Below are 70,512 nucleotides of genomic sequence, written 5' to 3' on the forward strand. Positions count from 1 at the left end.
CAATCCTTTGACGTAGATTAACTTGCTATTTTCACAAGCAGGCAAATAAAACTGGGCTTTGGTGGTACTTCTGCACGGGTTACTACTGCCAGAGAGTACCTAGGAATGGCTCAAATGAAAGTTCAAATGAAAGGACATGTTGAGTGGGCATCCAAGAGGTTTGTGCTTTTTGTGATGTCTGAAGGCAGCAAACGTTAATTCCATAGGGCAGGGAATGTGAGTGGCATTGTCTAAAGTAGCAAGACAATTTCAAGGCTGATCGCAAACCAGCTGAAGCCAATGGAAATACTTTCACTGATTTCAGTGCACATTGGGTCAAGCCCTTGGCTTGAAAAAATGTGATCACATTTCAGAAAGATTAGCAATACATAATGATCATATCATATTAACTAAGGGCACTGGAATCATTCCCTTTAGCTGGGTTAATCTCCGCTTAACCCTCTGGAACGGCATTCCAGAGGTTTGTACAAACCATACGCAAAACAAGCCCTTCAGAAGCAGACCCACTTTATTAATGTTTTTGACCACATCTCTATAGCACTAAGCCTTTGTGGTTCAATAGAGCCTGGTGCACTCAGAGGTTTAAGAACGCATTTTGCAGGGAAATAGTCTAATCACGTTAATTGATGGTGCAGTCGAATTCAGCTTTGAATAAACAGAATTTGACTGAATGAATCTAAAGCTCAGACAAGACAGTCATTTTTATCGTAAATTAGTTTATTGCCAATAAACAGTTTGCTGACTAATGCCATGGAAGAAATGCTTTAAAGAGTAGTAACAGAAAAGTGGGCTAGAATACAGGCCAAACTAAGGGGCATTCAGCACAGAAAAATTGGAGAGGACAGGTCTGGAGGGAAAAGATAATGTGAAACAGATACTCATATTAGAGGGACACTGAGAAAGATGGCAAGAGGAGAAGGGCAGCAGGCTAAGCGCATACATGCAATGATTTACAAAATGGAGGCCAACACTGCAATCCTCCTTTCCCCTGGCCTAGCCCTTAGCCCACAGGCTGCAAAGCCTTGATATTAACCTGACCTTCCACGTCTCTTCCCTGCTCTTGGCACGGTGATGCCCTCAGTTAACACTTGTGCTCTGACTGCATGATATTGCCACTTCTCCTCACTGCAGCATCAGTCCTCTCTCGGTTATCCCCAGGGCCACAGAAAGCACTGAGACCCTGGCACAGATGCTTGCCCTGCTAGCTTCCACGCTCACCATGGTACCAATGCTACAGGATCAATAAACGGCATTCCACAGCACCAAGAACTCCCAAAACCTTGTGCCATTAATGTTTCTGGGTCTCCCCAACATCAGCACCTCTGTGCAGCCGGCACGGCCTTAGACTAACACCCTTACCCCTGCCACAGCACGCTAGACATATCAAGAACCCAAGGTTCGAGTAACCCTACGATCCCCCTTACCACAGAAAGTGAGTAGCTAACTTCTCATTTCTCCGTGGTCCTTGATGCCCACTGAGGAATCAGTACCTCCATATCCCACCCCAGAAACATCTCCACTGGCCCAACGACCCCAAATCCCTTGTGCTCTTCCATGCCACTGCCCCCTAACCCCTTGTTGTGGTGCTTTCATTTCCAACCCCCCTTCCTTTTCCCCACTCAGCTCCAAAAGGACCTTCTCTGGTCTCCAGAGCATCAGTAAACCCAGCGATCTCCCCTCCGATACCTGCCTGCTCTCCTCTGTGTCCACGTTACGGATGTCCTCCGGGATCTGCTCCAAGCCCCGAGGCACCGACGCACAATCCGGTTCCACAGCAGCCTCCTCGTGTCCTGCAGGGCCGACGTCCTCCCCGGGGCTGTCACGGCACCGCACGGTCCCTAGGACGTTATACCCAGGGAACTGATGGGTATTGATTCCCAATACCTTTTCGCCCCTAAATCACACAACAGCAGGTCCCTTTTCGCAGAATCAGCCTGGTTGGGGTTGGCAGGGAGCTCTGGATATCACCGGGTCACCCCGAGCACATCACTCAGGATGGCATCCCGGCGGGTTTTGGGTTTCTCCAGAGATGGAGACTCAAGAAAATGAAGCGTTTCCCTTTCTACCCTCGATCTCAACCATTTTTTATTGTTATTTTTGGACGATCCACGATGCTCTCACCTCGGAGCCCCCCAGAACCCCCCAATCCTGCAGCATCCCCATACCCTGACGGCTCCCCCCACCCTTTTACAGGCCAGCAGCGCACCCCAGCCGCCCACCAGTACAAACCAGTGCTGCTGCCCCCCCTTACTGGGCTCCTACAGCACCTTAACGCCCCCTCCCTTGGGACACTAAGCGCCCCCCCCAACAAGCCCCAGGACCCCATCCCAAACCTGATGCCCCCTCCCCAGCCCTGGCAGTGCCCAGCCCCTCATGGCCCCCAGCCCTCCGTGCCCTGCAGCCCCCCAGCCCCTCACGCCCCCCACCCCACGGGGCTGCCATCTTCTCCCCCCCCCGCTCCTTGTAGGGCGCCCCCTCCCCTCAATTCTCGTCCCCCCCCCAGCTTTCCAACGTCCCTCAGTGTCCCCTCGGTGTCCACCTGGGCCTGTGATCCCCTCACTCGCCCCCCCCAGCGCCACGCTGCCCCCGGACCCCCCCCCGGTTTCCCCACGGACCCCCCCCCCCCCAAGGCCGGGCCGCGCCGCCCCTCACCTGCCCCCCCCCCCCCCCGCCACGGCCGCATCCCGTCGCCACGGCAACCGCTCCCCTCCAATCACGAGCGGAGGAGGGGAGGCAGAGCGCTCGGCGTTCCTCTACCTAGCAACCCAGCCCAGCGCTCTCTGATTGGCTCCCTCGCCTCGGCGGGGAGAGGGGAGGCGGGGCGGGGCGCGGCGGGGCGTGACACCGCCCGGGGGGGGCGGGGCCGGCGCTGCGGCGGGGGCGGGGGGAGGGGGCGCGGCCGGTGCCTCGCGCCGCCACCTGAGGGGGGAAGGAGCGGGGCGGCGGCGGCGGCGGCGGCGGGAGCCGCGCTGAGGTAACGGCGGCACCGGGGGCACGGAGGGGGGACAACACGGGTCGGGTCCCCTCAGGGGTGCCCCTTCTGCCCCTTTGCGGCTCAGACGGGGGCAGGGACACTGGCTCCTGGAGACGGCGTTGGAGGGGGGGGCGTCCTGTAAGGGGGGGGTCCCTCATGTCCCCTATGTCCCCTCAAATCCCTTCATGTCCCCTCGGATCCCCTTAGTGCTTAGTGTTCTCTCATACTCCCTCAATTTCTCCGCATATCCCCTCATATCCCCTCCTTTCCCCTCATAAACGTCCCCTCCTGCCGCCGCGGTGCCCGCTGCCCCCTCCCCGTTTTCCCCCTGCTGAGGGGGGTTCGGGGGGGGCGATGCCTGGCAGCGCCCTGAGGAGGAGGATGAAGGAAGGGGGGGGGGGGGAATGCTGGTCGTGCCCCCTTCCCTCCCCTCTCCCCCTTTCTTCTTCTCGCGGCTGGCTCCCCCCTGCTCCCGTCATGGAGAGGGTCTGGGGGGGGGGGCCTGAGGGGGGTCCTGAGGAGTCTGGGGAGGGGCCTGGGGGGGATTCTGGGGGATCTGGAGGGGTCCTGAGGGGCCTGGGGGGGTCTTGAGTGGTCCTGTGGGGATTCTGGGGGATGCCAGCCCTGTCCCTTTGCTGTATGGTGAAGCTGGGAGGCCAGGAGCTGTGTGCGCCCTTCCCTTCCCTTCCCTTCCCTTCCCTTCCCTTCCCTTCCCTTCCCTTCCCTTCCCTTCCCTTCCCTTCCCTTCCCTTCCCTTCCCTTCCCTTCCCTTCCCTTCCCCATGCAGCAGGACCCCTGGAGGATGCTGAGCCCTGTGTGAGCACATTGAGGGTCCAGGGGCAAATTGGGGGGGGGGGGGGCTCAGGCATCCCTTGCCCGTGGCAAGGGGGGATCCGCTCCCGCTCCCTGAGCTCACCACGGGCTCAGATGGAGAGAGATGCTAGAGCTGTCCCTCCAGACACACGGACTCTCCAACAGGGTCCCTCAGAATGGCTGAGGTTGGAAGGGAGCTCTGGAGATCGTCTGGTCCAAAGCCCTGCCAGCAGGGTCACCCCGAGCGTGTTACACAGGATGGCACCAGGAAGGCTTCGGGTATCTCCGAAGGAGACTCCACAGCCTGAAGGAGGGCGAGTGGAGGAGCTGCTGTCCATTTTTTCCCCCTCTGCCCTTGCAGCACAGCGGGGAGCAGTGTGAGCGTTGCAGGGCCGCTGCCGTGTGCCCTCCTTTCTCCCCGGAGCAGAGGACGTGGGGGTTACGCTGGGGTTCTCCCTTACCCCGTAGCACAAGGGGAGTCCAGCGCTGGAGTTTCTTTCCCACTGACTAATTAAAATGGAGCGAGGAGAATAATGTATTCTCCTTTTGTGCCTTGCTGTGGGTGGGAAGGGGTTGGGGAAGCACTGCCGGCGCTTGTGTGCGATGCGCGAGTTCCTTTTCTTTCTCCCTGCTCGGAGCTGGGTGGGGAACGACGAAGGTGACATTCTCCCCTCGTCCTCCCACTCGGACGGGGGGAGTCTGGTTTGTTGTATTGCCTCCGGGAGAGGTAACCCTGAATACATTCAGCCACAGCCTCCTGCTAACAAATGTGTTTTTTTTTTTTTTCTTCTCCTCATTGCTCCCTTCCTACTGTAGTAGTAACTTAGAAATGTCTTTAAAAATGAAAAAAATACTCCTGGGGTTCAACCTTTTCCTTTCATGATTTTCCATTCTTTATAATAATCTTCTCTGCATGTCTTAATTTACCCTTTGCAGCAGGCATTGGATGGGCCTGTCTGATTATAAATAATGTATAAATGCATAACCACACTAACAAACTAGTTGCTTCCTACCCCTTTTGCCCGCAGTTTTTTTGCGGTGCCTTGGGGTAGATGGGGAGGCATCCCCTCCTCCTCTTTTATCCCCAGTGTCACCAAAAGTGTTGGGTTTTGTTTTTATGTACATATAAAAATAACCACAAAATTTCATATGTAGAGGCTTAACGAAGAGTACACAGAACTGGATCTGTGGTAAGAAGCTATCTTGACGCTGAAGGTTGCTTATTACAGCATTCGTCTGTCTACACCGATTAATAGGTCATCTATATGCTGGTTTGCGAAACTGCCGTCTCCTTTCGCAATGGTACGGTCGTTTTTTTTCTGAATTTCACCTAGATTTGTTTCTTTTTTCCCATGAAAAGGCACTGGATGACTGGGCTGCATAATTTGACGTTCTTTGTAGCTCCACTAAACTTTCTCTTCATTTTCTTTATGGTGCTATATGGTAATAGGATCCCAAGCATAAAATGCAAAAATCCTGAATGGATGTGATGAATTTTTTTTTAATTTTTCATGCAGTTAAAACTTTTCATGTCTTATTAAGTCTGAATGTATGCATGCTTTTTTTTGTTTTGGTTTGTTTTTTTTTCAGTTTGAGGTTATGGGGATGGAAAAGGATGGGTGGATTTGTTTGGAGTCGGAATGTCATTAATCCGATGATTTGTGTGTTCTTGGAGTTTTTCCCAAGGCTCTAGATCCTGACCCGGATTTGCCCAGTGTCTGTGCTTCACACTTGAGCACGAGACCTGGTTGGAGTTCATTTTAGGTTGCTTCTGGACCTCTCTTAGGAAGCGTTAGCTAGTGGTTGCTGCTGGAACAGCTTCTGAATTATAGGAACAGCACTAAAAAGGCGATTGCTAATCCATGCTGCAAGCTCGCTTCTCTGAAGTAGTTTAATGGAGTCTTCCTGAGTTGGTGGCTGATGTCTTTTAAAAAAAAAAAAAAAAAAGAAAGAAATTAGAAGCAGGGCTTTGGAGATGAGAACAAACTGTAAAGGTTTCTTTTCCCAACTCGGGGAACCGCTGTTAAAACCAAAGGGCTAGATTCGCGGGGGGTTAGGCAGCTTTTACAAAACGAGGTGGGATTTGGGTTTGTCTGACTGTAATTTGTAATTTTCTCATCAGGTGAGAATATGCAGAAACCTTCAGGATTAGGTAATGCTGCCTGGAAGGTGGAGCAGCTCATGCGGGTTTTGTTGCTTTTTTAGCTCTTTCTCTGAAAGAGGTACCAGGTTCTTGAAAAATAAGCCTGAGAAATTGCTTCCTTAGGCCAGAAGGACATAGTTTTTCAAGGCCATGTGACTTTGAAATTGGGTGAGAATGAGGTGCAGTTAGATGTAGCACATCTTGACTATTTTGGCTGAGTTTGGTCTTTTAAATTCAGCGCGTTGACTGCTCTTCACAGCCATGCTTGCTTGCTGCAGTATATGAGCAAGAGGCTTTGATTTGGTCTCTGTTGGCTGGTTCCACCTGAAGTTTAGACAGTTCCCTTTTCTGCCTTTTTTTTCTTTTTGTCACTTTAGATGTCCTAGGTTTGGAACAACTTTACTCTTTGTGTTCTTTATGTACTTCAGTGCAGCTTCAGACATGGATTCCCCATCAGGAGCTATGAGAGAGGAGGCAGCCTGTGGAAGCAGGTTGTCAGAGATCCTAATTTCATGTGGTTGTGCTTAACATTTTGGTCTTTTTCCTGCTTGCCTGTTTGTTTTTACCAGCCTGTCTAGAGCAGCTACAGCCAAAACCATTGCTTCACATGATCTTAAAGAGAAGTGTGGAGTTGTTTAGGTTGGAAGGAACCTCTCAGGATTATCTCGTCCAACCCGCAAGGTGTATGAGGGTTTAGAGGTATACGGTGTTTAATTTTTCTGACCATAAGATGGGCCTGTGTACACAAAAATATGCCTATAAAACTGTTGTGGTCAGCTGATAGCAGCAGAAGACTTCCAGTTAATTCAAACTTAGTGATAGATGTGAAGTAGTTAAGGAGAAAGGGGAAAACTTTTTCCCTCTCTGACTCGTAGAATTCAGTTCCCTTCCTGCATGTCGAAGAAAACCCATTAATCTCTCAAGGTTAATGGAAGTCTGTTCAAATTTGTGATCGCCTCCTCTGGGGAATACTGATGGAGTACTTGGGGTTGTCTGGTTCAAGCAGTATTTCTCATTTTCTGTTACCTTTCATTGCAAGCCATAATTGTTTTTAAAAGCACTTGGCCAGAGACCGAAACGTGCAAACTCACTGCTGTAAAGCAAAATTGCCATAACAAAAGGGCTTCCTTGTGGTCTTAAGGCTCTGTCAGCTTTTTCTACGCTTTAGCATCCAAGTTGCAGAGTCTCTGTTCCGCAGCTGGGTGCAGTGTGCTGAGGTCCTGTTCTTCTCCAGCACCTTAGCACCAAGAAAACGCGGAGCCAGGCTGGGCAACGAGCGCTGTTTAGATCCTCTCTGTAGGCAAAATGGAATGGAAAAGGGAAGGAGCCAGCAGGACCACGAGAGGTAGCACCCGTGTATTTTCCATCTTTTGGTGTGTGTAGAAAGCCCAGAGCAGGCTGTCCCCTGGCTTATCCGGAGCTGCTGGGATGGTTTCAGGAGTGCAAGGTGTGAAGTGAAAGGTGCAAGTGAAACGGGTGAGAGACGACCCAACGAGTTGCTTCCGTACGGACTAAAACTGCGTATTTGGCCACAGCTAGCCGAACCACGAGCGCAGCTGGTCGGGCAGAGCAGCTCCCTGGAGTCCTGCAAGCTGGGACTTGCGGGTTGGTGGTGGCGACTGTTTTGTTTTTGTTTGGTAATTATTCAGCAGAAGTTCTGTGGCCGTGCACCGAAAGATGCTATCGCTGGGAATGCACCGGCGGAGGGGCTGAGTCATAAACAGCTTGGTTTCAGCGTGGCCAACGACTTGCACTGCTCACACGGTGCAATGTAAAGCGTGGGGTTTTCCTAAAAAATATTTTCCTCGTTGTAAACACGTTTTTTTCCCCCCTTTTCAGGTAGAGTTTTACAGCACGCTGCTTTTTTTTTCCCACCAGAAAAACTCTAAAACCGGGATTAAAAATTGCCAAGGGACCTTCTAGTCTTCTGTGTGAGAATTTGAAGCGATTTGCCTGACAGGCTGTTTACAGCTGAAATATTTTAATCAATGACAGGACTTCTAACGTGTGCTGTTTGTTGTGTTTTCTTTTTGTCTTAGGGGACCTGACGAAAGAAGAATGTAACCTGGCTGCTGTTCTGTCAGGATGGGGTCAATCGTGTGGGAATGTGGTTAAACGTCTTAATTCCTTGACGTAATACGTGGTGTATAAGGCTGTGAAAAGGAAAGGCAAGATGCCTCACTCAGTTGCACCGTCTTTGGGACCGAGCTAACAATGTTGTGCACAAAGAGAGTTACGGTTTTGAAGAGCCTTAAACAAGGACTGCAAACGCTGCCGTTGGAGTGAAATCGGAAGGCACAAGAAGAGTCGAAAAAGCTTTCTGACTGGGCTCAGTAACTGGCCCCATCCGCAGCGTGGAAGGATGGCTGGTAGCTGGATGCTCTGTTACCTTTGGCTTTTGGATGTCTTGGTGGGGCGCTCGAGAGGGCACAGTTTGTTTTCCTGCGAGCCCATCATCCTGCGGATGTGCCAGGATCTGCCTTACAACACCACCTTTATGCCTAATCTCCTGAATCATTATGACCAGCAAACAGCGGCGTTGGCGATGGAGGTAGGGCTGCGGTTTTTCATCACTTTATATGGTTTGGGCCTTGAATCGCCAAATAGTTTTTAACAGAAGATAATAAGTTATCTATATTAGAAATAAAAATGAAAAAATCAGTATATTTAAGTATATAAAAAAAAACAACAAACACCACTTGGAAAAGATGTATTGTAATACATACGAAAATATTCTATGACTACAAAATGAGCCTTTTTGGGTATAACTGAATGAAACGCTCTGGATGTGTTTGTGTGTTCGTCTGTTACTTGAAATATTTAGACAGATCGAGAATGTATATTTGGAATGGTCTGGCACTGAACTGAATGCCAGGAAAAGCATACTGAACAATGAAGAGAAGGCTTCCAGTTCTGAAGGCTGTGTTCTTTGGTGGTTTTGTAGCGTTTGGCTTTTTCGTACTCCTTTAAAATTTGGTGCGGAGAAAATGAGAATAGGAGATACCACAAAAATAATAGGAATTGCTAATCTAAAAATCATTTCTGCTGGTGCTTGTCTAACCTTTCTGTGGAGAACTCTCCTGATGGGGCTTCAGCCACATACTTGGTCTTTTCCTCTACAGTCTGGTTTATAGAAGACCTATGTTCACTGCAGTCCGTTCTCTGTCCTGTTGCGTGCCCTGCCAAAGGGGTTTCCTTGCTGGGTGTTCTGTGGTATGCCTAAAACTGGGGGAGAAATACAGAATATTGGGCGCGTCTCACTTCCAGCCTGTTCCAATATTTCCATGAGAGATCTGTGCAAAACAAGCTTGTTTGTATTTTTGAAGTGCTGAGGAGTCCTTGCCGCTAGATACGCTGTGCTGAACAGAGAGAAGAAAGAGTAGTCGTGTTTTCATCTTTGAATGCTTTTCCTGACAATACCGAAACTTAATTTAATTGCTGCTGTTAAATAACGTAAAGCCTTGGCTTTATATAATCTTTCCATGGAAGGATTGTGAACCAGACTTAACAAGCTTTTTACTGCAAGAAGAAAATAGAGAATCTTCCATATGCTTTGTTTGAAAGAACTATGGACTTGCATTTCAGCTATTCATTCGGATGTGGCCAGGGATTCCAGTTGTACCAGATACGTAGCAACAGGAGCAAAGATGATTTTTAGAAACGATGCTGGTAAATTCTGAGCGAGGACCTCTGAAAATCCTACCTGTGAGGAGGAAAATGGAGCCGAAGCAAGCTTAATATGATAAAAATGTGAACAACAAATTGTGCGATGAAGTATTTATTGCTTCCTTTAGAAGTGGAACTTAGGATATTGAAGGAATCGGTGGAAACCCAGTGGGTTGAAGAGGTCTGGGATTTGCTCGCAGAGGTGCAGTGATGGTGAGTTTCTGTTGGTGAGGGTGGTAGGAGCAGGTGCTTAGCAGTGTGATGAGAACCTCTTGATACTGTTGTGAATAACTTAAAGCTAAAGCCAAACCAGAGCGAAGTATTATAGAGATCTTGGTTATATTTATGAGCTGCACTAAGCCATAAAATTGTGGAGGACAGTCTAGATAATAAATATTTTATGTGTTGGGGGGAATAATGCTCATCACATCAGTGGTGGTTAGCTTATTTTCTTGGACTTGTGATGGTTTGTTCTGTTAAAATCTCACCTGGAAGCTTGACAAAGCAGTACGAAAGCAAAGAGGCAAATCAGACACTGGGAATAATTAAGGGAAAGAATAAAGGCCGGCTGTAGTTGTGGAGTTCTGCAGTCCCATGGTTCCCAAGTAGCTGGAGCGCTGGAAGTTCTGGGCTATCTCAACGACGGCGTTTGGACTGAAAGAGGTCCAGAGAAGAGGAGAATGGTGACTTAGGGAACGTGTCCCCTATGAGCAATGTTGGACTGTGGTGAGATGCTTTAGCCTGATTTTAAAGCGGAAGAAAACAGCTGCCACCACCGTTAGTGGCACGCAGAGCTTTGTGGGGGTTTACAGAGCTCTGTCTCCTCCAGCGCGGGAGCCAGGCTCCATCAGACGAAGCTGCTGGAAGCTAAGTCAAACCAAAGGTCCTTCAGGTGGTTGCAGAAGAGCTGTGAAACTCTTGAAGAATATTGTGGATGTAAAAGGTTGTGGGGACTGGACCAGAATATGGCAGGGAATGCCAATGGTGGTGGCTAGGTAGAAAACCACGTGTAATACTGACTTTCCCTTTAGTGGAAACCAAGAAGTGGTTATTCTCTAACTTGTTGTAAACCAGTTTCCTGCTCGTTTCATTCAGTACCCTCTTGTTCCAGTATTCTGCAGTTAACCCCCCTGCTGCACGTGTGATTTTTGGAAACCTCAGTTTTACCCCCGGGGCGCTTTTCCTCTCCAACTTGAAGTCTTCCAGCTGTTTGGGCGTTCTTCTTGCAGCTCAGCTGCTTCGTTCCAGGCTCACTTTAGTTGCCCTTTTCCAGCTCGGTCCTTGCTGAGGCACAGGGATGGGAGTGGCACACTGCTCCACATGTGGGCACGCGAGGGATTTCCCCAGGAATAATGTCATGCTCATTGCTGCAAATAACTTGCTGGTGATGGCCAACATTGTGTTGCCTTTTTTTCTGGCGTTTGTTGCACGTTAAACGACTGATTTCAGAGAACTGTCAAAATATCCCGTTCACTTTCCCTAATAGCCTCTTTATGGCCGTTGTTGGAAGCGGAGCAGCAGGCTGTACAGACCCGCAGGCCGAGCAAGAAGAACTGCTGCAATTGTTCTTATCTTCATAAAATAGCTTTCTGTAGGGCGAGGGAATTAGTGGAGACGCAAATGTTACTGCTCTGCTCGTCTTCACAGGGTGAATGAGCTGCGTGAAACGCCGTGGCTGCAGCTGGGGCAGCAGCTCAGTGCCAAAGCCACGCTTAAACTTGGCGTGAGTGCGTTGGGGATGTGTATAGCTCTCCCTTTGCCCATATGATTCGCGTGTGGGTTGTCTTTTTGTGCCTGGGGTGGGCTAGGGCTACGTCTGAATGCCCCATAGGAAACAGGAGGGCTGGGCGAGGAAGCACGGCTGTCCTCGGGTGGCAGACACACAGACGCCCACACCGCCACTGGGCGATTTGCAGGGCGTGCTCAGGAAGAAGGATGGAAAGCTCCGGCTTTGCGTAAGTACGCTTTGACTTCTGTTAGCCTAGGCTGCCCCTTAAGTCTGTATTTAGCAGGAAGGAAGCTGATTTTTAGTTTTTGGCTTCTTAGATGTTACTTAATGTTCCAGTCATATGGTCGGAGCACTCGGAGCTGAACCGAGTCTATTCGAGCTGGCGTTGTGATGCTGGCTGGCAAACAGCTCTCACTTCCGAGCCTCCTCTAACTGCTGGGAGCATAAAAGAACAAGGCAGCAGGACCCGTGTGATTCATCTTGTGTATTTATGAGGGGAGTTGCGCTTCTCGGCTTTTCAGGAGCACTTTTCCACAGCAATTTCCAATAAAAACCGTCAGAGGAGTTCAACTCATACTCTGGATTTCTTTCTTCTGGCTGTGAGAGTACCCTGTGATGCCATTCTTGCTGTTTTGGTGACTACCAAATCAGCAGATAAATTAGAAGAAAATAGTCTAATTTTAGCTTTCAGTGCTAATGGGTGCTTTAAAATAATTCTCTTAAATTTTGTTTTAGTATTTAGGGTGTTAGTTTCTAGTGTTCCGTCAGTTGCTTTTTATCAGCTGAATTTGTAAGGGCTTCCACTACAAGAAAGAGTGAATGTGAAGTAGAAAAGAGAATTCCTACGGCCGCTGTCTTGCCATTGGTACATTCATTGTACTTTTCTTCCCCTGCCATTGACTGCCTCATTGGAGGAACTGTTGAAACCTTACTTAGAATCATAGAATATAGAATAGAATCATAGAATCACGGAACCATTAAGGTTGGAAAAGGCTTCCAGGATCATCTGGTCCAACCATCCCCCTACCACCAATGTTACCCACTAAACCACGTCCCCAGGCACCACGTCCAACCTCTCCTTAAACATCCCCAGGGACGGTGACGCCACCACCTCCCTGGGCAACCCGTCCCAGTGCCTGACTGCTCTTTCTGAGCAGAAATGTCTCCTCGTTTCCAACCTAAACTTACCAATACTTCTCAAAAACTCCCCAAATCAGCAAGTTGCCTTTTGAAGTTTTTATGCTAATCCAATTCCTCAATAATTACAAGAAAATTGAGTCATGCCATCGGTGTTTTGTTGCGTTCCAGCAATATTGGTACAAGATATCCCGATTAATCCCAGGAAAACAGTGCGTTACCCGTTACTCCCTCTTACTACGTGCTGGTTCATACCACGACCAGCTGCTGTGCCTTCCCTTACTCCTCAGAAAGTCCGTGCCTTAACCTTGCTGCTGTGCTACACCCCCAAAGCCCGGCGAGCCTGGAGCGAGGGCTTTCTGCGCCCAGAGGCCCGCAGCACCCCGCTGTCTCAGAAGGGGACCAGCCGCCCTCCATCCTCCGATAACATTTGCTGGCCTCCGCTCCAGGCCAGATGGGAGCTGCTCCACGCCCGCTCCTTGTTTCTAAAGGAGCTGCTGGATGAGGCAGACCAGCGCCCCGGTCGCTACAGGGGCCAGGGCCGTGAGATGGTGCTCGCAGAGGCTTCACAGCGCTGGGAGCTGTCCTGCCCTGCAGTTCTGCACAGCTTGGCTGCTGCGGGGTTCCCCGTGCTTCACGCTGCCTCAGGGCGTTCTCCAAATGATCCGTGATCTGTAAGGGGGTGGTTTTCTTATGGGGACCATCTAACGGGGTCTGTCTGCTGTGCTGTGGGACTTCAGGTTCAGGGCGACGGTCTGATCTTAGAGTTCAGTACTAGTCGGTAATTTAAAACAAAATTCATGACAATTAATTTAGTATTTAGGGTGCTGGTCTTTACTGTTTTACTTCTGGTGCTCATTTTTTATTGTTTTGTCAGCTGCTTCCGTTGTGTTACGCAGATCGCGTGCTGGACAAGGCCGTGGCAGCAGGGAAGTTCAATTAGCCCCGTTCCCCTCAGGAATCCCATCTTGCTTACTCACCCTTTGGATTATTATTGCTGTAACATGGAGAACTCTCTTCCCTCCCTTTTCCACGTAACGTTCATTTGGCCTTGAGGGATTTGCAGTGATTTTGGCTTCTGTAAGACAAGTTTTGTAATCAAACATATATATATTTTTTTATCAGAGAGCATGTAAGTGTTGGTAGCTTGGAGATTGAGAGCATGTTATCAAAGCATTTGTTCCTGATGAAGAAAAGTGGTTTAACGTGATGATTGCCAGCCTCTTTGCAGTTCAGTACACCACCAGCACTTCCTTCTCCCCACCATGACATTTGTGGGACCTCATAAATAAGACGAGGGATCAGAGGACAGGAAGCAGACAGAGATGAGGCCTGAATGGGTCCCTCTGGGTGCATGCAGAAGCTTTCCCTTTGGGATCAAACCGGAGGTGAAACGCTCCAGAAAAGCGACGATACATTCACCATGTGGACAGAGGAGATAACGTGCTGCTGCTTGCTGCTGGCTCAACTTCCATTCCCCTTTTGCATATCAAAGCGGAGCAGCAGTGGGATAACTTTGGGGTGCGCCGTTTTAGGGTTGGCTGGTGCGCAGGTGGGAGATGCAAGGGGGGGATGGCAAAGTAACGTTACCCACACCTGGTTTTTCTGCGGTGTGAGGGGGGCGGTCAGAAAGGCAGAGCAGTAACATTGATCCGCTCCTTCTCTATCACTGCAGCAGGGTTCAGCAGAGTGGTTGTTGAGCTTTGAATATTTAGAAGCAAAGTCAGTGAATAGTTGATGGGTTTATCACGGAACGTACGACTACAGAAGTGAAGACACCTCATTGTTCATCCCCTTTTCCAGGCGCAGTGGTTTCTTGCTGTACGAATTCTTGCAGGTGATGTTCTTGACCTGCTGCAGAACAGAGTACCTGCTACAACATTTGCATGCCCTTGCTGGCTGCATTTCTGATTTATTTTTTATGTGATGTGTGTGCATATATATCATAAACATTTTTATGATATATATATCATTTTAAAAGATATTTTTCTGATATATATATATATATATATATATATATATAAAACACAGTTTTTTGTGGCAGTATATTTTCTTCTTCTTCTCTCTGTGGTGATCTTTGGAGTCTTAAAACTAGTTTATTTTTTTCCCTTCGAAGTGAAAAAGCATACCCAGACACGGCATCGACAGAAGACGTGGCTATCTTTGTTCTCACCCCGCTACCCTGCTCTTAGCACCTGGGGTAGGTGCTTTTGCTGGTATGTCAAGTTTCAAGTGGCTTCTGGCAGTGTTTCTCAAATAGCTTTTCCATCAGGAATATTACTACAGAGTTTAGATACCAGGGTTTGGACTCACAGAAGCACAGAGTTGTAGGGGTTGGAAGGGGCCTCCAGAGACCATCGGGTCCAACCCCCCTGCCAAAGCAGTTCCCTAGAGCAGGCTGCCCAGGCAGGCGTCCAGACGGGCCTTGAATGTCTCCAGAGAAGGAGACCCCACAACCTCCCTGGGCAGCCTGTCCCAGTGCTCCGTCACCCTCACCGGGAAGAAGTTCTTTCGCATGGTGGTGCGGAACTGCCTGGGCTCCATTTTGTGGCCGTTGCCCCTTGTCCTGTCCCCACAGACCACTGAAAAGAGCTTGGCCAAATCCCCCTGTCTCCCACACCTCAGGTATTTATAGACATTACTGAGATCCCCTCTCAGTCTTCTCTTCTCCAGGCTGAACAGCCCGAGGTCTCTCAGCCTTTCCTCGCAGGGGAGCTGCTCCAGGCCCCGTATCGTCTTTGTGGCCCTCCGCTGGACTCTTCCCAGGAGACCCCTGTCTTTTTTGTACCGGGGAGCCCAGAACTGGACACAGTACCCCAGGTGAGGCCTGAGCAGGGCGGAGTAGAGGGGGAGGATCACCTCCCTTGACCTGCTGGCCGCGCTCCTTTTAATGCACGCCAGGATCCCGTTGGCCCTCCTGGCCACGAGGGCACACTGCTGGCTCATGGCAAACCTGTCGTCCACCAGGACCCCCAGGTCCTTCTCCTCAGAGCTCCTCTCCAGCAGGTCGTCCCCCAGCCTGTACTGATACGTGCGGTTGTTCCTTCCCAGGTGGACTCGGAGCAGACTACTCTCTCAGTCCTTGTTTTTTATAAGGACCAGGGAGAATGGTGCCGAATTCACTGATGTCGGCTCACGTGGTGAGGTTCCCACCTGCCCTGCGGTTAGTGCTGCCCCACTTCTATTTCAGAGTGATTTCTTTTGAGACGTGGGAATTGACACTATTTCCTGCTGAGCAGCAAGGATGGGGAGAGTGTCGGGCGGTAAATCCTTAACTTCTTCCCCCCTAAATTCCATCTTTGTCCCTCATTTTCTTTTGCCTTGCCCATGCTCTCTCCCCTTCTAAATCTCAGCAGTTATCCTGGGCTCTTCGTATTCCTCGGTCCTGCATCCAAAACTTGTAGAAGTGTAAGAACGTAAAGCTGATGGAAAAGTAGGTTTTAATTAGTCGGTGTTGTGTAAGCACCCTAATCTTAGACTTTAATTTGCAGCGAGGATTAATCTTCTCTTCAGTGTGTAAGATTATGATGCCGCAGAACAATGGAGCTGTACGTGATCATAAGAAAGCAAGCTGTGCACCAGCTGATTAAAGCCTGCTCCTTCCTTTACTCTAGGCTTTCCTATCCCTACTCCAGATTTTTATCTTCGAAATAGCCATGTAAGTGTTTTAAATTATTTTATTGTTAAACCCAAATGTTGGTCTCAAAGCTGGAACTGCAAAGGTGACTGCAGAGCGCAGGCAGAGCTAACGTGTTGCTGATAAAGTAGTGCTTAGAAGTTCTTGCTTTAGGAAATCTGAGGTTTATCTGTTTGAAACCCATCCGTTTATGGCTTCGGTTTTGACCCGTAAAGGGCATGAGCGTTGTGTGAAGGTGGTAGAAATCCCCAGTGGGCGAGACCAAGTTGGGAAGAACTAGAGCTGTTATGTTCCCAAGATGATCTGCACAAAAATTAGTACGCTCTGGCAGTTTGGCTCACAAAAGGAGGCTTCTGAGGAAGGCGGCTTTCACTTGAGGACCGTCAGTCCTTTTCTTCTCACACTAAGCTCCGGTGAACTTCCAGATAATCTGAATGAAGTGTTCAGTGAAGACAGAAGTGTTCAGTATCTTCAGACAGCAAGAGGAGCCACAAGCGAGAGAAGCTAAAGCACGGGCTTTGCCTATTTGCCTACTCGGAGGTTGCTAGAGGCTTAAATAAGGGAAAAAAAGGGCTAGAGGCTCGTCTTGGGCTAGAAACCTTTGGAAGTCTTAAAGCCAAGCCCAGTAGCACCGAGGAGGAGTTGCATGCTTTGTTTTTCGGTGAGAGATGGAGTTTTAGGTGGCTGCCGTGTGGTGTGTTTGGGAGCATGTTGCAGCTCTGACAGCTCCGAAATCCCAACTGAGGAAGGAGGGTGTTCGTGGATGCAGGGGTACCCAGATTGGGAACAGCAAACCGAAGGGGTCGGGGAGCTTTCAGGTCCCCCAGCAGACCTAGAGCTTACTCAAGCATGCGGTCTGTCCTCGGACAACAACCAAAGGGGCTATAAACCACAACGTGCGTTTGAACACGAGCAGTCCCAGCGAGGAACCCCTGATCTTTTCCCTCCAGGGGCCATATCCTTGCACCAGATAAAGGAATTTTAGTGTGGAGCAGCAGGAAAGACCAAAGTACCGAAGAGCACTTCCTTTAACCTAAGAGTTAAAACTTCTTTGTGTAGCTCATCAGTCCTCAAAGAGCAGAGCTGGACTGCAGGTGTTAGCAACCTGGTTGCTCTTCCCTTTGCCTGGCTACAGGCTTTCTCCAGAGAATAACTTCAGCAATAGTGTTCCCTCGTCTTTTATGAGCGCTAATGAGGACACGATGCCCCACGAATAGTTTCAAAATGCAGGCTAATAGTGAGAAAATGAAGAGTAGGTTTTTTTTTTGTTAAACCGCCGAACTCCTGCTTGCGCGTTGAAGATGATCTCTGTCACCATGTCCCTGTTTTCTTAAAGGAAAGAGGAATTGTGAAGGATGGTTGGACTGGAGCTATGGAAATGAAGTTTAGCCTTAATAGTTCAGTGCGAGGGTTTTGAGTTTAAAGTGAATGATCTACATCTTAATCAACATTATTCACAGCGGGCTTGTTTTCAGGGTCATGCAGGCAGATGGCTCTGCGTTGGGGCTAATTCTGTAGCAGCTGGTGGAGGCTTAAAGGGGAGTTATTAGGAAAGGTGGGACACATTAATTTATTTTGCATAGTTGGATGACGATGTGCTTTGGTCAATTGTAGCTTTACACGTGCAAGTATAAACTCTGAGGCAAGAGAATGTGGTGCCAGAGCATTGAGGGAATATCGATCTTAATATTTACCTCCTCCCACAAGAGTAGTCACTCATTCCCATCTTTTTTCTCTACCTTAATTAAAATCATCTGGTTCCATTGGGCAGCTGCTGTGGGACGAGAGCCACCTTTGTGTGCTGTGGGTAGGGTTTGGAGCATCCCCCAGCAGGGCATCACCGCTTCCTCATAGCCCACCTCCCTACCGAGACCTTTCTCTCCCCCCATTACGTTCTCCCGAGGTTATTCAGGCGTTTCAAGCCCAACTTGTTCGCTGACGTACCAGCCTGAAAGCTCTTTAGTTTTCTGTCCTTTTGACTTAGCGTTCTTCCCGAGCGTGTTTCTCCCTGCGAGAAGTTGGCAGTGATGTAAATGACTGCGGACTTGTTTAAAGCCATGTGGCTTGGCTAGCGTGGACTTCTCATTTTGCTGGCCACTTGGAAGTGGTGTTTCTTTCCTTGTTTTCTCTAGTGTGCGGTGATGCTTCCAATTACAGGATGGCTGGGTTCAAAAACAAAGCCACAGCAGGCCGACAGGACGAGACTAAGTATAAAATAACTTAAACACCAAGGAGAAGTTGCCATAAATTTTACAGTTTGTCTTGCTGCTGTGGCTGCATTTTCCTCATTTGTTTTGGGAGAGATTTGTAGTGAGTTTTAGAGAAAGTTAGGGCGCCTTCCCTGGATTTGAGGCATTTTTCTACCAGTGGGATGTTCCTGGGTGGCTGCAAAGCTGTTGTGTTCTGTGGCCTGAGAAGGATTTATCAAAGCAGGTTTTTAAAATTCAAAGGATAAATCTGCTTAAATTCACGAGTGTGCCAGCACCCGTGCGTCGTCCCATCCTGCAGATTTGTCGGTCGCCTTCCTCAACTTCTGTGGCCCTTAAATTTCTTCAGCAGTCAGTGGCAAAGGAGTTAGCGTGAGTTAAAGATGTTTCATCAGGAGCTGGCTGCTGCTGGGTTTTTCCTTTCAAACAGCCCACCCGCTGGTTTTGTGTCCTGCCTTTTTGTGCTGCAGATGCGGCGAGCAGGACCACGCTTTTCCTTTCAGTCTCACTTAGGGTTTTATAGACCGGCCTCGTCCCTCATCCTCCTGTTGTCTCTTTTAGGGGGCACAAGAACAAAAGTGTGCCAGCCCTGTATTTTTATGTAGTGTGTGAGCATCGCGCCATGTTACTTTGGGTAACCCCGCTCTTGCAGTAACCTCAAGGCCTGGACTCACTCGTCCGCATCTCACAAGCCTTGCTGAAGACTGGCTGCGCATCTGTGAAGCTCCTGATTGATACCCGTGAAGCCGTGCTGCTCCCAGGTGTCCGGGAGGCCTCCGAGGGTGCCATCAGAGCCCGCTGACGTCGCAGGGAGGATTCAGCATCTTTCCAGGAGAAGCACGAAACACTTGTGCTGCGTCTGAGAATCTGCTGATTTGAAGCAACTACGTCGGCTTAACATCCAAGCGGTAGTGGAATCGTTTTCATCCGTGAGGCTTCGTTTCCCTTGGCTCTGAAACGGTCGCATCTCGCCCCGGGTGGTCGTGGTGCCGTCGCCTCTGGTCCCCCCGGCCCCTCTCTGCGCGGGGCTCAGCAGCCAGGGGTTGCCCTGGTAACGGGGCAGGAAATTTGAAAAGAGACGAGCGGAGAGCAGCGGCACAAAGGCTTGGCTGCTTGGAATTTGAACGAGGAAGGAAGGCTCCTCGTAGCTCAGCTGCACGCTGGAAATCCAAAATGTAGCTCTTAGGAGCTGCTGTCAATTGTGGGCTTGTTTGCGTCCCTCGATTTAGGGAACAGAAGTTGTCGTGCTTGTGGCAGTGAGAAGCATCTTTAACTTGATGATCCCTGGGGGTCTCTCCCGACTCAGATGCTCTGTGATTCTGTGATTAAATCCAGCAAGATAATTCTGACCAACCATTCACCCAGCTGTTCTCCCCTCTCCTGGCCCAAATCCATCATTCATATTTGAATGTGTTTTCTGAAAATGTCTTTGAATATGCACTTGTTTGAATACGCAGTAAGTCGATCGTACTGTCCTTTATCTGATGCCTCTGAATCCTTTTTTTTGTGAAGGAGAGAACAAGCATGCGGCTCAGAATCCTTAGACCCCTTCGTGGAGTTCCCGCTGACGGGCATTCCTCGGGTCGCTCCTGGCACTGTTTCAGCACCGGTGTCTGACCCTGGCAGGTGCGGTGCGGAGACGTAACTGCAGGGCAGACTGAGACTGAAGCTTGGGCTTCCATTTCAGGCATGATGCTTGTTGTCAATAACAAAGAAGTGTCAAGAAAACAGTGTCACACAATAGTTAAGTGCCTTTGTGATGTTTTATCAGCATACGTAATTTATTATTGAACAAATCCATTTATACCAAACTTTATAATTAAAGAACAATGACGTTCCTTTGTCTTCAGGTTTTCCATGCTGGCTTTTCAAGTGACCAAGTCTGTGGTCCTTAGAGGGAAATATATTTCTTCTACAAGAGGTAAAAACTCGCTTAAATGACTGGATTTGAAAATTTGTCTTCCAACTGCGCTTCTACAAAATCTGGCAACTAAAGTGCTGAAAAATCTCGCTCGGAAGAGTATCACGGAATCACAGACATTTTCCTTATTCTTATTTGAAACCACAGGCAAATTATTCTTGTTACTCAGAATAACCTTAATTAAGCGGCATCACAAAAAGCCAACATAATGCTTCTCATCCATCAGTTACTTTTTTCCCCTGACACAACAGGAGGCAGTTGCTTTTGTCTGCAAGGAGTGAGCTTTCAGGCTGCTAAAGCTCGGGCTTCGTTGCCCCCCCGCTCAGGACTAGTTGCTGTTAGGAGCCAGGGTCGTGGAGGGGGCTCGAAAGGGGCGCTGAATTGCTGAATTGAAGCCAGGGCTGTAAAAGATCTGCAGCTCCTACAGGGACAGCGCGTTCCTCTGACATACCCTGTAGTGCCCACCAGAGAGGAGTCAGCGTGATGGATGTGAGGACACAATTCTGATCTGCGTCGTGTTGGTCCTCATCCGTGAGGCTGGAGGTAGCAGGAGGTAAGCGTGAGTGAAATCAGCAAAGGGCTGCTGAGCAGAACTCATCACGAAACACTAACAAACGCGTGCGTGCACTCCTGTCCCCTGTCCTGCTCCTTGTGAGGCTGAAGAGACGAAGGGATCTGGGATCCCGGCTGTGCTCTGCGAGCTTCCTGGGGTCCTGCAGAGCAGGAGCACACTCTGGCAGGTCTCAAGGCAGCAGCCAGGTGAGCAGCGCTCACACCATGGTCTGCCTGCTCAGAGCCGTGTGCCTCGTCTTCATGTGATGCAATTTTCCTTCCCTTTGAATACAGACGGTTATAAAAGGGATTTTGCAGTGTCAGGCAATTATTCAAACAGGCAATCAATGGGAAGACACGCTTACCCCCTCTTGTCTCTTGCATCAGCCTTGATTGCTTGCATCTCCCAGCAATTTAAAGCAGTCTTTCCCAGTTATCTGACCTTCTCTTTTATAGTTTGATCCCACTTACTCTGTTCTGCATATATTCCCTAGCTACAAACATCCCTGCAGTAGATTTTGTGCAGAACCTGACACGTTGAGTAAATTTACGGTGCTTGTGAGCATAGTTCTCTGTCTGAGATGCTTTTTGAAGATGTACTGCTGCACCAGTAGATACTTGCTGATATTTGCTCCTCTTTATTCTGTCTTTCACTGGGTAAGAATTCGGGTGTACTCCCCGTGTTGGGGGCTCACCAAGTAGCCAGGCAGTCCTTTTTTTTCTTCTTGTTCCCATCCAGCTGTGTCCCCTCTCTCCACCCACTGCCTTGTTAATCTTATTACTGTGTTATGTCTTGGCCTGCTTGGCCAGAGCGTTTCAAAGACACGCTGTGGGAGCAGTCCTTCCCAAAGCTGATGGTGGTACAGAGAACTAGGCACAACGGTATGGAGAAACTTCGGCACCTTTGAGGGCAAAATATTGCTTAATCTATTTTGAGAGAAGCAAGCGTGCTTTTAGGGTGCCGCAGAAACAAATAAGCAAAGGCACTGTGGGAATTCTGTCAAATATTTATCTTGTGAATTATTAACAGCGGAGAAGAAAAATCAACTTGGGGAGCCTGGTTTGGTTCTTAATTTAACAGTTTTGTCCGGGCTTTCCGAATTGGGCCCTCCGATGCCTGTGCAGCAGATAGCAGCTTGCTGGCCAGCCCAAGTTTGTACAACTGCAGGTTTTTCCAATTCCCTTTCCCTGTCCTCCCCTGTAGGGCTCATTTGTGACCTCGTTAACTTAGCGCTGAGTGGGAGGGGTAGAGTCCCCCGATGAATCTCAAATTTTAATTTGCAGCTGCTATGCTCTGACATGTTTTTAAAAAGCAGTTAATTATTAAAATTAAAGTCACCAACTAATTATCTTCAAGCTTCTATTTGGACCAGAAATCGATTTTCATTTAATACGTTGGAGTAAATTGAGGGTTTCTCAGGCTGTTTCTCTTCTTTATTACTGTCTGCTTAAGTAGAAGGCCCATTTAGTGCCCTCTTACTCCTCCGTAATTATGTGCAAGGTTGGGGTGGACAGTCTCTTTAAAAAGTTTAAAAATAATAATTAAAAAAATCCCAATAAATGGATTCAATGCTTGATCAGAACATACAGAGTCACAGGAGTGATAATTACAGACTTGCTGTAGGCTTGCTGTAGCCTCGCTCGGAACACACACGCTTGCTGCAGTGATGATAAGGAAAGAAAAATCTGTTTTCAGACACCAAGACCTTCCAGAAATGCCACCCAGTTTTCCCAGTGTTCGAGTCCCGTTGTACAGATAGCACACAAGAAGAATTTTGTGTGGAATACTAACGTGTAGAAAGCTGAGCCAGAAGTTCAGCTCGCTTGGTCACCTCCAGCTGTTGGCGTTGTACTCGTGGCCATGCAGCCAGCGGCGCAGGAGAGCTGCACGTGGAGCCCCTGGCAGGCACTGGGCAATGCACTGCTGTCACTGTTGGGGTTTTCTTTTTTTTTTTAATTAAGTATTCAGGTAAATGCATCAGATTTCCTAAATAAAATCTAGATTTTATCTAGATCATCATCCAATATCTCCCCAATTAATGCATGTGAAGACTACCACCTACTACAGCTTTACTTCTCTCCTGTTAAGAAACTGGCTGAAGTTATCACCAACACGGGTATGATCCCCGGAGAATCCTCCCAATCAAAGTACTGTGAACATGTAGTTGGGGCACGAGAGAGGGATGGATGATCATAAGATGAGGCAGAAGGAGCCGCTGAGCTGACGTGGAGGCAGCCCAGCTTGCTTTGGGCTGGATCCCGTTGTGATAAATGCAGGCAGGGCTGCGGAGCGTGACCCCGCCGCCGTGAGAACCGCCCTGCGCTGTTTGTGCGCGCGAAGCAGCCTGCTGAGCTTTAGAACTAACTGCAGGGCAGAGCAGCCCCTGCCCTACACCGATAGCCTGGCCTTTCTGCAAATGAAGTGTGAGGAGAAGAAAAGCATTGCCGAGCTAGCAAACAGTACATTTTAAATATTACTGTCTGAAATACCCTTAATTTTGAGGCCCAGAGATGTAAATCCCTGCTCTCCAACTGTTGATGTGTCTCCGTGCGCATGTATTTTTGCTGGTATGTAGATATAACAGATGGCTTGTAATGTTAGATTGAGACACAGCTGTTAAAATATTAGCATACATACAGATAGGTTTTGTTTGCTGTGCAGGATAGTCCTTACAGTATTAATCCAGCAGATTATGTTCTTATTTCGGTTTGCATCCCATTATTTATACATAGCTGGATTGGATTGGTGTCATGCTCTGTTTCTTTCCAAGTTATGTACCAAAAAAACCCTCACGTTTCCATTTTTAAAGAGGCTTTCTTGTATTACCTGAGTGTTTTTTGACTTTCAGTTTGGACAATAAATACTGGGCAGAGCCAAGAAGAGTTCCCATCGTGGGCAGCCAAATGCATATGGAAATAAATCCCTTTGGCATAGCTAGTTGTGATGGGAACGTGTCTGTTTGTTTTCCCGTACATTGCAAATCAGTGAATAGTCTTAGTGGATATTGCAAGGTATTGGAAGAAGTATTTAGGTTAGATGTATGGTGAACCTTTATAGGAGTAAAGTTTAGTCGTTTAACCTATGATGGGATGCCGATCCCATGTGGGCAGGCAAGGCGTGAGAGGTTTGGAATGGCAATTCCTGCTTTCGTGTCTGAAACCCCGGGTGTTTTGGCAGGTAGGGGAATTTTGTGGGAGGATGTTCACAGCAGCCTGGCGACCAGGGGAGTTAGCAGATAGCTTCCTGAATTCAGTTGGTGTGTTTTTCCCCGTAGCCTCCTGCCTGCAGAAGGCTGTGCTCCTGGGTTTTAACGGTGTCAGCACGCGCTCTCAGCCATAGCGAGAAGTCTTTGTCTTCTGTCTCGTGGAGCTAATGATCTAAAACTCGGGGGTTTGCCTTAAACGCATCCTTGTAATATCTTCTGTGTCCGGCTGGCTGCAGGGCACTTGAACGCTGTTACAGATGGCTACGAACACGCTGCGTGTCTTGAGCACCACAGCTCAGGGTGTGATGTTAACTGGCTGTAAGGTCGGCTTAGCTGTGCCCTGCTCTTCCTCCAGTAACATCTCCGTTTTGCACCTCCTGCATTGCTACTGGAGTTTCCCAAGCTCACTGTAAGGTTATTAAGGTGCTAAAGCAGCAAAAAACTACCCTTAGAAAGCATGAATTGATCAACCCGGAATATATTGTAAAAAGTCCTGAGACTAGGGGAAGAATATTTAGACGCCAACACTCACAGGTCTCCTCACTGAGGACCTTATCCCAACTTTTCACACTACTGCTGGTCCAAAGGCAGCACGCGGGCCTTTGAGGTGAGTTTCATGGCCAGTTCATACCAATCTTAAACCCGGGGCAGCGCGAAGGAGGCTGGTGGCAGGGGAAAGGGCAGGGGTCGATTAACTTGGGCTTGCTGTGTAGCTGCACCCTGAGGCGCCCGAGGTGACAACTCGAATTTGTCCTCGTTTCACAGCCATGTAGGAGAGCGATGATGGCAACTCCACAGTGCACGGTCACTTCTAGGGGAGTCAGCACGCCGTGGATTCCCCTCGTTAGTCTGTCAAGAAGCACTTTGGCCTGAGTGTCGGAATTAGGAAAACAGAAGTCTTCTCCCATTCTCATCCCAGTGGAGAACATGCTAAGCTTCCTGGGGTTTGCAGTGGCTTTAATGCTGAGTTCTGAGATGTTGTGTTAGCTGTGTAAGAAACCACGGCTAGCAGAATCACACACGAAGTAGTAAAAAACATCAAGCCTTTGAGAAAGAGAAGAACTTCTCTTGAATTGAAGGAGTATTCAGCGTTGGTTACGTTGTGTTTTAAAAGTCCAGCTTGCCTAATTTTATTCTGCAGGGTCTGTGGGGTTTGTCGTGTGGCAGACACTGTCGTTCTGGCAGTAAAAACAAAAAGGTGAAGCTACTCCGACTGGGTTTTTGAAGCTTGGCTATGCCTTTACTGTATCTCTTCTCATGTTCCCTATTTTTAGAAATTCCCTTTTTATAAGCTCTGAAGGACTTGATCTTGCTACCGAATCCATTGTGCGCTCTCGAGTTAGTGTCAAGTCTTCTAACAGATCTCGATACCAAATGCTTTTCCTCCTTCACTCAGCAAGATAAATTTTTGAGCGCCGTGCCAACAGTGCGTTTTTATCCTCTTCACTCCTGTTACTCTTCAAGGAGACAGACCTCCCTGGAGCTGGCAGGAGGAGTCGGTGAGTCCCTGACATGCAGATCAGTCTGCAGTGGCAGAGATGAGAGAGAGAGAGAGAAGGTTGTTATCGCTAACGCCCCACTTCTCCTAATGGATATCCTTCTCCTTCTCACAGCGACAACAGCACTCGGAGCGTTTTTCGGCAAGCATCAAAGCATCGATCGCGCTCAGCTTGTACTTCGAAGGTTGTCTTTGCAACCACAGGGTACAGAAATGTGTTATTTAAATTGAAATTATGGGTCTGTCAGGGCTTAGAGCTCCTGCCGAATAGTCTCTTGCTTGTCTAGGCAAGTGTGCTTAACAGTGTCTTGTCTTAATGGTGCCTAAAGCACTGGCCAAAGGGCTGTGTATTTATTTCTCTGTAATACTTTGGAATTCTCCCAAGCCCAGCACAGCAGGCATATGGAGAGGAAGGAGGAAGTCCGAGCAGTCTCAGCTGTCTTATAAAAACTAACACTTCTTGCAAATGGAAATTGTTTCCAGGACCACCCATCTGCATTCGTCAGCTCCTAAACAGAAAGATCACATTTAGGAAAAGTGCAGCTTGACAGATGGATGCCATCTTTCCAGTGTCTTCCAAAGGAACTTCAGAATTTAAAATGAAGCAGGAGACCTCTTTAAAGAACGAGAACAGATTGCCTTTTAGTCATGTAGACAGAGATTGATGTCATTTTTTGTCCTTTAACTACTTTCATCTATATCTTTTTTTTTTTTTTTTTTTTTTTTTTTTTTTGCTGTAGCTGAGAAACTAACCTCAGCTGTCTGTTTACAGACCAGGAAGCTTAGGGTGGTTTGCGTCATTGCTGCCCTCTCACAAGTAAGCCAGGTGAAATAATTGGACTTAGGTTTTAAAGTGAATAACGGGGTGATTGGTTCAGTCTATAACACGAGAAAAATATAATCTACAAGCATACTCGTTGCTTGGCATTTTTATTGTTGGAATGACTCGATAGCTTATTTAATACGGACATTTATTTTTAGTACTAAGTTAAAACCATCTTTTTTTTACTTCCCAGTAACTGAAGTAATACCAAGTCAGTGTAATCCTCATCGCAACCACAGTTTTTCCAGCTCACATCAAAGTACGTGAGGTGGGATATCAGGGGCTGTGGGTTAGGCGGTTCACGACGGTTCACACAGAAAATATGAGAATATCCTTTATCCGTGCTGAACAGTGGCCAGAATTGTGACCCCATTCTGCTTTTCATACCTGCATCGCTCTGTGAAGCTTAAAATAAAAAGTGCACTGAGTTTCTCCAGACAAGGAAGTTGGTGGTGAGGTAAGCTTTGAATGTACACGACGCTAAGTGTTCTACCCTAACTTTGTCTTGGCGCTGTGCGTTAAAAGCAGGCTTTGGCAAATAAATGAGCGTGCTGCCCTTTGAAAATATGATCTGTGGATTAAAGCTGCCCTTCCATAATTCCTTCAAGGTGAGCAGGCGTGGACTGTTTCTAAAAGAAATGAAGGGACTCTTACACACCTGGCTGCTCGTTTCAGGACCTTTCCGCATCCATTTCTCACGTGGCAGCATGGTGCACTCTAGCTCAAGGCTAACCTGAGTGACAGCAGCTTTGTCACATCCTGCTGCGGCTTTCTGAAGAAGTCAGTGCCCCGGCTCAGAGCTCTTTGCACCCCCTCATTTTTTAGGAAACACCACTTAGGTTAGGTCAGGACTCTGAAATCCAGCCTTGGCGGTGGTTGAAGTGCTCCAGCAGCTGCTCAGCCCCGGGCACTGACTTGGAACAAGTCACTGCTAGCATCCCTTCGGTGTGGGGACCTGTGGGGTACAGGCTCCAGGACATCTGGTGAGATTCAGAGGAGCAGGCAGAGGTCGGAGCCATCAGACAACAAACTGCCACTGCCCCAGGTAAACCAATTCTGCCTGAAACAGTCTCTGGGGAGCATTCACACGAGCTGCTCTGCTCTCAGAGCCCTTCAGTCAGATGAGAAGTGTGGATATCAAACGGGAGGCAGGACCACGTTTGGGCTAGCTGGCGGTTGTCCGAAGAGTTAAATCCAGCTGGGGAGGCAGCCTGGGAAGCACTGCTGCCCGTGCCCTTTGAGATGCAATTCCAAGTTTTGTTCCAATGAATAGCAAGCTAAATTCAAACACAGGGCGACGCAGACAGAAGGAGCGGGGTGGATCTGGACAGAAGGAGCGGAGCGGATCCTATCGGGTGGCTGGCCTGAGACGGGATTCGCCCTGAGGCAGTTGCTGCCACCAGAGAATTGCAACAGCAATTGATAGTCAGAGCATCGCTCTTTTCCGTGAGCCCGAGGGAAGGAAGCTTCCCTCCTTCCTTCTGTGAGGTTGTGAGGATGCTTCCTGGCTAGGTTTGTGTGAAGAGAAAGGAGTACATAACCGAACAGAGTCGAGAAGGATCGCCAAAATCTTGTTGTTTAAATTTTGCAGTCATGTCACTTCCCAAATAACAAGCCAGCTCAATGACTACTGCTGTACAAAATAAAGGGTAGAATGGTTTGTTATCTCGGTAATAACAGTTCCACACTGTCGTTATAGCTAGAGTTACTGTTCTTGCTTTGTAATTGGCAGTGAGAATTTGCTATATATACAAGAGGAAGAACCTGCACGGATCTCTGTGGCTTTCCTTTCTCCTTCATCCCCTCCAGAAAACCAAAAGAACAAAGGCAAGCAGGCAATTTCTGCTCGCTGGCAGAAGCCAGCCATTCAACCATTGCCCAGGCTTTGTCTTTTCAGCAGACAGGAACTGTAGGGACGGAAGGACCCGGGGCCACGCTGCTGGGGGTGGGGAGATTTCTGAAAGGACCTATGCAAATGAATAAGAAGATTCTGGGGAAAAGGGGAAGAAGAGACTGATAGGGTTGCATTGCAAGGTGGAGAGCTCAGAGAAAAGCAGCGATACGTTATCTGATACACAACACCTGCGTGGCAGAGCAGGGGAGGGATGCGAGGGAACTTATTCAGCCTGAAAGAAGTCAGGCTCGTAACGCAATTGCTGTCACTGGCCTCGAGGGAATTTGGATGGTCATAAAGATTTTTCTCAGAGGTGGAAGGACCAGGGGGTGTACAACCTCAGATACATTACTCCGTTAGGTGATCTGGCTTATTTTAAGTACTTAAGTACCTTCAGGAGCAACACAGGTGTTTATTTCTTCTTAAACATTTCTCTCTTCACTTTCCTGGATCTCCCAGGACTTGGCCTGAGTCGTTGAAATTTGTTTGACTGTCGCGTCTCCTCTTGTCCTTGTTCTTTTCCCTTTTCCTCTGCATGTTGAGTTGTTCAACAGGCAGTCTTCAAAAGCACAACCCACTCGAACAGAGAGCCTTTTGTTAGGAGCCAAAGTGGAGTGGGCCTGAATGGGCTAAATGTCATCATTTGCGCTGCTTCCCTGGGCAAGATCGTAAAAAACTCTCTTAATCTCCCTGACTTCATTTTTAATAGTGAAAAAACATGATCTGTAGACGGAAGTGACTTTTCATTTTAGGAGCTGCAAAGGAGGAGTAAGATAATTTTAGAGTTAGGCTGCTTACGGGCACGGTGCTGCTGTTACTGGTTTAAAAAAGCTTCTCTTCCTCAGTCTCACGAGGAGTGGTTGTCGAATTTTCTCATTTTCTGTTGTCCGGTGTAGCCTCTCCATGATTTTAAAATAAATGGACTTGATATAATTCATAAGAGAGTTTTTGTCTGCCTGCAGTTGCTATTTCAGGAGACAGAACGGTGCGAGAGAGGCCTGGAGCTGCTGAGAAGCAGAACAGCCAGCACTAGTGGAGCAGTCCTATTAAATTATTGCTATTTAAGTAGATTTCTTCCATGTTGTTTGGGGTGAGTATGTCTGTACTGTCTTTTGAGGAGTACGCCAAGACCATACTCAAAAACAGACTTGCTCTTTGCAGGGATAAAGAACCTTAAGTGCAGCTAACGTGCCCTCTGGGGCACAAGGGACTTTGCCAGTGAAGATTCAATTACACCAGTGTTACCTCAGATGTTCCAGCGTCTTCATCCCAGCCCCAGCTGCCATGCCAGAAGGGGGTGAGTTTCTGCAGACCCTATGTCTGAGAGCGTTGTCCAAACACTTCTTGAACTCTGGCAGCTCCGTGCCGTGACCGCTGCCCTGGGCAGCCTGTCCCAGTGCCCGACCACCTCTGGGTGCAGAACCTTTCCCTCACACCCAGCCTGACCCTCCCCTGTCCCAGCTCCATGCCGTTCCCTTGGGTCCTGGCGCTGTCCAGTAGACAGTGTCCAGAGACAGCATCGAAAGCTTTACTGAAATCCACAAAGATTACATCAACTGGCTTCCTTTGGTCAACCAGCTGGGCGATCTTGTAGAAGGAAATCAAATTTGTTAGGCATGACCTTCCCCTAGTGAACCCATGTTGGCTCTGACCAATAACTGCGTTGTCCTTTAGGTGTTTTTCAATAACTCCCAGAATAATCTTCTCCATAATTTCATCAGGTACTGAAGTGAGTCTGACAGGCCTGTAATTGTTAAGGTCTTCTTCCTTGCCCTTCTTGAAGATTGGGACCACGTTTGCCAGCTTCCAGTCAACGGGGACCTCTCTGGATTCCCAAGAGCATTGAAAAATAATTGAGAGAGGTCCCGCAATGACACCAGCCACCTCTCTGGGATGAATCCATCAGGTCCCATGTATACATCCAGGTGGAGCAGCAAATCCCGCACAAGTTTGGGGCTGACTGGCCATTACGGCAGCCACCAGCCCAGAGCAGGATAAGCAGGGTGCAAGGAAGCGCTGGTGCCTTTGTGCTCCCTTGAGCCTGCCTCCTGCTTTGTCCTTGCCCTACGGTGGCTGTGTGCTGGAGCTGGCTTTGCCCAGCTTTCTGATGTGCACACCTTGAGGTAAGCGGGCACCTTCCTAAAGGAGGGAGCTTTGTGCAAACCAAACGCATCCTTAGTGAGGGTGAGCAGGAAAAGAGAAATTTCGGAAACATCTTCATGGAAAAGAGGAGTGTGGTGGAGCATTCAGCAGGACAACTTGCAATTTAAGGGTGGATACATGCGAGACTGCAGCAGCAGGAGGCAGGACTTTGGGGGAACAAGCATTAGCCACTAGCTTACTTTTATAAAGAACACACTTCGTTTTCTTATTTCCTAGGTCCTTTGAAAAGAAAGGAAGTTAAACCCTCCCCAAAATAAAAGCAGAGTTTTCTTTTTCATTTTCCATTTGCAGCAAATAAAGGATGACATTATTTTATGTCTTTGCCAGTCGTGTCAGGTGTCAAAACTATCCAGAAGCAATTTCATGGATCCTTGTTTCCAAACACTAGACTTACCAGTGTTATAGGCGATAACTTTAAAAATAAAAGCGTGCACATCTGAAGTAAATATTTAGTCAAGTAGAAAGTTTTCCGTGGGTAACAATGAGCTTGTAAATGTAAATACTTTCCAACTGTTGGTTCCTTTTTCCTCATCGATAGCTGCAGAGGTTTATACTGCCTCTCAGGTAAGCTATTGCCAAATAGTTACAGCTCTGTTGTTATGTGACGACATTTCCAGAAATGTGCAGCACTGGAGAGAGTTCAATCAGCTTGGTAAATACTAGTTACATTTAAAAACTTCAACAAAACCCCAACGTGGTTGTGTCTTATATTCCCAAAATGAACCTCTTGCAAGGGCAGTCTTAAGGAGGAGATAAGAAAGAACTGAAATCTGAAGATTTGCCTTGCTATTTTTGGTAATTCTCACTTATATAGTCACAGAAGATGACCTCTTTCTTGGTGGTGGTCTGTTCTGCCCTGTAGTTTGGGAAAAAGAAATGTTGAATTGGTTTAAAATACTCTCCAGGAAACTGCTGCTAAAAATGTAATCTTTCTAGCTCTCGAAACAGCCTACTCTTCAGCTTCAGCAAGATTTAGGTTTTTCTATATATAGCGGGTCCATTTCTGCTTCTGCTACTGCAGCAGACTGACGATTAGATTTCTTGCTAATCTTGCCAGGCTGTGGAGAGGGGACTGGTTTCAATATAATGGGCTTCGTAGAAAAATGTATCTGGAAGAGAGTTTGTGTTAGCTTACCCTGCAGTATTGCCTTGACCAAGCAACTGTCACCTTTTCCCTTCAAGCTTTATTTGAAATACAAGCCAAGGAAAAGAAGGGGCTTGCTAGAGGGCCACTGCTGGTTCTGCGCTTTGGAGGTAGCAGAGTCATTGAACATTCATATAGTGCTTTGTTTCATTCTAGTTTTTGTTTTAATCTTGTAAGTATGTATTTTGCTATTCTGTAGTTACTCTTAACAGAATGTAATTGATCTTAGGTTGATATCTAAAGATACGGTGAGGCTTTGGGCAGTGGTCAGTGATAGGAATTACATATTGACTCCCGAAGAGCTGTCAAGCCATAAGAACAAAATGAATCCATGCTGGATAATAAGAAGATAACATGGATTATCAACGTACACCGGTTTTCATGAAGTTACAAGTCTCTGTTCTATTTCTTTCCTTATTTCTTACCTTCAAAAATGTTTAAGAACAGCTACACGTTGGCTATTCGTGGTCGATTTTCCCTCAGAATTTCCAAGTGCTTCTATCACCATACCACCGTGACTTAAACCTGTTACAAGGCAACGAGTAGCACAAGACACCGGTTCTTTGTTCTCATTAATTTCCTTCAAGCTTTCATTTCACAGCACTTTCTGTTGGTTAGGCAGGAACAGGCATACCTGCTGTAACTTCGCCCTGCTTACACCCCTGAGCTGGAAGCGAAGAAGTTTTGTGTCTGTGAGCCTGTGTGTCTGTGGCAGCGTGTATGGTGGGACTGTTTTTTATCTGCAGATAAACTGTGAGGACAGAACTGAGATTTTAACAGATGGGTCTCTTCGGTTGGACAAGATGCTGCGGGAAGAACGTAATGGAAAATGTCCCGTGTTTGTGTTTTGTTGAAACAATCAAAATGAAGAACCCAGCCCTGCTGAAAATATTTAAGAAGTAGAGATAGGATTTACGGTTACTGTGTAGGGATCTGAAAATCGTATTTGAAAAAATCACAGTATGTTTTATTTCCATACTGTGAAGGAGTCTTACATTTTCTGATACTCCTCAGACTGCGGTCTGATCAATTGAATGTGTTTTTTTTTCATATTATCCCACTAAATAAGCACTTAGTGATTCATGACGTCCGTCATTTAAACAAGCAATGCAAAGAAGTTCATACGACATTTATTGGAGAGTGTGAGTCTGAGCCTGAATCCTCAAAGGTGTTTAGCTGTCTAAGTCCCATCGATTTTGATGCAAATTGAGTACATAAATGTCCCTTGTGAGTCTTTGTCATTGTCCCCAGGCTTCTTACTTGCCTGCCTTCCTAAAATGCATAAGTGCTGTATTATGATGATCAGTTCTTCCAGCAGGAAAAGTTCAGAAAAAGAAGGTTATGGTTGTGAAAGCCCTAACACCTCATTAGTCAAATTACAGCTTCCTGCTGGAATGTTCTACAAAGCTGCCGTTTGAAGCTTTTGAATTCTCCCTTTTCTTTTCCAGCCATTTCATCCGATGGTGAATTTGGAATGCTCCAGAGATTTTCGACCATTTCTGTGTGCCCTCTACGCTCCCGTGTGCATGGAGTACGGCCGTGTCACTCTGCCGTGTCGCAGGCTCTGTCAAAGAGCATACAGCGAGTGCTCCAAACTCATGGAGATGTTTGGGGTCTCTTGGCCTGAGGATATGGAGTGTACCAGGTGAGCAAATCTGTCTTGTTTCTTTCGGAATCCCGGAGCAGTATTTCAGATCGTAAAACATCCCAGATCACACTAAAACAGACAGTTGAAATGTGTTCCATTACAAGTGCCCTCATTTTCCCTTCCGTTTGTGTCACAGCTCGTTTCCTGGGGAGGAAGCTGAATTCATGTTTCTATCATCTGCCCAAGAGATGAATTGAAAATTTCTGTAGGCAATTACTGTAAAATTTTATGTTAAAGTGTTAATGCATATTAAATGAATGAATTTACCAATCTAGTTTTCCTCTTCTTTGTCATATATGCAGACCTGGCTTTATTTGCTGTACCAAAGTAGAACAGATGATACTGCTCTAAATTCCTCTGAGAGTTATACAAAGTTACTCATGCTGGAGATTAATAGCCCCTTTTTCTGAAGGGGAAGCCGGCTGGTTTTGCAGAGCGTATAAAATCTCTGTTTTCAGAGATTCTACCTCTTGTTGAGCATGTGTGGAAAGACATTTTCAGCTTTAAGTTACGCAAATTCAGGGAAGTGGTCATGGCACCGAGCCTGCCTCAGTTCAAGAAGCATTTGGGCAACTCTCTCAGACGTGTGGTTTGATTTTTGGGTGGTCCTGTGTGGAGCCAAGAGTTGGACTCAGTGATCCTGTGGGTCCCTTCCAGCTCAGGATGTTCTATAATTCTGTGATCCTTGTGAGTCCCTTCCAACTCAGGATATTCTTTGATTCTGTGAGATAATTTTATAGCAAAGCATTCAGTGATGTTCTAATCTATTTGAAACGCAATATACATGTAAATGAAAGCAATGTCTTTCTGTGTTTTTTTTTTTTTCTAGTAAGTGACTTTAACAGCTAATAAAGTACAGGAACACGATCAGGAAGAAATAGTTTCTCACAGTTGGATAGGAGAGAATGAAAAACAATCAAAAACTTCTTTTAGCAAAAGAGTAAAGTCAGAGGATGCTTCTAGGTGCTGATAATCTGGATCAAAGATTGCTCTTAGTCTGTGCTCCAAACAGGTGCCTGGGTCCTTCAGGTCCTCCTACGTACGGCCCACACCAGCAGTGAAATTTCAAAACCACAGATAAAGCTACCAAAGCTTTGCTGTGTTACTGTTAGAGTGACAGAAAATGAACTGTGGCAGAGGAACCTGCACGCTTAGATTACGCTGTGCTTGCTGAGGAGATAACATCTGGCAGAGGGGGGAACCGGGCAGCTATGTGTGGAATCCCCCCAGTCTCTCCTTCACAGCTTCAGACTGCTTCTCCAGCAAACCTTAGCCTGCCATCAGTTTGACCTAACTGCAGGAGTATCTTCATCATAATTTCATTTATTAATGACAGTAGCAGTGCTAGGCTGCATTTTTGGTCTAACTAGCTCACTGTCCTGTCTGATAGCAGCTAGTGCGGTAGCATAGGGAAGGGGTTTAAAATGATCTATAAAATCATTCTTCCTTAGGCACATCACCTCAGTTTACTGTAAACCTAAATTTAGAGACATCCTCAGATGGACTTTTATCCTCACCTTTATGCTTAAGGCCCCAATAGGCACCTCGTCCATTTATTTCTCTATTTTTAAACCTATTGTACAGTTTCACCATCCACTGAAGTCTGGGAAAATAAGTTCTAGACCTGGTTTATGTATAATGTGGTATTTCACTCATTACCCATTATTTGGATTAACATTGCTTTCTCTCCAGTCCGTGTGTCTAAAATCAGACAAATAAATGATGTTACTGGGCTTTGCAGAGTGTGTGCGTATTTCTTGTAAATAATTCTTTTCTTACTTTCTAGATTCCCGGATTGTGATGAGCCATATCCTCGCCTTGTTGACCTCAATTTAGGTGGGGAGCCCACAGAAGAGGCCCCAATGGCAGTGCAGAGAGATTATGGCTTTTGGTGTCCTCGAGAGTTGAAAATCGACCCTGATCTGGGTTACTCTTTCCTGAGGGTACGGGACTGTTCCCCTCCTTGCCCAAATATGTACTTTCGTCGTGAAGAGCTCTCCTTTGCTCGCTACTTCATCGGAGTGATCTCCATCGTCTGCCTTTCTGCTACCTTGTTTACTTTTTTAACTTTTCTGATCGATGTCACAAGATTTCGCTATCCAGAAAGACCGATAATATTTTATGCTGTCTGTTACATGATGGTGTCATTAATTTTCTTCATTGGCTTTCTGCTTGAAGACCGAGTAGCGTGTAACGCATCGAGCCCTGCCCAGTACAAGGCTTCCACAGTGACCCAGGGCTCTCACAACAAAGCTTGTACCATGCTTTTCATGGTACTCTATTTCTTTACCATGGCTGGCAGTGTTTGGTGGGTCATTCTTACCATCACATGGTTCTTGGCAGCCGTGCCAAAATGGGGCAGCGAAGCGATCGAGAAGAAAGCGTTGCTCTTCCACGCCAGTGCCTGGGGCATTCCAGGAACTCTAACCATCATCCTCTTAGCAATGAATAAAATTGAAGGTGACAATATTAGCGGCGTATGTTTTGTTGGCCTCTATGATGTGGATGCATTAAGATACTTTGTACTCGCACCCCTCTGCCTCTATGTTGTTGTCGGAGTTTCCCTTCTGCTAGCTGGCATTATCTCTCTCAATCGGGTTCGCATTGAAATCCCATTAGAAAAAGAGAACCAGGACAAGCTAGTGAAGTTCATGATCCGGATTGGCGTGTTCAGTGTTCTGTACCTCGTGCCACTGTTGGTTGTAATTGGCTGCTATTTCTATGAGCAGGCTTATCGAGGTGTGTGGGAGACGACGTGGATTCAAGAACGCTGCAGGGAATATCACATCCCGTGTCCCTACCAGGTGAGGAAATCAATATGACATGTTGAGGAGTGCAAAAACTGGATATTGAGGGGTTATGCTAAGCCTTAATTGTCATCCCTAACTGAAAGTGCTGCTATTCCTGCAAGGGAAGTTTCTTACCATTCTCAAGTTATTTGGATAATGTGTTGAGCCTTCTGGAAGACTAAGTATTGTTGGGAAATTGGAGGTTTGCATCAGCTGCGTGGTGCTTCTTTTTATAGCTAATAGCTTTGGAGTTTCTGGTCCATATGGAACCTACACAGGATATAAGATGCTATTTTAAACTGACTTCAAGAACACATTTAATGAGTTTATTTTTGGCCTTTAGATATGTGATAGAAGTTCTGCTCTGAAGGAGTTTGGCATTTAAGCTCAGTTGTCGTCAGCCTCCTTACTGCTTTTTCAAGTGCTTGTTCTCCTGTAATGGTTTTGTTGCCTCGATCAGCCTACGGGTTCTGTGCTCATTTTAAAGCAATCTATGAATGTGTCAGAAACATAAAATCTTACTTGAAATGTCTGCTGAAGAAAACCAGAGGTTACAGCTCATCAGTGCTGGTTGGTAAAGAAAATTACACATACCTACTCTGTGTTTAACAGAGTTGTCACAGAACAGCAGACAGTAAGAGCATTAGATACCAAACTGTCCCCAGTTTACGTCACTGTTATGCTGGTGCAGTTGCAAAGAACGTATTTGTGTAAGTATCAATTACTTGAATCCTGCTTGCCTTTTTTGAGCCAAAGTAGCAACTTGGTTTTGGAATGGTATTTCTTAAATGCTGTCAAATAAGATGCAGAAAATAACTTAATTTCAAGAGGATTGTACGGCAACCATTTATTACAGAGCTGCACAAGTATTTAAAAAAAAAAGTTAGTATTTTTGCTCTAAAGCAGTTAAAACACCAGCTGGGTCACCAAAGCTTGCATTTTAATGCAATAAAATATCACTTAAAGGTTTGGCTTAGTTTATGTAGCTTGACAATAATCCTTTTATTACCTTTTAACCCTTTTTATTGTTTTCTCTGTTAAATTTTATTAGGGTGTGACTCTTCCATCCAATGTGTGAGCATTTTTATGGCAGGAAATATCTGTCAGTGGGTGTGTTCAGTTTCATTTGCTTGATTGACTCTTCATTGCTGCAGTTCTTAATATGTTAAATTGATTGATGTCTAAAAAGAGGGAAAGAGAGGGACAGAGTTTTCTCAGTTAATTCCAAATACCCACCCATATGCCAATCTAAAATGCGTATTGCTTTCTCAGAACGTAGAACAAAGAGTATTTTAAATATTGAAACCTCTGCTGTCTAAGGACCAAAATCCTGCCTGGTGGAATAATGAAAACATGTAGTAAAATGCTACCCAAGTCTCTAGAAAACCGTTAACATAATGGCTCAGCAGGAGTCAAAAGAACAATAATGGTTTCATTCACGTCAAATTGGGTTGAAGGACCCGTAGAGCCTAGGGAGTGTTAGAAGGATTTTTCTTCTAACCTATCCAATTTTTTTTTGTAAGCTAAACATGCTTCCCCAATTACACTACCCAGACTTATAATTAAAACAAATTTCCAAAGCAGTGGGGAAAAATCATTTTATGCTTAGTTTGTGCAAGTAAAATAAATTACTAAATGAGGGGAAAATTTAAAGCTTCCTAGAGAGTATCACTTGCTTGCAAAATAACACCATATTTTTTTTAAGCCTTGATGGTATTTAATTTTAAATATTTGAATTTTGGGTCCTGACATTAGAATATCAGCTTCTTCCATATTAGAAGAAAAAAAATCCTAAATTGAGAGTAGCAGTTGATTTCACAGTGGGCGTATGTTTTATGTGCATGGCTTAGATGGAGTTGTGGTAGTTGGAATCTGCTGCTTGCATTGGCACACGTTTTCCAACACCTGGAACTAAATAGCCCCCAAAATGGAGGAAGCGAAAAGATAGTTTTATGCTTTGACCTTGATTTCTGGCAGCCTGGATGCTTCCTGGGTTGACCTGGCCACGTATCACGGTGTTGGATCTGGGAGGCATCTGCCTTGTGAAATGTTTTGTTCTTCTGTCTAGCCTTACAGGATTAGATTCGTGCCATTCCTGCTGTTTCTGTTAATCTGACCAGTGTAAAGCTCACCCATATAAGTAAATCTTTATTTTTTTCCCCACAAAGACAGGAAATGGATATTCCCTCTCTTGGAGGAAGAGGTGCAGGGCAAACGGGAGCTGGTGTTACCCTGCCCTGCCCCTCCAAGGTGCTGGGAAAGACAAGGAAGAATGCGGAGGGTTTGTAAAAGCAAGCAGCAGCTCTCTCCCCATGAGCACAGCCCAGTCCTCACATTTCTCTAGCATTTGCAGGTCAGGTAGGAGCTTGAATCTGCAGCCTGGGCAGCAAGTGCAGGTAAAAAAAAAGGCGGCTGTTGTCCCTCTCGTACCAGGCCTGTGAGGCTCAGATGAGCTCCAATATGACCCATCAAAAATCGAGCAGAGCGAATATTGTTTCCTCGAGTCTCCTTTAGCAAGGAAAAGCCAACTAGTACATTGAGGGGTTGGGTTTATTTACAGTACATTCAGTGTATCTAAGGATTAAGAAATTTAGTCGCACTTTGCCCACTGCAGGGTATATGCACCGTTTTTATGTTTAACGACTTAAACAGGTTTGGGAGAGCGAAGAACTCAGGGAGTCGAGTTTTGTGTCAGCCTGGGCAAATTTCTTAAATGAGTTTAAAATATCAAGGTTTCTGTGTTAGATCATCCGTCTTTCAGTATGAATAACGGCAAATTGAGTAAGTAGTTACCAGAAATATTCATTTGTATGGCTTCTGATGCTAGGACTATTCAGAGTAGTTGCAGTGATGTGCTCTGGTTGCAGTCAGTGTTACTCCTCTGTGAATTACCTGCTCACAGCAGCCTAAAAATGTCGTAGTCCATCCCCTTCCAATCTCACCAAGGTCAGTACGTTCATTTTCTTGAGGGGGAAGCAGTGCCTTTGTAGTCTACTTTCAGCACAGTAATATTCAAATGAAAGCTGAATTTGTTGTTGATATCCCACTTTTCACTCAGTGCCTTAAAAAAGAAATTCACGCTTGGCCTCAAAAAATGGATTTCTGTTTTTGTGGAATAAGAGTTTGTACAACGTAAAAAAAATTAATTTTCACTAGCTATAGAACCTAGTATCCCCATCATAAACACGCAGCATTGTAGCTGGACTGTGTGCCTTAAAATTCTGACCTGATCTCTCATATATTATCTTTTTTGTGAGTGTACGGTACAATTTGGTATTGAGATAACGTGCAGAAATCAGGGAAAAAAGCACGGAAGCATGACACAACCCAATAACGAAATAATCCCGTCTAGTCATCTGTTTTGCTGCGATTACGTGCTTTTCTGCTGCTCCTGCTGCTTCTCTTTGTAACAGAGGTGGTTCTGCCGATGCCGTCATTCAGCCCCAGAGCCGAGCGCTGGATTTCCATAACGTTGGGCTCCGGGTGGGGCATTGGGGAGGTGAGGTTCTGCGTGCTCCTAATGCAATGCAGAGTCAAGCTTTAAGCTTTTGTTATCACTGAGAAAATGTCCAACGTGACTATCTTTCATCGCTATGTCTTTGATAATTTTGGCCATTCTTAGCAGGTTCTACATACTGCCTTGGCTTTTCAGTCTCAATCCTGACCCAAAGGTTAGCTGTCGGTTTGTCTCTCCTCTGTCGCAATTTCTACCTTGTGTGTTGATGGAGCGTGCTGTGCCTCGGTACCAAATTCGGGTGCTGGGCTGGGATGTGACTTTGGCCAGTCCCTTCGCAGAACTGCAGAATCCATTGGGTTGAAGAGGCTCTGGACGTCACCTATTCCAATCCTGTTGCTCAGGCAGGGTCAACCCAGGATTGTGCCCAGTCGGGGTCTGAATTCCTGTTGATATAAAAGCTGGAAGTTCACCTTTGCATCAGAAATCTGTTCTCAGATATATCTGAGATAAGGTAAAAGGATTAAAAAAGGTTGAGGTGCATACAGGCACCGTTACATACGCTTGATCTCCAGGCACAGCAGTGTTTTGTTCTGTACAAGGAGACCGGCAGAGGTTTGTTCCTCTGGGCAATGACAAAGGTGATCAAACTGGGACACAACGACCTGCCCCAATCCATGGAAGTACGTCTCTAAACTGAGATAAATTTGGCTACAAAGTGAAGTAGCGACGTAAGGCTGTCTCCAAGGATGGTTGTAATGTACGTTCCTCCTATGACAAGTAGGAGTTCACGTGGTCGATATGGCCTGGCTCTCTTGGAGTGGCAGTTAATGGATGTTAAAAGCTTTTACCTCTTTTATTACTCGCATAATTGAACTGTCTAAGGTAGTTTAGGCCTGAAAAGGTTAATTGGACTGATCCGCAAAATCAGGTTTCAAGCAAAATAAAGAAGGTCTTGAGTTAAGGTACGTTTCTGTTCAATCCGAGTGTAAACAGACTCTCCGGAGCTTTCGCAAATGCCTCAGGGCTGGGCTAGGCACTGCGCTGGTGGGAAAGACGTCTCATTTAGATATTAAAGAGAAGAAAGAAAGAAGATATTTCAAAGACATTCGCTACCCTACTGCGAGTCCTTGAGAAATGGAACATGAATTATCTTTGCTTGTGACGTGATATGCATAACTTGCCCACACATGGGGGCAAAAAGTTTTGTTGAGTTGAAACACTTTAGTGCTAAGAGTAAACGTGGTGCTGCCTGCTTATCTTGTCAGTGGTATTTAGAAGTTCAGAAGATTGGAGGGAGATGTGGGTAGCACGTAGGATTTACTGTAGACAGGGAAGACTTGATAGCAGGATAAGTTCAGTTTTGTGTTGTAAACTCACTTTCTTTTTTTTATTTTTCATTAGGAGCTTGGTTCTGTGCTGGGTGCTGAATGTCCAGTCATTGTTGCAATATATTCTGGGTAGATTCCTAAGCCCGGAACCAGAAGGAAAAGTAGTGACAAGAGAGCATGTAGAGCTGGAAGGTTCTGAAACGCAGATATCCAGCTGTGGAGTCGTTTTATGACAGACGTAACCTGTGAACAGCACTGGGCAAGTGCACAATGTCTGCCCCGCTTTGTCATCTGTTTTGTTAGCTTTTGGGCTTGGCCTCATATAAAGCAGTGGAATTTCAGAAGTAAAATAATGGGGACCCGTCATTGATCCCCATGTATCTAATTTCAGATGTCTCCATCTGAGCCAGTTATCCTTGCTCCCTTTTCTACCTAAGGCAGAGGAATGGGCACTTTTGGAGTGATTTGTTGGATATTCAGATGAATTGTACCCTGCCTTAATTTATTGTTTGGTTGAAGAGGTCACATTTGCTCTTATTTAAATATATTTATGTTAGGAGTTTTGCTGGAAAATTCTAGGGCTATTTTTGGGGGCAGGGAGAGGAGAGGTTGGGATTTTGCTTTCTTTTTGTGTGTCCCTCCCTTTCCCTGGTTACTATGCCTATCTCTACAAGCCTTTTCTATTTTCCTTGTGATCTTAGCTTTAAAAAATTAAAACCTCCTTGATTTTTTTTTAGGGAGTTAACTATTAAGAGTGATGCTTTAAGAAGATGTAATGCTGAATGTCATTTCTATCAGCAACAGAAACAGACGGTCAGTCCTGGCTCTTTTTTCCTCTCTGCTTTATCTGTTGCACTCGGAGACAAGGCTCCAGTCTCGCCATGCAGTGATGTCAAATGGGCTGCTCCCGACCATGGGAGTTCTCACCCACTCACTTGTGTTCATTGCTGGTGTCAGATAGAAAAGAGAGGATTAATTGTGGTTACCTAAGATACCAGCAGCTTAAAAGGAAGGAATGTTTTCTTAATAGTGCCTCTTGTCTGTCGGTGGCAGTTATATGTATCTAGTACAGGCACAAGGGAAAACAAAGCTTGCTAATATATTTCTGTTAATGTTTAAGTTGAACCACGTTACAGATTATTTTAATGCATTGACAATTAATATCAGAGAAATTGATTTTAATATTAGCATTAATCCCAGCTTCTGATGCTTTTAGGTTCAAGGATTTGTTGACTCCGTTTCCCATTCTCAAAAATGTTTTGATCTAATCAAATTTTTTTTTTTACTGTAAATTTTCGAGGTCATTTTAGACGTGTGGAAATTAACACTTGAGATAAGTATCTCTCCATTTCAGCCTCTTGGCTCACTGGCAATTAGAAATGGCTTTATCTGCTTGTTTTGCATCCTTCTCTAAAGGTTGCCCGCGTAACGGGGGTGGGGGAAACGCTTCCAAGTGAGCTTAATTCCCTCTTGGCGTGGGCTCGTCCTTCCTTTCCTTTCCGCTTGGTGCCCTGAACAAACACCGCAGGAACGTTACTGAAACCGGAGACTGCACATAGCTTCTTGCAGAACCCTTTCAACACGGGGAAGCTTTCTTATGAACGGGTGCCAACTGAGAAGCGACCCCGGTGGTAAAGTACTGGTAGGCTGCGAGCCAGGTGTATGTATGGGAGCGTTTAGTCATCTGCTTTGCAGTTCCTTCCCTCTGCTCAACCTTGCAGCTTGTGGTGCTGTCTTTGAAAGAAATTGCACAGGAGCAAAAGAGACCCAGAGATGTGCTGCTGAACTTTCAGCTCAGCTTTTGCAGCCTGTACTTGTATTTGGCTTTTATACACGCAGAATAATCTACTTTTTTTTTTTTTTTCCCAAAAAAAATCTTGATAGAAATTTGAATTTACAGAAAGGATTTAAAATTTTGCGATGGCAAAGTTGACTCGCATGCACTTAAGAAATGCTCTTGTAGCAGCCTGTCTTTTCCCATGGCTGCCCTGCGAGTGAAGTGTAACCCCTGTTGACACAGGCTTTATTTTCATGCACAAATGCTTTAGAACAATTGCACACGCGGACCAAAGAGAAGAAAAGATGGGGCTTGCAAACATCTTGCCAAAAACAGTGACAAGAAGTAATTGTTGAGACGCAGAGCCTGCTTTTTGGGTTGCAAATTGCGTTGGGATGGAGTTTCCCCGTTTTTCTTTGCAGCAATACACTGCATTTGCTGGTTTTTGCAATTTTCTTCTCTAATCAGGGGTTTTACCGTGATCTTTTTAAATACAAAATGTCTCAGCTGTTTTACCATCTGTGTTACAGTGGGTCTTCAGAAACATGCGGGGGAGTGCTCTGAGCTGGATAAAGAAAAGAGGCTTTGTTGAGAAATGTCTTAGCACCATTTGTGTGTGGCACAGGCATAAAGAGAATATATTTAGAGATGTCTATAAACCTAGACTTCTCCTCCTCCCTCTTTTTTCATTAGTTATTGTTTAGAATTCCTCTTAGAAGAGGTAATGGATTTGCTTAAATCTGCCCTAAGGAATTGCTTCTTGCTTGTTGAATGTAATTATTCTGTCCTCCAAAAAAAAAAAAAAAAAAAGCGAGGTAAAAACATATTTTCCATATTGCTGTTTACTCAGAAGAGACTGAGCAAATCCGAATTACGAACTCAACTTCTTTCAAAAACAAAAGTAATGTCAGCTCAGCAAAAGAATAGTAATCACAGGATTACATCGTTTTTTTAGGAGTGAGGCAGTTAATTTCTCCTGTTATACAGACCTAGGAAAAAGAATATATTCCAGCTAATTTCTTAGCTTTATTTTTAGCCTTAGTAAATCAGTGCTCGCTCCTTGCACATAGAGGATTGATAAATCCTGCAGAGGATGCAGTGTATTCTCTTATCTCACCTTGGCATGCATATGATTTCCAGTCAATTAACATACTGAGTGAAAGCAATCATTTCATTCACGTGAGTCTTTTTTTTTTTTTTTTTTTTTTAATTGGGTTGGCTGAATTAGAGACAAAGAAGTGTTGACTTCTCAGCCATTATCTTCAGACTGGCTGAGCTGGCCATGTCCCTGCTTGACTCCTTAGGGTCACCTTTTCTTTTTTTTTTTGTAGATTTTTTTATTCACTATTTTGCTGAAGGCTGCTTGCCCAAGGAGGTCAGATCTTGCTGCTTTTGAGTTTTCAATTTCACTCAAATTTCTTTATAATAAACGTGTTATATATCTATAGCAGCTTTTAATTCTGATTATTAGGGGAGTGCTCTTTTTCCGCTGATGGTTTTCATGGCTATTAACACGGCAGCAAAACCATGAAGTCAGGAGCTCTGTTTTCTCTGGTTTTGAGGCACCAGTCGTTGGTAACAGTCAGAATTTAATGTTGCAGTACATGCGTTAGCCACCTCAACAAAGATTTAGCTAAAAAATTAAAGGAAATCGCATATAATTTGTGTTGAAAATTCTAAAGAATGATGCGTTCAGTGATGATTATGACTCCCATCACTGGGTTTTGGAGTCGCGCTGAGATCTTGGACAGTGCTGTTGAAATAGCTGTAGACGAGCTTGCAGATAGATCTTTAATTTGGCGTTGACTGTACATTTTGCCAAAATCTCAGCGAATCTAAGTGAATTTCACTCAGGTGGCTTTTGTTGGGCTCTCTGTAGCATCCCTTGACTACTGCAGGGCTCGTCCTGCCAGCCCGGAGACACGAGATTGTGCACCTCTGTGCGCTCAGTCCTGTCCCCATTTGGGTTTCCATCATCTCATTATTTGTTTTCAAGGAATTTCCGAAACTTCAGTCCTGGAAGGTGCTCGCATTGCAATATCGTTGGTCTCAGGGCTAGCAGCTCTGACGGTTATGCCACTAACAATAGTTTTTCTTCTGAAAGCTTCAGCTTTTCAGGAAGATGTAACTCCAGCCACCATCTCCATAGTGCTATGGGATTACGTGTGCAGCCAGCTCAGCTCCACTGTCAGGGTTGTGAGAGGTTTGCTCAGTGCTGTAATGTAATGCAGTTCAGAATACTACCTGTAAGTAGAAAGATATTTAGTAGAAAATAGAAAAATATTTATTCTCTCCATTTTTTTCTAAGCCTGAAATCTTACTAGGACTATACTTAAAAACAACAGATCTATTTTCATGGTGGAATGCAATTAGGTATGTAAATTAAGTTCACCTATAAGACTTGTCCAGATTTCTTGCCGTGCTCTCTCTGTGCCTTGATCTTGTGAAACACCCACTTGGCTTAGCCGTGGCGGGGCTAAATAGCGTGAAAATGCAGAGAAAAGAAAAAAGGCACTCGCACGTTTCAAGTTTGAGTTTTAAATTATTCATGTGAACAAACGGTGCTCCCCAGCATCATCCTTCTCCAATTACTGCTTCTCTGAATCGCTCTGATTCCCAGAAAAGTAAATGCAGCCATAGGGTACGGTACCCAGTATCTCTTCCCAACATCTCTGAAGGCTTGATTTCCACACCAGCTGAGCCTGCTCAAGAATCAGCTGCAGCTTCAAAATACAATTGAAGAACATAAGAATATTTTTTTGGTATAATCTTCTTATATAAATAAGACTATATTTGGGTTTCCTAAAAAAAAGTTTTATTCACATTTGCCATTCATGTTTTATATTCTTAGTAATATGGATTTTTACTTGTTTATGTGTTATTTCCTTATTAATATGAAAATTATGAAATTAGTATATATTAATTTATGAAATTAGTATATATTATCTTTAATGTTGAGTTACGTTAAAATTACTGTGTTGCTCTAAAAATGCTAAGACCAGGGCCATTTCACAACATTTTCACCATAAGAGAGTTGAAGTACGAACCCCAAACTGGAAAGTGCCCAGACTGATAAGCAATATCAAAACTTAGGACGTGTATCATCTGCCAGGAGCAGAACGCTCCCAAAACCAGTGCCAGGGCTCTGAGCAGACTATGCTGCGGCTCCTGGTTGAAATTCAGGATTTGTCTCTCTAAAAATGCGTTATTGTATGTGTTTAACAGCTCAACTTGGGTATCTGAAAGGCTTCCGTCTCCAATCCTGAAGCAGCTATTTTGGGAGAGAACTAAGAGGGGGTTTGTGTAGAAGGAAAGGTTGGACGTGGTGCCTGGGGACGTGGTTCAGTGGTGACATTGGTGGTAGGGCGATGGTTGGACCAGATGAGCTTGGAGGGCTTTTCCAACCTTCATGATTCTATGAAATAGGGCATTAAGAGCTCTTTGTGTTGCACCTGAGAGTAGCTGAGGCTGGAAGGAGCTGCGGGTCCGTCGTGCCAAGCGCCCTGCTCATGTAAATGATCGTTAATATTCCATTCACACTATAATTTGGAAAAGAGTTCCAGACTAACACACGCAGAGTTTCTTGCTGTGGAGAATAAGGGAAATATTTTATAAAACCACGTGCGCTAAAAAATCTATTTGTTCCTTCTCCCCCGAAATTCTATGCTTGTGCTTGAAGCTGTGGTTTGGCTAGTGTTTGTATCTTTGCAAAATTACACTAATCTGTTGCTTCTGGTTTCATCTGCAGCAATTTCACAGCGCGGCAATTACTCACTCAGCACCAGCATTGGAACAAATCGCGCCTCGTGTGCAGCGAGTTTCTTCCGGCACGGCATTATGTGGCTGACTGCATTGTGTTGGCTCCAAAAAGGCTGTAAAAAGAAAACAAGAAAATAAATGAAAAGTAATGAAAGGGTGCCAGAAAGACGGCTCTGTTAGAGCTTGTTTTGGAGGAGGAGGGTGTAAGAGTGTACGTAGCCTTGCAAAAGAAGGGAAGCAGTTAGGGTTTTAGAAACCCAGCTGGACAACGAAAAGAGCTGCTGAGGTCAACTGGCAGTGCTGGCAGGGTGATACCGTGGTTGTGAATTAAACTTAATTGGAAAGGAAAGAATTAGGTGAGAAATTGGAGGCGGGGAGGGGCTCACAACTTCAGGAAGGAGGTGGGTTACAGAATGGCTCGTGTGTCACTGCTGCCTGCTGCAGCTCGGGGCTTGGCCTGACCAAGGATCTTCCTTTCAGCCCATCTTAATGCCAAGTGTTTCTGCTCAGGCAACGGGATTTGGGAGTGGGGATGTGTTCCAAGCTTGGCTGTAGTTAAGGTTGCTGAATTTTGTCTTGCAAGAATTGAATAAGTTTAAGAAAGAGTCTATAATGCCAAAGATTTGAATCCAAATATCTTGTCAGCAGCTGTGTTGACAGAAATCAGATTTTCTGGTTCATTAGATTTCTGGTTTGTTCTGTTTTCCTGACTCTCTGTTTAATTCTAAACTAAGTGCTAATATCTGAAGTCAGAATGCTGTTTGTTTTTCTGAATGGCAACGGTGAGCTTCCAGCCTCTCTGGCCACGGGACAAATTTGCCAAATGCAGACAAACCACCGCAGTGACCCCTCGGTATCCCCGATCCGAGAGGTTTCCCAGTAATTCAGGTAGGCATCTCCTTCATCTTGCCTTAATCTTCAAGCTGTACGGAGCAGAGTGTGGTGGGTGCCAGTAAACCAGCATTTGCTGATAAATCATTGTTTCAGCTCTAAATGCTTTGCCCCATTTTAGCCCATGCCAACCACAACCTCTGTCTTCACATCGCTTTTTGGTGAACACCGAGATTTAAGAAAAAGATATTTGTTTCATCCTGTGCGTTAGACACCTTTGGATGAGTCGTGCCTCGATTTGAAGGGATACCTTGTCATTTTAATCCCTGCCTTAGCCACAGGTCTGCAAGGGGGAAAAAAAAGGGTTCCTTGGAGGTGTTACATCAGCTACAGCTCCCAGGGTGCTCGGGAAAGGGTCTGAAATGACCCAGCGTGAGGAACATGCCCAGGAACTGCGACATGATTCTTTTATTCCAGTGGCAAGAGGAATAAAATGAATAATGAATTGTGCTGGGTGGGGAATTGTTGGATTGTTCTTCTCTCTGCAGAGCATGTCCAACTTCAGCTCATACAACCACAGGAGAAGGAGAGAAGGGACAATTCTCTCATGGTGGTACACTCAAGTAGCCTTACTTTTCTGACGCTTGATGCCTGCCTTTAGTGCTAAGAAACTTGTGATAGCAGTTCCTCGCAAGGGTAAAAAGCAGAAGGCAGGTGCTTGGGCAATCACTCTAATTACAAACCATAGCTAGCACTTAAAAAATTAGTTGCTGTGATTGAATGCTGTCTTCCACTTCAAGATAAAGCCACAAACGACAAGACGTTCCTGATAGTGTTGCTGAGATTCAGCTTTCCCTAGATGGACGGGATGCGCTCCCAGAAGCTGTTTCCTGGAGCCGCAGAACCAGCGTGTCCTGAGGTTGTTGTAAGACAGCAGCAAGATCTTCGCCGAGGTTGTAGCCTCCTGCATTCAAGTGAAATCCTTCTAAAATGCATTGCATTTTAGCTGTACAGTAGAGACAGTCTTCATAAGGATGCATTTTCGGGGCACTTAGATTGAATTCTTGAAAAAAAAAAGTGTTTTAGACGAGTTCAGCACGCTGATATGGATCTGCAGTGCCCGAGCTAACACCTAACTTCTGTGGTGAATAAATTCCCTCCAGAACAGCAGATAGCCCATGACGATGGTAATTTTGCAGCTTTTATTAGTGCCTTATTTATTTATTTACTTTTAGCTTGCGTGAGGTTTCTGAGCTGTTACTGGCCCCAGTCCTGCACAGGGTGATCACTTTGCTTTCATTTCCACCCTGGTTATACAGCCACTCGGTAGTTATTAAGTAATTCTGGAGAAGAGTTTGTAATGCTTTTTCGTAATTGTTCTAACCATTTAATTGTTTTACTGTGAGCCAATGGGCAAAGTAGATGGATGGCGCTTTCATGCCTCTGCAGCTGAGGAAAGCACAGTTGGGAGCAAGAAACAAGGGGCAGCAGTTTTCTCGTGTGATAGCAGCGACCTCGGAAATTCGGCTCTCCAGGCCCTGAATGTTCGTGTTTATTCTGCTCGGAATAGTCTAGATGCCATCTGAGCCATGTGGCTTTTGGTATTTAGAGCCGGAAAAGTTTCCTTTTGTTTCTTTCAGATGCGGGGAAGTCTCCTGATCCTGGTGTGACTGCTTCACCCAGACTTGCACCATTCTGAAGCTGCTGAAGGATGTGCTGGCTTCCTCAGTAGCTCTTAAACGAGGGATAAATCAGCTTAGCCATTACTGTTTTATAGTTGCTTTTAGTTTCTCAATTCTCCTGCTTGTGTTGTCTGGCAGCCAGAATGGTTGCATGGATCCTTGTTTGCTTGTTGGGTGAAACAGGAGAGTTGCAAGATTTTAATAAACTGGGAAAATAATTTTAGTTTGCAGAGAAAAATGCCACTGCATTTTGCTGGGAAATGAGCAGCGTCAGTGTAATATTCTGAATTTCAAAGCAATGACAGTGATGGAAATGGTTATGAAAGCGAGACTGCTGGATCACATTCCCTTTGGTCTTTCCCCCCACTTTTCCTATTCTCAACAAAAGGATGGGTTAATTTGAATTTCATTGCTTTTTATCCTTAGGGAAATATCGAATGATCGGTCTTATTGTGGAACCGTGCCCCAAAGGAGGGGGACAGGTGTTGGGTTTGTGCTTTCACTTCACATGTGCAGCAAGCTCATTAATTTGTGATTTCATACACTGCAGTGGGAAGAGGCCACTGGGCTCTGCCACTAAAAAGCAACCGTGATTGATCGTTCAGGGGCAGGAGGGGAAAATATTCAGAAATTAGTTATATAAGCATCTTAAACGAACAGTGCGCCTACAAAGCGGCATTGTTTTTCCCCGGAGGAATGCCGAAATTGATGTTTTTAACCTCCTTTCCGAACACCTGCTACTGGGAGCTTCGGCGGGGAAACAAAGCGTTGACACCGAGGTCTCGTGCGCACCGAGGGCAGCGCGCCGGCTCGCCGCGGGAGCGGGTCACGGAGCCTCGTTATCACCTGGGCGATCTCCATACCTGGCAGAACTCGTTGGCTGCTCTTCGCTGGGCGAAACAGCGGTACCCGTGCTGCTTGCGGTACATGTCTCAACACAACAACCCCTCTTGCATCTGCATCTCACTGCCTGTTTTTCTTTCCTGTTAGCTGAAAGCCTCTGGAGACCTAGAGCTGCACAGCAAGGCAGATTCAGCTTAGATCCCTACAATCCTGCGTTCACACGGGAACCCACGTGAAGCTTGTTGAGATTTTGTTACCGTGCCTGTGCAGCGGCTGCAGGTTCCGTGTGCAGGCTGCCGCTGAAGGACGACGCCAGCCGAATCTTGCTGGCTCTGCCAAACACCGAGTTGCGTTGCTGGAGTGCGTGAGCCCCTCCTGTGGATGCAGGAAGGCGGTCAGGTACGAGGGAAGGTGGAGCAGCACCACCAGAGTCATCTCTCCTCTTGGAGAGGTTCTCATCTCAAAAGCCATGGCCACTGGCTGCCACTGCTCTGCTATCCCAAGGGAAGGCGGCTCCCGATGTCGAGCGTACCTGCAGGGCAGGCCCTTACCTAGAAAGGAGGGCATTAGCACAGCTCCGTAAGGTCCAGAGGAGAGCTGTGTCTCTAGATGTGTGCCAGTTGAACCATAACAAGGTGTTCTGAAGGCCTCCTGAACGTGATGAAGAGGAGAGCTCAGCTCAAAAGCGATCAACGCTGCCTACGATGCCAAGCGGCCAGCAACAGTGCCAAGTGGGAAACCGAAGAAACAACTGAATTAAATCACTTGGTAGACCTTCAGTTATTTCTGCTGATAACATGTTGTAGACCTATCCAGTAGTATTACTTTGAGGTTTTTTCCTCTTTGGCTGCATCTGCAGCGGAGCTCAATCTGTAAATATTGAAGGGATCGCTTTTCTGAAGTGATTCATGCTTCTCTGTCTGTGCCAAAAAAAGTAATATTTGAGAGCTGCTACATGGAGCAGTGTTTGTAGCTCAAATAGTCGCCCTCTATTTTTAGATGCACAGTGGAACCTTTTATTAGCCTTTCGCAACTTGGATTGCTTACAGAACAAGGCTGAGAGTTGAAGTTGATGCTCGTGCAGATCTGATTTTGAGGGAAATTAGTGTAATGCGTAATCTGTGGTTGACACTGAGCTCCTAAAATTAGGCAGCTAAGGTGAGCTGGATGGTGCTGCAGTTGCAAAGGGTGTTTTGTGAGCAAGTACCCCCTTAGATACCTGCTTCAGAAGCTGAATAACTAAATCCCCTTCCACTGGGGAAGGGTGTGAGGATGTTCCCTGTCCCTGCCTGAAGGGTGGAGGGAAGTAGCATGTTACCATAGGGAAATGACTGCAGTACATCAGCGTCTTGTAACCCAAAAATGTAACGAAGGACACTTTCAACTCTCCTTACTAAAATACTCTTAAATCTCTTCTTGATGCTTACAGCTGCAGTGAGTACATAGCATGCACTTTATAAAGCAGAGCCGAATGGAGACAGGCTGCCTTTGCTGGGCTGGTCAGCGTAGATATCCAGAGGATAACTCCAGGTGTCTTTACTTGGGAAATATTTTGTGTACGAGTTCAGAATAACTATGCAGCAATTGTATTTGAAGGAGTACTTTTAAATGTCGTGGACATCCAGCTGGGTTTTTGGGAGGGTAAAATCAAGTTTCACCAGGGAAGTTTTGAATAAGCTGTATGTTCACTTTTAATTCTCAAAGCCGTGTTTCAGTTTCTTTCTCTCTGTTTAATTACACCAATAGTTTAGCTTTCAGGGATGTTTTTGGAATGAAGTTTGATATTTGTAGCAAACAGTACCAGTGGTGTAGTTTTTGCGCATCTCATAGTTGTTCTCATAAAAGGACTCCCACATTTTCATTCACAACCTCTTACTAGAGAGAGATTTTCTCTGAGAATACAATTTTAAAAGAAAAACTTATTATTCTTGCCATTTCTCAATTCCCAAACTGTATATTCCACTAGACTTCAGTGTCGCAATCCTTTTCCATTCTTAAGTTGAAATACTTCTAGAAGAAAGAACAACAAATATATACAGTTTCTTTATATGTTTCCTAATTTCCTCACTCCTAAGGAGGCATATAAGCCCAAGCAGTGCTTAAAGTGTGCGTGTATTTAAGCTCAAAGACATTTGCTTATATCCTGATTTTTTTTGAAATGCAGATTGAAAGTTCATTAAGTGCCATATAGGCACCATAGACCTGGGTGTCTCAGTTAATTTTCTTCATTTCACCCCAAATTTGGGTGACTTCTCTCTAGCCTCAAATTTGCCAAAGGATTTCTTCAAAGAATTGCCCAAGGTGAACTAACAGGCTGGAGAAGAGGAGAACGTTATCATCTCTGCAGACAGGGAAGGGTCGTCGTCTGCAGCCCCTAGGACTGCACGATATATTATATATTTCCTTCATCATTTTTCTCCAAGAATATAAAGAGAAACTGAGGATCTTGCCCAGTTTTCACTGTCATCTTCATACACGTAGAAGTTGTGTGGCTTGTAAGGGAAGGCGAGATGTTTGGTGGTGCTGGAATTGCTGCCGCTGTTGCCTTGGCTCCGTGGTCCCAGGGACCTGGATGCTCTCAGCAATCGTGCAGATTGCAAGAGGCAAGCTGAGCTTTGGAAGCTGAGCACATATGAAAAATAATTTTAAATTAGAAGTGCTGCTGAAACAGTCTCAGCATTATACTCGCCGTCAGTTGGGATTTACTATAAATAAATACCCTTATTTCTACAACTCTCAGTGCTGTGGTTGGGCAGTAAAGCAGAGCAAGTTAGCAGATGCTTTTGGAGAATGTTTTGCGTTTGACTAAAGGAGTGGGTGAAGTTTGGATGTTCCAGGTCAAATTATAATTTCATGTATCAGGAATATATGTAACCATGTCAAAGTTGGTAATATTTGCATTGTAGGTTGTATTTTTGACTCCTCCCAGATAGCCATGCAGCATAGCAAAAGTGGGAATCCCCTGGGTTTCAGTGGGTGAACACGAGGGAGATCTGTGCAGTTTCCCTGCTGTTCAAAGCCGTGCAACCTGTTCTGTGTTTAATGAAAGAAAACGGCAATGTTTGGGGCTTGGAATGACATCAGGACTTCTTGGAAAGGGGCTCGGAGGCTTTGGGTTTAAGCACCTGATACTTACAGTTTTATATTCCTGGAGTAGTACTTTCAGCTTTGGTTTTTCCTATGTTAATAACTGTAAATGTCTCATAATCCGCAGGTAGAGGTTGTTTAAAGCAGGTGCAGTCACTTCAGTTCTAATGATTTCTGAGTCTAATATGTGCCCCTACTTGAATTGCTGGCTTGGTGCAAAGAAGCTCATGGTCGAGAAACGTGCGCAGTGATGTTTAATAACTTGTTTTGCCAGAGAGCAGGATGTGCTTCCCTGCACCTGAAGGTATTTGTTGTATTTCTTTATTTCTGTTTTTGCCTGGAATTATTTGTAACACCCAGCACAAATATACCAGGCCAGAAGTTTTGACAACAATTGATTTAATACAATATTTTTGTGGGAATAATATATTTTACTTAGTGAAGCAGGGGCTTGTGCTATATTCAGTATGAGCAGTACCGCACATCACAGCGCCTGATGGCTCTGGCACAATGCAGTCAGACTCCATCAAGAAATACAAATGCCCTTTCAGAGCACTGAGCAACTCTGAGCTTTAGTGCTAGAACTGTCATTTTATTCTTAATGCAAGAATTACAATTAAATTCACCTCAGGCAGGCAGGTATTTATGCTGGGGATGGCTTGGCCCAGCAGACAAGCATTATATGTAAATAAAAAAAATTTACCTGAGCATTACCTAGATTAAGAAGTGATGAATTGCACCATTTATTCCACTTAATGCCACATTTGCACGTTATGAAACGAGATAATAAGGTTAATTTTTGAGAGCTTAATTTTGGTGGGTAGTTTTATATTGGGCAATTGTTAATATCTTTTTCTTGGGTGAAACCTCACAGAATGACTACGAAACCACCTAGAAAACTCGTTTTGCACGGTTAAATGGACACAAGCACAGAAAGGTCTGTAGGTTGGCTAAAGATCTACAACTTCAGCATTTTTCCTGGGGCGTAAATTGATGGAAAATATATGGAGCAGTGCTGAGGAAGGAATTGACACGGGGAGGGCCTTGATCCCACTTCACGCAAAGATGAGCTTGGTGAAATACCGTATAATAATGCTCGTGATGCTTCTAAATTAAATTTTGCACCCATTATGAAAGATTGGCATCTAGTTTCTGAAGACCAATATTGACAGTCCTGAATTCTGGTCGTGTTCTGTTCTGCCACGGTTGTGCTGTGTGATTTTGGGTAAGGCACTTAAATTCTCATCAACAGTGGTGATGTTAGTCAAAAATGTGTAGTAACACAATGTGTTACAGCAATGATTGCTGTATTTTTGCTGGCCCATTTTGCTGGCTGAGCAGTGAGGTGCTCTTGTGGTTGGAAACCCGTCACACTCCAGTCTGCTTCTGGTAAACCATCCTGACACAGCGACTATCTAATAAGTTCAGACTTTCAGTTTGAGGGGAAAAAAAAAGGTTATGATATTGTTTTAGGAGCTTGTATATGTGTTTCTACATCAAATATAGGCTCATAGGATCAGGGGGAAGCTCTGGCTGTCGCCATTAACCCCAACATCTTTTGTTAACTACTAACACTCACCCTAAAAAGAAGCCAGGCCCCACAGTTCCTGCTCAGGAGCTATTCCAAAATCCTGCTCCTGTACAGCTAGCATTTCTCCGAGGTTAATGCAGCTGTATTTATTTCCTACTGCTTTCCATTTCATTGTTTCATGCTCTGTAGCAATAATTTTTCTCTCACCTTTGAGCCTTCATAGGCTCAACGTTGTTGCAAGACAGGCTGCCTGTCCCCTGATATCCTGCTGACCTGTCCATGTATCTCCTTGGCTTTCAAGAAAGATGAACTCGAACTGAGTTTCCAGAAGCACACAAAGTATTTCAGTCTCACTCGTACCTTAAGCAGTGATGTTCTAGCTTGGAACAGCTTGTTTGGAATTGTTTTCCGTTTCAAGCAGGCCAGAACCTACCCAAATCGCTCATTTCTATCATCTGTGTTAGCATCAGTCTCAGAGCTGTTGCTTCAGGTACCTGTTGCTGCAAAGAAACCTGATTTTGTGAGTGTCTCCCCACGATTAAACAGCCCCAGACCTTCCTGCCATACTAACCCTAGAGCCATCTGGGTATCTTAGTTATCCTCTTATGTGCCTTCTGCGTTTCCGTTGCGGTGAGAAGAATTTATGTGAAGAGCAGTTGAATTTCCACTCATTAAACATCTTTCCCAGCCAACATTACGCATCGTAAAACCATTCTAGTGGGAACCTTGCACTGCCACCCATTTCTTCAGGTTCCTGCTCGCTGCGGGCAGTCGTGTTGCCCTGCCTGGCTGCTGCCTGTGCTGAGACTTTTGGCTGAAGCCTCGTTTAGGTTTTCTGGTCAGCACTCCCTCAGATGTGGCAAAAAGCAGGGAACCTCCTGCTAGGCCCCAAATCACTCAGCAGCCAGCAGGCGTTTGAGCTCTAGAGGACCTTCCGTGGGCAAAGTGTAAGTAACTGTCCCGCAGAGGCTTACAAAGGGCTAAATTACACCAAAATAAGCCGTTAGTTCCTTCTACAGCCTTCTTTTAAGAAGACCATGGTGTGTTTCAGGCATGCGCTTTAGGTCTTCAAAATTTGTCCTTGAAGGTATTTTGGGGTTGGGTTGTTGACTCAAAAGAGTGCCTCGATGCCTGTTTGGATTAAAACGACTTTCAGCCTTCCTAGAAATAACGTCTTTGGATTTTTTCTTTCCCTTTTCCAAACAACTCATTTTTTGGATGACTATTTGCAAAAATCTTCATCATGAGCTTTTTCAGGTTCAGCTGGTGCCGTCAAATAAAGGGGAGAGGCTGGAGGTTTGCTGGGTCAGTAGGAATCGTGCAGAAGTACCTTGCCGACACCTCGAGTTCCCAAGGGGGGGAAGGCGAGGGTAAAGCCCTCGGGTGAATGGTGAGGAATAAAGGGCCAGTGTTGAACATCCCATGAAGGCTTTCAGTGGGACTCTTTCCCAACAGCATACGTAGCACCTGGTTTTATATAGGTTAATTCTGTCAAAGAAACGAGTCTTCATATCTTGTAGACTAGAAAATATTTCACAAGTTATTCAGGGCGCAGACAAAAGACCAGAAGTACAAATAAAGGCCAAGACCTCACAGCAGCTGAGTCTTTTGTTTCACTCCACAGTGGGCTGTACATCACGTTTGGTCATGCTCTCTAGGGCCACGAAACAGAGGAACCCTGTTGATGTTTACTTTGGCTCAAGGCAGAGACAGTTATTTTAAATGAGTTAATAAACGCAGTAGCGAACTATGATGGTCTGTGTAATGCTCTTTTCTCTCCTTTTCTCTCTGTAGGTCACTCAGATGAGTCGTCCAGATCTGATTCTCTTTCTCATGAAATATCTCATGGCTTTGGTAGTTGGGATACCCTCTGTCTTCTGGGTTGGAAGCAAAAAGACCTGTTTTGAGTGGGCTAGCTTCTTCCATGGACGCAGGAAAAAAGAGTGAGTATTGATATCTAATAGATAAACCAGCTGAGAACGGGCAAATAAACTCCTCTTCCCTCATTGTCCTGATGTAGTATTTTGATCAATCTTTTATGGAGGCAAGGACAGGAGCAGATAGGGTCAGCTTTCTTGGAAGTCTGTCGTTATTTACAGTGGAGCAAGGAAGGACAGGACAAGAAACAGCTCCAAAAAAAACTGAAGAACTGTCACACATTTTGCCATAATTATTTTTTAGTCCCAGAAACCAATTTACATTGTTCTCTCTGTTTTCAAAGTATTTTTTAATGAGAATTAGGTTTTGGTTAAATATTACAACTGCTCTGCCTTATGCCGAGGGGTGCAATTGAAGTTTTCATTTGTGAAGGTACCTATCTGGCCAACTGAATCAGACCTTTAAATTGAAAGTAAACCTAAGTTGTTTTCACCATGATTGCAGTTAAAAGCAATTGTCTCTGCTTTTAATCTTCCCGTGTGCATTAGACGTTAGTGCCAAAGCAGTTTGATAAAATTACAATGAGAATGTGTTATAGCTTCCTGAAGGCTGAAATTAATGTAGACTGAGGTATGGCATAAATTTAGGGACAATCCATTTGGTTATGTAATAGCTGTGGATAGCTGTTCTCGTAATGGTAAATATTGTCTTGTAAGCAGCTGTTTCAAACGAGATCCACACACAGAGCAAGCCTTTAAGTGGTGCAGGATCTGCTCCGTGACTTTGACTTGTCCATCCGTAGCAGAACTGGCCTTGCGCTGAGGTTGAAGGAAAAATACCTCCTGTAGAGTTGGAGCAGAGTTGTATTTATTCAGAAGATAACCCAGTAAGATATGCATGGGGTTAACAACAATTTAATAGGATTTTAAGACATGTACATACATTTAGGTGAGATTTACGTGGAGGTGACATACTCGTTTGGTGGACAGAGGACAGGAATAGAGTTAGCAAAGGCAGAGGAGGCTGTTTAAGAGCACGGTCTTACCTTGGACCTGCAAGAAAATGAGGAGGAGAAGCGGGGCAGATGGAGGAAACTGAACGTGAAAGAGTAATACAGAGAATGCGGGATGAGAGGAAGAAACATCCCCATAAAAAAAAAGAGGACTGCAGGTGTGGTAGCACCTCCTTTCAGCACGCCGTGGTAGAGCAGCCAAGCACGTGTCCCTCTGCCACCCCTTCGCAGCAGGGGATTTCACAACCGAGAGCTGTGGGACTGTAACCGCTGAGCCACGGGCTGCCAGCCAGTTGCTCCTGCCTTATTATATGTGTCGTGCTATATAGCTTGTATTCCAGCTGGTGTTCTCTTCCCGCTGCTGGTTTCAGTCCAGATGTAAAATGCTCACCCGAGGGAGGAAGCCGCTCCTCCTGTTCCTTGAGAGGCAGGTCCCCGGGGAATCGGAGCGTGCTGAGCGTCAGCGCTGTCCCGGGGAGATTCTTGTGACAGTATGTGCAGGCTAAGGCCATAAGCAAACACACTGCAATTACTCTGCGTGTTGAGGCTGGAGGATCAGATACAGGGAGTATGAAGGAGACAAGAACATGAACTTCAGTGAAGTAGCCAAATGCACGGGCGCTTCGAAATTAGGTAAATAGAGCCATTATAATGTAAATAAGCGGTCTGACTTGCCAAGCTGTAAGATTTGACTTGTTCTGCTTGTAAAATGCTTCTGGTGCTGTTGCTGTGATCATTTTCATGCCTCTTATTGCAGCAATTAACATTAACTATTCAAATTGCACGTCTCGTACAGAGTTGTAAATGAGAGTCGTCAAGTGCTGCAAGAGCCGGATTTTGCTCAGTCTCTTCTGAGAGACCCTAATACCCCCATCATCCGCAAGTCCCGGGGCACTTCCACCCAGGGCACCTCCACCCACGCCTCCTCCACCCAGCTGGCGATGATGGATGACCAAAGGAGCAAAGCGGGCAGCGTCCACAGCAAAGTGAGCAGCTACCACGGCAGCCTGCACCGCTCGCGTGATGGCCGGTGCGTTTCCTTCTCTTTAAAGTCTTGTGGAAAGTTGGGCGAGCCTCTGCGAGCCGGGAGGTTGGCCGCTGTGTTGCTAGAACTGGAAGTTCTGCTGGTATTTGCGGTCTCCGATCGCATCTCCTCTCCTTTTTAGTGTCTAGGTTAACAGATAAATCACTGTGACGTTTTCGGAGTCTGTGTCAGTGCCAGTGAATTGTGCAGCCTGCGTTCAGCACTGGGTTTCCTGCAGGCAGTGATCCGTGCTGCACCAAGTGCATGGGAAAACAGAGCTGTCCCAACGTCAGTTTGGCACTTTTGTGTTTGGCTGCGTGTAAATGGATTTGGTTTCTGCGAATAGTCATAGCCCTGCTGAAATAAACAGTACTAAGAGTTACCCACTCCAACTCGAGTAGTGAAGCGTTATAACACCATTTATCATCAAGTATTTACTCACCTAATTATCAATACTCTGCACAGCACTGTGGCAAGAACGGAGCTGCACGAGGAGCTGGAACAACTTGCCTGAGGCTGTATGAGCTAAACGACGGAGCAGGGAAACCTTTCTTCATAAAAGCTGAGGGTTCGTGTGCGTGTGCGCGCACACACACCGAGATTTATTTACATTCTCAGTGCTGCTAACAATTGTCCTCTGTTTTTCCAAATCAGGTACACTCCCTGCAGCTACAGAGGCGTAGAAGAAAGACTACCTCACGGCAGCATGTCACGACTGACTGATCATTCCAGGCACAGCAGTTCCCACCGGCTGAACGAGCAGTCGCGTCACAGCAGCATCAGGGACCTCAGCAGCAACCCAATGACACACATCACACACGGCACCAGCATGAACCGCGTCATCGAAGAGGACGGGACCAGCGCTTGATCGGCTTTTCTGGGGAAGGAGGGCTCGCCGGGGCTGTACGGCTCGCAGTCCGTTCCTCGGCGGCGTGATAATGCTCAGTGGTACCGTGCCCCTCAGCAGGTGCTGATCTTTGCATCAGGAAGCCGAAACGGGCTTCTCCGATTTGAAGCCAGAGTTGTTGTAGTTGCGTCAGAGCTAGAGTGTTCAGCGAGTCTTGAATTACCGAGTAAAAAGCTGGTTGCCTCGTTTGAGCCTACCTGTAGGTAATTATTTATTTGATAACTATTTACCCAGCATTACACCATTGCTGAATTCCTTATTCTTTGTTTAAGAAAAACCTTCCCCTCCCTCTGATGCGTCTGCGTGTCAGTAGGTGTCACCCTTGAAATCTCCCTGACAGGGCCACGGCGAGAGCGTTCCTGGTGGGCGTAAGGAAGCTCTTGAATGCTGAAGGAATTCCTCCACGCAGCTCTTCGGTCTCTGGTCAGATAACAAACTGATACGTGTTCTCATCGAGCCCAGGGGGAGGGCCCCATATTAAACACTGTATAAAGGACACACAGCAGGCAGTTTTAAGTGGTTAACACTGGAAACGCGACAAAGGAATGAGCGCTTTGCAGAAGGAAATGGAACTGCGCCGAGGATCACCGGCTCCTACCGGAGCTGCTTAGGCTCAGTTGTTGGGATGGGGGTGGAGGGCGGGGGGAGGCAAGAGGCAGGGAAGAGTGATTTTTGTATAACTTGTATTGTCCTTGCTTTTTTACAAAATACTATTTAAATTTTCTACTTGTTTACAATTTATGTAGGAAAAGATGGATTTTAAAACCAGTTATCTAGATACTATTCAGCCAGTTATTTTTAGATGGATGTACAGAAGCTGAGATTGCCTGTTCCTATCTATTTAAAGAGAGACTAGAAAAGCTGGATTTGTCACCCGAACTGGGACGCGCAGCCCGTTCCTTACAAGCAGAACAAATCCTGTTTACAAATCCCGCAGTCCAGGTGAGGAGGGCTGGGGCCGAGACGGCCGCGAGGAGTTCGGTCAGGGACGGCTGCCCACCTTCCTTGCGCTACCCCGGCTGTTTCCTGGGGGTTGCTTTGCTCCGAGCAGGAGGTTGGACATGGGGGACACAAATCAAGGCAGGAGCAGAGCCGGAGAGCCCTCTGCGTCGCTGTCTCAAGGGGAAGACAGGTATCCACCACAACCCGCTGGCTCCTTCGAGCTCGCATTCGCGATCAACCTCTGCTCTAGGTTATTTCCTTTTCATTCCCTCCTGTAGATTCACAGCAGAGAATTCAGTTTGGGCTTTCTTGGTGTGTAAATAGTTCGTTGGGGTCCAAGTCTTCACTGACACTGCAGGCAGAAGTCGAGGCATGGTTCAGGTGGCGCAGCGACCTCCTGAAGCGTCTGCTGTAAGATTCGTTCAGCGCGAGGAAACACTGACTGCGATTAAACCTACCTCAGTAATTACTGCAGATCATTGCTGGGAAGTGAATACCTGTTTTTTCATTGCCCTTACATAATTCCCTCTTTGACCTGCTTGAGGCGTGTTGAAAAGCCTTTGCACATGCCTAGATGGCACAACCTCGAGGGCAGAAATAGGGCAACAACCACGATGCTGCGCACTTCAGAGGCTTTTTTGAGCGGCAGAAACTGAGCTGTGCTACAATTAGGCATGTTAATTGTAGCTGATGACACAACAGCAAAGCACGTAACCGTGCAGCCTTTGAAATCAAAGGTTGCTCGGGGAGCCGTGGTGTCTTTTAGAGAGATATTTACTGTAAATCATCTTTCTTGCTTCCACCAGGCTTTTGTTCCAAAGGAGAAGCACAAACCAAAAGCAACAACAAAAAAACAAAGCTCAGCAAGGGCTCTGCGCCCTCGGGGGCGCTGCGCATCCCAGGCTTTGCGCTTGCCCCCAGGTCCCTGCCTGCCTGGGGAGCTGCCGCGGGGGACGTGCGCAGGGATCACGCCCAGGTACGCCCGGTCACCGCCTCCAGGGCACATGGGCATGCGAGGACTTTCCAGTGAGGTATGCTGAAAACACTGCAGTTCCCTGCAAGGCACAAAGGTGAACACCTCCCCTTCTATTTTTCTCCCCAAATTCAGCTTCTACTGAGTGACGTACTGCTTCAAAGGGAAGATAGTTTTAGGAATCTGAATCCGCAAAAGCAGCCGGATTACAGGAGTTTTTGTAAACGCTGCCGCTGAACTAACGGAGGTCAAGTGGTTGTGTTGATCTTCTTGGCTACATTTCCAGTACTGTGTTTTGGTAATCGGAGCCCGGCTTTGACGTGCTTAGAGTCAGGAAGGGAATGATGGAGGTCAGAAATTTGCTAATTTGTGAGGTTTAATCCCCCACATTGTTCCAGGTGGGTGTGTTTAAGCTGTTCCTTGCTCATACATCCCCTGCGTGAGGACAGAGCACTCCCACCACCCAGGGAGCTGATTAAAATGGAAAACTCAGTTCTGGGTGCATTTTTTTGCTATCCCTACCCCTGTAATCCCAAGCCCTCTCTTTTATCTTCCAACCCTGAATCAGCGCGCTGCTCTGTGCTCCTGCACAGCATTCCTCCTCCCCGGGACTCAAAGCCCTTCACAAAAGCCTGTTTCAGGGGTGAGATTGCCCCGGCAGGGCTCGGGCTCCCAGATTTCACATCTCGGGGCTCAGGAGCCTCTCCGAGTGTGACTGCAGCCCAGGTGCTGTCTCTGCCCGCTGTACCTGGGCATGTTTTTGGGGTGCTTTCAGCACCCCCTGCTAGCGGGTTGAGAAGCTCAGCCCAGGCGCCTGCCTTCTGGGACTGGTGCCAGTGTTTAAATCCCCCCGCAGCCGAAAGCAGCTCCCCGAGCTGCAGCGTCGGCTGCCCTACGTACCTGTAACTGAGCACGTGTTCGGCGGGTCGAACAGCCGTCCTTTGTCCCTCCCTAGCAGATGCACGCTGTGGCCAGCGCTCGAGAATACCGCTTTGCACGATCGTGCTGGCAAAGCTTCCAGCAAAACCCACGGCTTCTTATTCCCAGGGAACTGACTCTCCGTTTTTTTCCCCGTTGCAAACCGTGCGCCCTTGCCCTGGAGAGGCGAGTGCCAAGAGCTCTCCGTTGGACAGCACCGTGGGCTTTGCTCGGGGTCAGAACTGCCCAGGGGCACAGGAGAGGGCTCAGAAAGTGCAGGCATTGCCCCCTGTCCCCGCGACAGCAGAGTCCCCGAGGCTGTGACGCTCGCTCTGTCTTAACCCCTTTGTGGCTCCCACCAGCCACCAAACCCCGTGAAGCGATGCTGTGGTCGCTGCATGGAAAAGGCAGGCTCCGCAGCACGGCATCCGCCTCCCTGCTGGCTTGGTAGCGCTCACCTTCTGCAAAGCCTAAAAGCCCAGCGGCAGCAAAAAGCCACGTTTTTATGTGAATTTGTTCCTCTGCTCGATTGCCTTGCGTTTTCTTAGCGCGTAGAGCCCAGTTTAGCTGCAGAAGCTTTTCGCTGTCGGCCATACGGAGCGCGTTCAATGCCTGCCAGATGTGGGCTGTGTGCCTGCGCCGCGGCTGGGAGCAGGGCATCCAGCACCGCTGCCAAATCGTCCCAGCGAGGACGGGAAGGCAGCTTCTGCCACCGAAACCCCTCGGGGGCTTCAGGAGGAGCCTGGCGAGGAGCTTGGAGCGGGTCTGGGGTCTGAGGAACCCCGACGAGCGAGCAAACCGGGCTGCGGAGCGGCGCGTCCCTGCGCGGGGGGCACGGCGGTTCAGCCTGAACGACCGAATGTAGACCTGAATGTGAAATCTCACTCCTATGCCAATGCACGCCTTTTGTAAAAGATCGGGATTTATTCTCGTGAGCGGTGGGATGTTGCACACGGATTTTTGCCTCGTGTGAACCGCCGGAGGGGCCGCGTGCCGAGGGAAGGCGGCGCGTGCGACGGCGCTGCCGTCTCTGCGGGTGGCTGCTCTGACACGTGTACGTGCCGTGACTTCGTTTCTGGCTGAGAAGAGGAAGCTTTCGTGTTCGTGAGACCTGTGCGTAGAGGGCGCGCGTGGCTGTCGCACGGCGCGGTGCCCGACGTGAGCTGGTTCGACGCGCGCTCAGCTCCCGGTAGGCTTTGTTTACAGTAGTCCAGTGTCGGTTTTGTAACGTTTAATTTTTAGCACTTTACCTGTGAGTGTACAAACTGGTTACGTTGTAGTGGGTGTACAATTTTGATTTTAGACCTTTAAATGTTTTTAATAAAACAATGTAAAAATCCTAGTCTCATCGTGAAAACTCTCTGATACGTCTGACTACATCCCCCTTAAAAGCCCCATTTCGGAGGCAGCTGTGGCGAAGGCAGCGCGAGGTTTGTGTTAGATTTCACTCCAGCAAGCAGCGCTCTGAATAGGAAACACTTTCTAGCCCTAATGTGCCTGTAACATCTGTACTCACGGGTGCCGGGCGTCCTTCCACCATGAAGCAGGATCCGGCTCTGGTTTGTTCCACCCTCACTGAGCAGCTGAGAGCTCCAAAACCAGCGTTGTGTGGGCAGCGAGCTAAGGAACAGCTCCGGGGCTGGGAGAGAACGGGGCTGTTCGGGGCTTTGGGCTTTCTTTTTTGGGGTTTGGTGCTGTGTTGTCTCTTGGTTGGTCCACAGCAAGGGCGATGGTTTCCCTCCAGACTGCTGTTTGTGGACCCGCATCCTTTCCTGCCAGGTCAGAAAGGCGTCGCGTGCCCTGGCTTTGGTGAGATGAGACCCAAACACGTCCCTGGGACCCACACAGGTCGCTGCTGCTTCCTCCCCTGTAGGGACCAACCCGGCCTTTCTGCTGCAGGTTGCTTCTGTAAAACAAATCTTCATTCTTGGAGAAAAAATAAAACCCAGGAAGAGTCCGGCTTCGCTTTTGGGTCTAGGGGAGGTGGGAAGATCAGCTCTGCTGCTTCCGGGCAGCATCTGAGGAAACATTTTTAGCACTCAGCTTCAACTACGGACTTTATTTCTTGGTGTTTTGTCTTGGAACGCACAAAACATCCTTTGTTTTCTTCCTGCGGGCTGTTAAAATCCTCCTTGTTCGGTGCAGGCACATCCTGCACTGCTGCTCCTCTCTGCTGGCCCAGCGATGGAGCGGAGGGCTCCCGGGCTTTGCAAAGCGTGCTGGAAAATCCCTCAAGGCCCTGAATTGCAACATAATCCAGCTACAAATCCCACCTGGAACCCGTCAGGAGCAACGAGCCCCGACATACCTCCGCTGCGCTCCTGCCATGCCTTCAAAGCCCGCTGCTCTCCCCCGTTTCAGCCCTGCGATCAGATAAGGCTCTGCCTCTGCCAAAAGACGCAGAACATCTGCTTGGCTGCAGAAAAATGGGATTAAATGAAAGCTAACTTTGCTCCTAATTTATTTTGGGGTGGGATTTTTGGAAAGGCAGCCACTCCTGTGCCGGTTCTCCCTTGCACAGGGTTTTGGGGCTTTCCCTGTGCTCCCCCAGGGGAGCCAAGCCCCTGGGGACAGCGGGATGTCGCCAGCCCCTCGGAGAGGCCACAAAACCCGGTGCTGGCCAAGTATTTGGGGCACACCCGAGCCACGATGCCGGCTTTATGCCTTCCCAACCTCCCAAATTAAACCTTCCCAAACACCCGCCAGCCCAGGCTGCCCCCAGCCCCACCCAGCCTGGCCTTGGGCACTGCCGGGGATGGGACGTCAAAAATCCCAGGAGAGAGCTATCCCAGCTACAGCATCCCAGGAGAGAGAAGCACGGGGGGCTTTCATGGGACTGTCTCCATTTCCCCCCGCTGCTGCAGCAGCAAACCCAAGTCCCTTAAGGTGATCAGGTCGGCCAGATCACTCAGCACAGCGAGGGGACGCAGCGGGGACAGTGTGGGAGTGGACCCAGCAGCAGCTCCAGGCATCGCTGAGCCCCTCTCCTTGTCCTCTGCTCCCACCCTACACAGAGCCCTCCTGAAAATCAAGGAGGAATTTTTCCCCAAGCGTGAACCCTCCCTTGAGGGCCTTTCCTCCCTCCTGGGGCAGCACGGGGCTGGGGGGGGGGGGCCTCTTAAAAGAGTTCTTAGAGCAAGCCGGGTGCGGGCTCATCCCAAAAGAGACGAGCTGTGGGCAATTCCGAGGCCTCATCCTGCCGGTGCTGAGCCACGGCGGCGCATCCGGGCAGCGTGCGCGGGGCCTGGGGGGGGACCCCACGGGGTTCGGGGATCCCCGGGGAAGCCCGATCATCCCCCCCCCCCCCCCAAAAAAAAAAAAAGCGCCATCCCCAGAGGCCCGGCGGGATTTTCAGTGCAATAGTGCCACCCCGCGTGCCCTGCGAGCCGCGGGCTGCAGCCACGAGCGGCACCGGTGGCCCCAGTGGCCTTGGACGAGGGCGCAGGTGGGCGACGCGGGGACCCCAACGCGGCGGGGCGGTGGCACCGGGGGCCCGAAGTCCCACGGGGGGGGGGCGGCAGCAAAGGGGCAGGGGGTGACGGGTGCGTCCCCGTGGGAACGGCCCGAGCCCGTCGCCGCAGTGCCCGTGGCCTGCTCCGGGTGCCCAAAACGTCCGGGGGTTGCAGGGACGCCACTAAAAGCAGAGAAACACTGAAAATGCAGAAACTGCGTCAAATTCGGGACGTTTTCAGGCGGGAGGGTGTTTGGGGTGGGAGTGATGCCCCGTTTTCTGCTCTTCCCCGGCTTGCTGGTGGCCAGCGAGCGGCTCCTGGACCACGCGGTCCCCTCCGCTGCTCCGTGTCCTGCTCTGGAGGGGTCAGTCCTTTGCTAAGACAGTGCAGGGGAAGTTAATTCCTTTTCCCGTTCTCCTCGACTCTTTTAAATACGTAAATAATAATGTTTTCTAAATTTTGGATGTGTTTTTAAAGCCTAGCAGCCAGCTGCTGACCCAGCCCTCCAAACCGTGCACATACTAGGAGGAATAGACAAGGAACTTGCCCTGAAATGGCCCCATTTAATAAATTTCATAAATTCCCAATAGATTGGCAATGTGGGAAGTATTTAACGTGTCAGTGAAACCAAGCGATCTGTGCGGGCTGCGTAGCTGGGAATTCAGTCACTGTCCCTCGTGAAGGCAAGGCAGGGGTTGTGGGATTCGCTTCCTACAGCCTGCTCCTGGGGAAGGATTTGAAATGTTTCTGGACCCTGCTGCCTAACGCAGATGCGAGCCCCTGGCAGAGGGGAAAACATTTCTCGAGGGGACATGGGGGGAAAACGGAGACGCCACCGGTGACCTGAAGGGCCGCCTCTTCCAGGAGGGAGCTTGTGGGGCCCTTTGGGTCTGTTCGGGTGTCACAACCCACTCACCTGCCCGCTCAGAGGATTCGGGGGAAGGCGAGGAGCAACCGACGCCGTACCGCAAGCCCGCAAACGCTCCCGAATAACGGGGGGAGGATGGGTTTTGGTACAAGGCACGCTCACCAGGCTTGGGACGTGGTCACCGTCCTCTGCTCGGAGCAAGAGGCCGATCCCGCAGGAACCACCGCTGTCAGCACTGACGAGCTGATTAAAATCGAAGGGAAAAGCTTAAAATCGAAGGGAAAAGCTTAAAATCGAATGGAAAAGGTTAAAATCGAATGGAAAAGGTTAAAATCGAATGGAAAAGGTTAAAATCGAATGGAAAAGGTTAAAATCGAATGGAAAAGGTTAAACTCCCCGCCGGGTCCCCGGGAGCTGCCCCAGCGGCACGTGGCGGAGCACAGCGGCTCCTCGTGGGCTTGGCTTCACCTATTTCAGCCCCTTTCTCTTAGATTATTTCTCCCCAGCTGCACTAATTGCCCCCAGCTGCACTAATTGCCCCCCAGCTGCACTAATTGCCCCCCAGCTGCACTAATCACCTCTCCCCAGCTGCATTAGTCACCCTCCCCAGCTGCACTAATTGCCCCCAGCTGCATTATCACCCACCCCAGCTGCTCTCGTTTTCCCCCGTCACGTTAATTACCCACGCAGCTGTACTAATTGCCCTCAGCTGCACTAATTACACTGGCTGCACGAACTCACCCAGCTGCATTAATTACCCTCCAGCAGCATTAATTGCCCCCAGTTGCATTAATCACCCCCTCCAGCTGCATTATTTGCCCCACAGCCACATTAATTACCCACCCCAGCTGCTCTAATTACCCCCAGTTGCATTAATTGCCCACCCCAGCTGCATTAATTACCCCCAGCTGTATTGTTTACCCCTAGCTGCATTGTTTACCTCTAACTGCTCTAATTATCTCCCAGCTGCATTAATTACTTACCCCAGCTGCATTAATTACCCACCCCAGCTGCATTAATCTCATCCCAGCTGTATTAATTGCCCCCAGCTACATCGATTCCCCAGATGTTTTAATTACCCACCCCAACTGCATTAATTGCCCCAGCTGCATTAATTACCCAGCTACACTACTTAACCCAGTTGCATTAATTACCCCCTAGCTGCACTAATTACCCCAGAGCTGCATTAATTGCCCCAGCAGCATGTTACCCCCAGCTGCACTACTTACCCCAGCTGCATTAATTACCAGCAGCTGCAGTATTTACCCCAGTTGCATTAATTGCCCCCAGCTGCACTAATTACCGTAGAACTGTATTAGTTGTTCCAGCTGTATTAGTTACCCCAGCTGCATTAATTACCCCCAGATGCACTAATTACCCCCAGAGCTGTATTAATTACCCAGCTGCATTAGTTACCCAGCTGCATTGATTACCCCAGTTGCATTGATTAATTACCCCCCAGCTGCCCTAGTTTCCCCAGAGCTTCACTAATTACCCCTCTCAGCTGCATTAGTTGCCCCCTGGCTGCACTAATTACCCCCTACCAGCTGCATCGATTACCCCCCAGCTTCACTAATTACCCCCCCAGCTGCATTAATTGCCTCCAGCTTCACTAGTTACCCCTTTCATTTGCATTAATTGCCCCCCGGGCTGCACTAATTACCCCCCAGCTTCACTAACTACACCTCCCAGCTGCATTAATTACCTCCAGCTTCACTAATTACCCCTTTCAGCTGCATCAGTTGCCCCCCAGCTGCACCAATTACCCCCCAGCCTCACTAATTACCCCTCCTAGCTGCACTAATTACCCCCAGCCTCACTAATTACCCCTCCCAGCTGCACTAATTACCCCCAGCCTCACTAATTACCCCTCCCAGCTGCATTAATTGCCCCCAGCTTCACGAAGTACCCCTCTCATTTGCATTAATTGCCCCCGGGCTGCACTAATTACCTCTCAGCCTCACTAATTACCCCTCCTAGCTCCACTAATTACCCCGCAGCTTCACTAATTACCCCTCCCAGCTGCACTAAGTACCCCCCAGCTGCACTAATTATCCCCCAGCTTTACTAATTACCCCCCAGCTTTACTAATTACCCCTCCCAGCTGCACCAATTACCCCCGGCAGCACTAATTACCCCCCTGAGCACTAATTTCCGCCCCCGCCGCCATTTTGTGGTCCAGCCACCAGAGGGCGCGCGCGGCGCGGCCTCGCCGCCGCCTCCCACAATGCAGCGGGACGGCCGCGGCTCCGCGCGCCTCCTGCGCTCGGCTGGGCTCGGAACCGCTCGGCTGGGCTCGGGACCGCTCGGAACCACTCGGAACCACTCGGCTGGGTTCGGCTCCGCTCGGCGGGCCGCGGCCGCGGGGTGAGCGCGGAGCCCCGCGCAGCCCCCGCCCGCCCCAGGTAAGCCCGGCCCCGGCGCCGCTTTTATTTCTCTCTTTTTTTTTTTCCTGAATCTTGTTGCGTCTATTTATTTATTTACCAATTTAGTTTTTAATTTGACCTTTTACTTTAATTATTTTTTCCGCTTCTTGCATGCTGTTTATTTGTTTACTCTACTTTCCCCACCTCACCTTTTTTGCCCAATTTTATTTATTTCACTGCATTTATCGTCAGTTCGCCTTCCCTAGTGTACCGCAGTTATTTGATCCCACTTCTCTTACCTTATTTCACCCGATTCCTCCTACTTTATCAATTTCACCCCCCTTTCTCTTACTTTATTTCCCCCAATTTCTCTTGCTTTAATTATTTCACCCCATTTCTCTTGCCTTATTTCACCCAGCTTCTCTTACTTCATTTATTTCACCTCCTTTCTCTTACTTTATTTCACACAATTTCTCTTTATTTCACCCATTTTCTCTTTGTCTATTTCACCCTCTTTTTCTTACTTGATTTCACCCCTCTTTCTCTTCCTTTAATTATTTCACCCCCTTTCCTCTTACCTTCTTTCACCCATTTTCCTTTTCCTTTATCTATTTCACCCCCTTTATTTTACTTTATTTATTTATTTCACCCCATTTCTCTTACTTCAGCTATTTCACCCCCTTTCTCTTACCTTATTTCACCCCATTTCTTTTCCTTTCTCTATTTCACCCCATTTCTCTTGCTTTATTATCAGTCTCCCCCCACCCATCCCTTGGACATTTCCCCCCCCCCCCCGTCCCCATCCCATCCCCATCGATTTGGGTGCTCGCAGCCCCCCGTGGGGCGAGGGCTGGCGGCTGCTGCTGCTGGGGTGGTTTTGGGTCAAAAACAAGCAAAGTTGGGGTCAGCTCGTGCCTGGAGGTCCCGCTGCGTGCAGGCAGCTGTACACATAGCGGGCGGGGTGAACGTTGCTGTGAATTTGGTGATTTGGGGAAAATTGGTTGCTTCTAAAGGGCTTCAGAGCCCCCTGTGGGCATCCCCTGGAGCAGAGGCTCGTGCCTCTGTGGGCTCCCCCAGGGTGAGGCTTCCTGGGAGCCCATGGGTGCCATGGTGCGGTGTTCCTGGTGCCTCGCCGTGGTCTTGTTTTGCCTCCTCTTCGCCCCAGGACGTCAGTCGGGAGGGTTTGGGGGGGCAGGAGGATTTGGGGAAGTGGGGAGGACCTGGCCTCCCCAGTACGGCCTCGCTCTGGTCTCTGCACCCGGTGCCCTCGCGCTGCTTCCCGGGGCTGCTCAGGACTCGCCACCTCTCTCACGTTGTGTTTTGGGTTGGTTTCTTGTCTAAAAATCAGAGATTTGGATAACCCCCCTGCTAAGGAAACACTTCTGTGCCAGGGACTCCGCAGCAGGGGGGCTGGAGGATGCTGTCTGTGGGGGAAGGCGGTGTAAGTCGTGCCCCTGGGAAGGGCACCCATAAAAACACAAAAACCCTGAGATATTTTTCTCCCTGTCGCCATCCCCACTTCTGTAGACCCGGGACCAGGAATTCCTGGGAATTTGGGCTGGAGGCACCGGTGCCATCGTTTGTAGGGTGCTGGAATGGTCCCGGTGGGTGGCAGAGAGCTGGGATACTGAGGGAAGTGGGGTTTCAGTGGGGAAAAACCAAAAACGCTGTGTCCTGCCCCAGTGTGTGCTTCTAGGGGACACAAGGGGGCACGAGGCCCCTGACCCCATCGTGATGGGACCTGTGGCTTTTGCACGCAGCGGTGCCAGCGCAGAGCCCCTGGCTGAGGCTTTAAAGCGGCATAATTCGTTAAATGAAATCCAGTGTCCTCTCTGACATGTTTTTGGGTTCTTCGTGCTGGTCTGCGTGCTTTGGGGAAGGGGGAAGCGTCGTCATCCCTGCAGAAAAGTTTGACGTTTAGCAGCAGATGAAG

The 70,512-nt window shown here is 47.2% G+C and overlaps 2 protein-coding genes across 9 annotated transcripts in view; both read left to right on the top strand.

The window, feature by feature from the left end:
• Positions 1–2,890: 2,890 nt before the first annotated feature.
• Positions 2,891–59,200, top strand: FZD3 (frizzled class receptor 3). Its single transcript, XM_035563633.2, has 7 exons — positions 2,891–2,974; positions 7,970–8,481; positions 32,956–33,152; positions 34,942–35,959; positions 56,034–56,182; positions 57,926–58,159; positions 58,808–59,200. Exons 2-7 carry the CDS (start codon positions 8,293–8,295, stop codon positions 59,019–59,021), a joined length of 2,001 nt encoding a protein of 666 aa, XP_035419526.1. The 5' UTR covers positions 2,891–2,974; positions 7,970–8,292; the 3' UTR covers positions 59,022–59,200.
• Positions 59,201–68,437: 9,237 nt separating this feature from the next.
• EXTL3 (exostosin like glycosyltransferase 3) overlaps positions 68,438–70,512 on the top strand; it is a 130,537-nt gene continuing 128,462 nt past the window's right edge. For 3 of the 8 annotated variants that reach the window (XM_035563585.2, XM_050709591.1, XM_050709588.1), the window contains exon 1: positions 68,477–68,618. The gene's annotated coding sequence lies outside the window, so the exon portion shown is untranslated. Of the gene's footprint in view, positions 68,619–70,512 lie in introns of all 8 variants that reach the window. The other 5 variants (XM_050709589.1, XM_050709590.1, XM_050709592.1 and 2 more) reach the window with 5 other exon arrangements.

The sequence above is a fragment of the Cygnus atratus genome, chromosome 3, assembly GCF_013377495.2.
Source record: "Cygnus atratus isolate AKBS03 ecotype Queensland, Australia chromosome 3, CAtr_DNAZoo_HiC_assembly, whole genome shotgun sequence".
NCBI lineage: Eukaryota > Metazoa > Chordata > Aves > Anseriformes > Anatidae > Cygnus > Cygnus atratus.

Bases quoted from the DNA above. Each gene is read 5' to 3' on its own strand.
- FZD3 (XM_035563633.2), top strand. From the start codon at position 8,293: ATGGCTGGTAGCTGGATGCTCTGTTACCTTTGGCTTTTGGATGTCTTG. The intron at 8,482-32,955 runs GTAGGGCTGCGG...TTTCTTTTCCAG, and splicing joins CAGCGGCGTTGGCGATGGAG to CCATTTCATCCGATGGTGAA. The intron at 35,960-56,033 runs GTGAGGAAATCA...TTCTCTCTGTAG, and splicing joins ACATCCCGTGTCCCTACCAG to GTCACTCAGATGAGTCGTCC.